At 42.7% G+C, this 55,172-nt stretch overlaps 7 protein-coding genes across 9 annotated transcripts; 5 read left to right on the top strand and 2 right to left on the bottom strand.

Moving 5' to 3' along the window:
- The first annotated feature begins 2,138 nt into the window (after positions 1–2,138).
- Positions 2,139–9,938, top strand: LOC120424676 (thioredoxin domain-containing protein 9-like). The gene is made up of 4 exons (XM_039588851.2): positions 2,139–2,291; positions 8,959–9,163; positions 9,229–9,588; positions 9,653–9,938. Exons 2-4 carry the CDS (start codon positions 8,987–8,989, stop codon positions 9,767–9,769), a joined length of 654 nt encoding a protein of 217 aa, XP_039444785.1. The 5' UTR covers positions 2,139–2,291; positions 8,959–8,986; the 3' UTR covers positions 9,770–9,938.
- A 1,184-nt stretch (positions 9,939–11,122) lies between these two features.
- Positions 11,123–12,022, top strand: LOC120424677 (protein THEM6-like). Its single transcript, XM_039588853.1, has 2 exons — positions 11,123–11,260; positions 11,318–12,022. Exon 2 carries the CDS (start codon positions 11,327–11,329, stop codon positions 11,912–11,914), a length of 588 nt encoding a protein of 195 aa, XP_039444787.1. The 5' UTR covers positions 11,123–11,260; positions 11,318–11,326; the 3' UTR covers positions 11,915–12,022.
- Positions 12,023–17,536: 5,514 nt separating this feature from the next.
- LOC120424683 (protein THEM6-like) lies at positions 17,537–23,743 on the top strand. 2 transcript variants are annotated; one of them, XM_039588859.2, is made up of 2 exons: positions 17,537–17,662; positions 23,011–23,741. In XM_039588859.2, the coding sequence occupies exons 1-2, from the start codon at positions 17,570–17,572 to the stop codon at positions 23,599–23,601; spliced, it is 684 nt and encodes a 227-aa protein (XP_039444793.1). In that variant the 5' UTR covers positions 17,537–17,569; the 3' UTR covers positions 23,602–23,741. The 2 variants fall into 2 exon arrangements, with proteins under 2 accessions (XP_039444793.1, XP_039444794.1); XM_039588860.2 differs by lacking the exon at positions 17,537–17,662 and adding an exon at positions 22,470–22,727 and having other exon boundaries at positions 23,011–23,743.
- Positions 18,146–20,088, bottom strand: LOC120424684 (uncharacterized). Of its 2 annotated transcripts, XR_005606410.2 has the most exons (4): positions 20,074–20,088; positions 18,616–20,013; positions 18,380–18,550; positions 18,146–18,324 (listed from the first exon to the last, which is right to left on the bottom strand). XR_005606410.2 is itself a non-coding variant. In XM_052706340.1 (3 exons), the coding sequence occupies exons 1-2, from the start codon at positions 18,913–18,915 to the stop codon at positions 18,443–18,445; spliced, it is 408 nt and encodes a 135-aa protein (XP_052562300.1). In that variant the 5' UTR covers positions 18,916–19,016; the 3' UTR covers positions 18,146–18,324; positions 18,380–18,442. The 2 variants fall into 2 exon arrangements, 1 of the variants encoding a protein (XP_052562300.1); XM_052706340.1 differs by lacking the exon at positions 20,074–20,088 and having other exon boundaries at positions 18,616–19,016.
- LOC120424681 (nucleotide exchange factor Sil1-like) lies at positions 20,337–21,865 on the top strand. The gene is made up of 2 exons (XM_039588857.2): positions 20,337–20,509; positions 20,573–21,865. Exons 1-2 carry the CDS (start codon positions 20,401–20,403, stop codon positions 21,796–21,798), a joined length of 1,335 nt encoding a protein of 444 aa, XP_039444791.1. The 5' UTR covers positions 20,337–20,400; the 3' UTR covers positions 21,799–21,865.
- On the bottom strand, positions 23,658–48,757 carry LOC120424680 (intermembrane lipid transfer protein VPS13B-like). The gene is made up of 9 exons (XM_039588856.2): positions 48,257–48,757; positions 45,500–48,200; positions 34,824–37,914; positions 33,206–34,768; positions 33,033–33,145; positions 32,441–32,975; positions 29,500–29,714; positions 28,795–29,446; positions 23,658–26,012 (listed from the first exon to the last, which is right to left on the bottom strand). The coding sequence occupies exons 1-9, from the start codon at positions 48,519–48,521 to the stop codon at positions 23,781–23,783; spliced, it is 11,367 nt and encodes a 3,788-aa protein (XP_039444790.1). The 5' UTR covers positions 48,522–48,757; the 3' UTR covers positions 23,658–23,780.
- On the top strand, positions 30,172–32,444 carry LOC120424682 (alanine--glyoxylate aminotransferase). Its single transcript, XM_039588858.2, has 3 exons — positions 30,172–30,982; positions 31,826–31,921; positions 31,985–32,444. Exons 1-3 carry the CDS (start codon positions 30,312–30,314, stop codon positions 32,397–32,399), a joined length of 1,182 nt encoding a protein of 393 aa, XP_039444792.1. The 5' UTR covers positions 30,172–30,311; the 3' UTR covers positions 32,400–32,444.
- Positions 48,758–55,172: the final 6,415 nt, after the last annotated feature.

Raw genomic sequence — 55,172 nt, 5'->3', positions numbered from 1 at the left:
CTGCCCCGCACCCTGGAAAAGTAGTCGAAAAAACTTTTTTTTTTAAAGTGGCTCAAAAATAGTTTTAAGCTAAAAAATTTAATCAACCAAGTATACAACATTGAAGGGAACATCCCAAAGCATAAGCCTACTACACTGAATTCGTAAGTTTTCATGTTTTTCTATGGTTTTTGGCGCATTTTACTTAGGCGGGCCATTCTGCCCCCCCTGCCCCTATGTCTGATATTTGGCACCGTGAAAGAAGGGCTCTTTCACGACATTTTGCGGGGTATACCGAAATATTTCGTCGGGGGGTCTAGAGCATCTTTTTTTTGAAGATTATTTTTCGATTTTATGGGATATTTGTTCAAAAAAGTCACAGAAAATTGGTGCATTCATAATGATATCACTCAAATTTCTTATGAATATGCCTTGGAGACTCTAACCAACTATATTTGACCAATATTTGACCTCCACTAAAAAAAATTCGAACCAGAATTTTCAGATTTCTAGCTTTCTTTGAAATTACCTCAAAATCCAAACTGGAAACCCCGAAACGACCGAAAGTAAATCTTTTCTTTGAAAAACTTGTTATGAAAATACAGCAACACATTGCCCGGATACGAATTTGAGCATTAAACAATGCAAAACATGGATTATTTAATTAATAAGCTGTTTATTACCCAATATATAGTATACTATAAAATAATTTATTCGATAAAGAAAAAGCTAATTGGACTGTCTTCGTCCGTCGCCATCTTACATTTCGCCATTTTAGAGTCAGTCACATTATGGAGAACAATTTTCTGAACAAGTTCCATAAAAAAGTATCAGTTTTGGTTCAATATAGGCAGAGATAGTGCCTTTCTCCAAATTTTCATAATTTAATTGACATTCACATGATGGGCACTGCCTACTGATAATTTTCAAAAAAATATTATCATCATAAAAACTATCTTAGTAGGCAGTAGGCTATAAACCCAATTTTCAGTTTGGGTTTTTTTTAATATCCCTGACTCAAGGCGGTTTCGAAAACACCCAAAAAGCAAAAACTGGAAATTTGGTTTATTTGACCTTTTCAAAAAAACGCCAGAACTCTTTTGGGAGCGTTCTTTTATTACGTAACGCAGTTAGGGGGGGGGAGGGGGTGTCGGTGTCTGTTACGAAATGTTACGAAAATTGGGGGAGGGGGGGGGGTGTGCTGAAAAATTCTGTTACGTAACGCAAAATTTTCATATAAGCACTCATAAAAATTTGCAAAAAGACCTTGCGTTACGCGCTACAGGGGGGTAGGGGGGATGGCTCATCTGTTACGATTTGTTACAAAGGGGGGGGGGGTCAAAAATCCAAAATTTTGCGTTACGTAATAAAAGAACGCTCCCTTTGGTACGTTCGATTAAGGGCAAGTTCCGCACTGAGTGCTGCACTCATGCAGAGCTGTAAAATTGTTTTTTTAAGAAGCTCGCGCTACCCAAGTAACAAATCTTAAATTAGCTGCTAAACAGCATCCACCAGCTAATCAGTCATAAAACAACTAAGGTGATTGCAAATCAGCTCTAAAACAACTGCTCTGATATAAGCAGGGTTGCCAGATATATCTGGGAATGCCAAAAAAATAAATTGAAAATATGAAAAATAGAATGTGTTTGTCACTCAGTGACCGGTTCTTCAAACGAACGTACCATATGTTTAAGAATTCGAATTGAAAACCGGTTTTAGACGGTTTGTCAGCGGTGTAAAATCGAACTACAAAAAGTGTAATGCCGTTTCTCCGTGTAGATCATCCGAAACATCGTCGTTTTTCACCCAAAATTAGGTTTTACGCCGACTCGATTTTTAGGTTAGAAATTTGACAGTTCGGCTGCACTGTTTACATTTTTTGCACGTGTGTCTAAGTAAAAATGTGTGTGCGTGTGCGCTCGTGACGTCACGCTGTAAAACCTAATACAACTATTCCATTTTAGCGTGTGTGTACCTCTCAACACCAAAATGAGTTCCCGCTGAGTGCCCTAAACCCACGCTTCCACTCTCTTGCGATGTTCTTTTCTCTCCACCGCGATAGCGCTGTGCCTCTTTGACAGCTTGTCAACATTTTGTCTCTTTTCTTCACAAATCGTGCGCTCTCTCCCTCCCCCCAACCAGAATCGCCCACACGCGAATGTTTTGCATCAGTGAGCCTTGACTTGACTGCTTCTGTCATTGTGTGTGGAGCAGGAGAGAAAAAAAAAAGGAAAGAGTTTTCTCGGATTTCGGCAACATTTTTCTAACGGGAGCCGGAAAAAGTGCTCAAATTCACTCGGATCAGCAAATTGGTACGTACTTCCGGGTGGCAAACGGTTATTTAGGGCGATGGGAGGAGACTTCCGGTGGAATTGGGTTGAATTTAGTGTTTTTTAGTGCGAAATTTGCCGAAACATGAGTCATGTGCTTTTCGGTATTTTTTTTCGATTTTGGTCTCTTGCCTTCAACTCTCCAAATCAGACTATTTCCTACCGGTTCCTTGATCTTGGGACCGCAACAGAGGACAAATGCTTAACCGGAAACGTTCCCATGTTTGAGCTAGAACAGAACGTTGACTACCGTCTAGTTCAGTACTTGAGGAAGACTTGCTTGTTGCTCTCCTCACCCCACCCGGTCTATGTTCAAAGCAAGAGGTCTGCGGCAAATCAAATTGAAAATGACGCACTTGGTTCGTGTGCATGACAGCCTCGAACTTCTTAACAGCACTGCTATTAAAAAATTCCTTGCCCTGATACAAAAGTGTAAACTAACTGGATATCGTTACCAAATAAATTACAATTACAAAAAGATATATTTGTATCTTTGTTAAAAATTTTTTTTAAAAAAAGTTTAAGAAATTAAACGTCCGTTTTTTTGCCTTCCTCACTGAGGTAAGGCTATAATCCTGCTCTAAAAATGAACTTCGTATAAAAACGTCGTAGACCCACCTTCATGTATACATATCGACTCAGAATCGAAAACTGAACAAATGTCTGTGTGTATGTGTGTGTGTATGTGTGTGTGTATGTGTGTGTGTATGTATGTATGTGACCAACAAACTAGCTCATGTTTCTCGGCACTGGCTGAACCGATTTGAACCGAACCTGTTGCATTCGACTTGGTTTAGGGTCCCATAGATCGAGTTTTATACAGATTGATGTTTCGATTAGTAGTTCAAAAGTTATGTATAAAAATGTGTTTTCACAAATATCCGGATCTAATTTAAATGTATGTAAACTATGTCCGGGTCTATCATCCGACCCATCGTTGGTTAGGTTATCAAAAGACCTTTCCAACGAGTCCAAAACATTGAAGATCTGGCAACCCTGTCTCGAGAAATGGCCACTTAAGTGATATTTATGTACTTTTTGCTAGCCGGATCTCACTTAAATGTATGTAAACTATGTCCGGATCCACCATCCGACCCATCGTTGGTTAGGTTATAAAAAGACCTTTCCATTGAGTCCAAAACATTGAAGATCTGGCAACCCTGTCTCGAGATATGGCCACTTAAGTGATATTGATGTACTTTTTGCAAGCCGGACCTCACTTAAATGTATGTAAACTATGTCCGGGTCCACCATCCGACCCATCGTTGGTTAGGTTATCAAAAGACCTTTTCAACGAGTCCAAAACATTGAAGATCTGGCAACCCTGTCTCGAGAAATGGCCACTTAAGTGAGATTTATGTACTTTTTGCAAGCCGGATCTCACTTAAATGTATGTAAACTATGTCCGGATCCACCATCCGACCCATCGTTGGTTAGGTTATCAAAAGACCTTTCCAACGAGTCTTAAACATTGAAGATCTGGCAACCCTGTCTCGAGATATGGCCACTTAAGTGAGATTTATGTACTTTTTGCAAGCCGGATCTCACTTAAATGTATGTAAACTATGTTCGGATCCACCATCCGACCCATCGTTGGTTAGGTTATCAAAAGACCTTTTCAACGAGTCCAAAACATTGAAGATCTGGCAACCCTGTCTCGAGATATGGCCACTTAAGTGATATTGATGTACTTTTTGCAAGCCGGATCTCACTTAAATGTATGTAAACTATGTTCGGATCCACCATCCGACCCATCGTTGGTTAGGTTATCAAAAGACCTTTCCAACGAGTTTACAACATTGAAGATCTGGCAACCCTGTCTCGAGATATGGCCAATTAAGTGATAATTATGTACTTTTTGCAAGCCGGATCTCACTTAAATGTATGTAAACTATGTCCGGATCCACCATCCGACCCATCGTTGGTTAGGTTATAAAAAGACCTTTCCATTGAGTCCAAAACATTGAAGATCTGGCAACCCTGTCTCGAGATATGGCCACTTAAGTGATATTGATGTACTTTTTGCAAGCCGGACCTCACTTAAATGTATGTAAACTATGTCCGGGTCCACCATCCGACCCATCGTTGGTTAGGTTATCAAAAGACCTTTTCAACGAGTCCAAAACATTGAAGATCTGGCAACCCTGTCTCGAGAAATGGCCACTTAAGTGAGATTTATGTACTTTTTGCAAGCCGGATCTCACTTAAATGTATGTAAACTATGTCCGGATCCACCATCCGACCCATCGTTGGTTAGGTTATCAAAAGACCTTTCCAACGAGTCTTAAACATTGAAGATCTGGCAACCCTGTCTCGAGATATGGCCACTTAAGTGAGATTTATGTACTTTTTGCAAGCCGGATCTCACTTAAATGTATGTAAACTATGTCCGGGTCCACCATCCGACCCATCGTTGGTTAGGTTATCAAAAGACCTTTTCAACGAGTCCAAAACATTGAAGATCTGGCAACCCTGTCTCGAGATATGGCCACTTAAGTGATATTGATGTACTTTTTGCAAGCCGGACCTCACTTAAATGTATGTAAACTATGTCCGGATCCACCATCCGACCCATCGTTGGTTAGGTTATCAAAAGACCTTTTCAACGAGTCCAAAACATTGAAGATCTGGCAACCCTGTCTCGAGAAATGGCCACTTAAGTGAGATTTATTTACTTTTTGCAAGCCGGATCTAAAAATCAGATGAAATTTGTGTACAGCCATTGTTGGCAATGAGTGAGGAAGGCTCCAACCACATAGGTGGATTAAGTTAGTTTTTAAAGAAATTATGCCGTAAACCTTACCGAATTGGCGTTGAATAACGTAGTTTGGTTACTATCGGGAAATTAAATTATTTGTTTCGCATAAATAAATTTCACTTCATAAATATAAGTAATATTTTAAAGGTATATGAAATTCACGTCCGTGTTAGGGAAGCGCTTTCTCTGTGACTAATTTTATGCAATTGGGCCCTAAAATTAGGCTTGAATTTGTGATATTATTGTTCCCAACGATAAAGCTTATTTTTCTGAGTACAATGGCCCTTTGTACGACCGCAAAGGATTTAAAATTGATTTTTAATTATTTTTTTTTTAATTTACATGGCGGCCCTTCTCGACAGAAAAGGTCCTACTTGATAGCTCGCTCCAAGGGCACCATTGTTGATCCATTGAAAAAAAAATTGTCTTGTAAATTTATTTATTTTTTTGTTTTTTTGCATTAAAATGAAAAAAAGCGATTAGAAATGGTTTTTAATTCTTTTTTTTTACCGTTGTACATACAAATTAACATAGGGCTTCAGGGCCCAATTTAGGTACTTGAAGTTCACGTGCGTGTTAAAAAAAGCGCACATTTTGCTTGGAAATATTTTAAAACTTTGATTTTATTTAAAAAGTTGAACAAATCCGTAGTAATTTTCAATAGGACCGTAACCTTAGATTTAAACAAGCAGCTTATTCTATCGAGAAATTAAAAGAGAGAGCGTGTGCGTGCAACATGGAGTTAAACTTTTCGTAGTGCCATGGAAAACTTCACAGAAAGTTTACCTCCATGTTGCAGATTTGACAGCTCGATTCACACTCAACCTGAACCCTAGAGCATGCGGGATACACTGTTTGTTTACATCCAAGGTTATTCCAATTATTGGACGGTTGCTGTCAGTTTGACTGAAAACTACCGAATTTTTAAACAAATGGTGCATTTTGATAGCGTTTGAATTCTGGCGCACTCTGCTGGATTGCCTTCCAAGTTTTAAATACTTACTCGCGTAAACTTCTTAAAAGTTTCAACATTAGAATAGGGAATAGATTTAAGACTCGGATTTAGGTTTAAGTGAAAATATCGAATTATGTCTCCGTACTCGCTGACGGCTAGATTCGATTGAACCCTTGATTTTTTTAAATGGGTTTTAAACATAAACGATCTCGCAAGATCATTCCCGGTCACATTCGATCGTTATATCGAGCCAAAAATTTTATTAGGGCACAAAACCAAAAACCGCGATTCGAGAAAATCGCATGCAAAAAGTGGACAACTTGTTTCAATTCCTATTTAAATAAAAAGCTTGACTAATGGTATTTTTACTTATGATACGATAAAACACATCATTATCCTCAACTCCGCTTGAACGCTTCTTAATTTAATGTTGATTTTCGCCATAAAACTCATAATATACAAAAAATCCGCGGGACCGTATTTAATATTGTATTTTGACGAAGTTTTTTTCTGCAGAAATCCTTGGTGAAACGTAAATCAAACTTTGCTTTGAAGTAAATTAGTGTTAAGAATGTATGAAAAGTTCACTTTGTAACATAGAAAGTTCCTCAACTACGAAAAACTAACGAAAAAGAAAAGGGCACAATTGAACTTTTTGTCTAGTTTGGAGTGAACATTGTTATGTGCCCTTTTGTGTTTGTGATTTTTTTCAATAGGAAATTGTTTGCTATCAATCTGAATCTTGGAGGGTATGTAGAGAGTGTACTAATGAATGGAATAGTGGAATAATCCCGAATGTTTACGTTTTGGTTTTGTGCCCTAATGAAATGTTTGGCTCGATAAGTTCATCCCGATCATATCCGATCGGTTTTTACCGAAAACGCTTAATTATTATTTATCATCTGCTTATCTAGCTTCTCTTTATGAATTTTTCCCATGCTAAACGTTCGTTAGTTGGCTTTGTGCTTACCATATCAATCCGCACACTTCATTCGCTGTTCAACAGTTGCGGTTCGCTCCTTGTACATATTGCATGCAACTTATGGGTTATATTCAATTCAATTCAATTCGGTTTTATTTGTGAATAATCCAAGTTACAATGAGTTCATTTAGGTATATAACAGAGTTTTGGTGTTCCTTTCAGCTGTGTTTTACATCGTAATTCAATCGAAAAATTATTACTTATAACTATGGAATTGACAAGAGTAAGAAAAAGTTTTCAAAAAACTTACAGAAAGTGCAATGGGAAAAGGATAGATAAAGAGAAAGCTTAAAACTAGATCACAGACAAAAATAATCAATTATAGATGTGCTTGATCATCAGCTCCCCGAGGGCCAGAAATTGCTCCGCCTTGTTACGGCAGCTCCGAAACCGCGTCATCATCTCCCCCGCGAGAGCAAAGAACTCCGGCAGGGTAAAGAGATCTTCCCCGGTGACTCCTTGCTGGGCCGCATCGCCGCTACCGGCAGCGACCACGCTGGCAAACGAACGCCCCCATCCAGGAGGGATCGCTGGGTTGTCCGCTGGAACCGTAGGCTGTCCAGCTGCAGGAACGGCTGCGCTCGTACTTCGCTGAGGAGGGTGGGCTTTCTTCTTCCTCTTTTCCTGCTCCTCGAGGTAGGCCTTGCGCGCGACGCATCCGCGGTAATTGCCGGTATGGTTGCCGTCACAGTTCGCGCACTTTACGCGCGGCTTGGTTTGTTCTGCCTTGTCCCCCAAGTCCGCCTTTCGTGGCAGTGCGCACGCCTCGGAGAGGTGTGATTCACCGCTCTTCACGCAGCGGGGCCGGAGGTTGCAGTTCCGCGAGCCGTGGCCGAATTTCTGGCAACGGTGGCATTGCGCTACGTCCGTCGGGTTTTTGGAGTAAAACCGCCAGTTTACCCAAAAACCGTCCAATGTTTTAGTCCGCCGCAGGTCTTGGATCTTGACGGTGCCGCGGTCGAAGTACAACAGGTACAGAGTGTGCACACCCGTGACCGTTGTCTTGCGCGAGAGCACTTTAATCTCCCGCGGTTTTATTCCGGCGTTCGAGAGGTGTCGCTTCAGGTCGGCGATCGGACGGTCTTGGTAACCCTGCAAGACGACCTTAACAGGGGGCTTCTCTGGGTCGTATGTGTAGAAGTTGAAGTTGCTACGCTTCAGTTCTTCAAGCACCAGGTCGAAATCTTTTTTGCTCAGTGTAATCACTTGCACTGCCGACTTACCGATTTTCAGACAATATCCGAGGCCTTCCAGCAACTCGTCAACATCGTCCGCCAACGTGTCCAAAACAAAAATTGGAGGTGGTCTACGTTCCGCTGGAGAGTTGTTCTTTTTTGACGTCGGCACTTTTTTCCGTGCACGACCATCATCGTCGTCGTCGTCGGTAGTGCTGCTACCGTCGGTGTTGTTGTTTTCTTCATCGTCGCTCAGCATCTGGAACTCGTTCCTGATGGGGATGTTGGCGGATGTTGATGTGCCACTGGTCGTGGCACCGGAGGTACCGGAACGGGTTCGCACTGGTGATCTCGGAACATAACCGGGATGTAGTAACTTTTTGTCGATGCCTTCTGCGCTCACGCTCCCCTGCGCGATGGCGGTCGACACGGCGTTGGTTTGTTTACCTTTTTGCACACGGCCGGTAGACGAACTTCGCGGGTTTTTCGAGGCCGCACTCGAACTGCCACGGCCACGGCCGGCCCTTGGCATGCTGCTGGAGCAAACTCGCGGCTAATCACGGTAAATTACGGCGAAAAATTTCGAAAAAAACGATGGAGCACTGAGCACTTGACTGCTGCTTGCACTCGTGCGTACACGGAGGTGATGGGTTATATTCAAGTGTGACGAATCGCCCTAATTCTGCATACAAACTTTGGAGAAAAAAACATTGGATCTTGCTTACATATTTTTGTAAAACTCAAAGTGCACGTGTTTCTACTATAATCCTCGCACACAGTTTGTTAAACACTACCACCACCACCACCATGGAGCAAGTGCTGCAGAACTCACTCATTTCGGCCGCCGTGCAGCTTGAGAAGCAACTGGATGGCGAGTTGGCCAGGCTGGACAGCCTCGGTGGCGAGGACCTGGAGAAGCTGCGCGAGCAGCGCATCGCCGAGCTCAAAAAGCAGTCGGCCCAACGGCAAGAGTGGAAGAACAATGTAAGATCTTGGTGATAGGTTTTTAAATGGGGAGTTTATACTAAAACGGTTGGTTTTGCTTGCAGGGTCACGGCGAGTACCAGGAGCTCGCGGACGAGAAGGAGTTCTTCGAGGTGAGCAAGAAGTCCGCCAACATCGTGTGCCACTTCTACCGCGACTCGACGCCCCGCTGCCGGATCGTGGACATGCACCTGAAGATCCTGGCCGGGCGCCACCTCGAGGCCAAGTTCTGCAAGGTGAACGCGGAAAAGTGTCCCTTTCTGACGCAGCGGCTGCGCATCAAGGTGATCCCCAGCATAGCGCTCATCAAGGACAGCAAAACCAAGGACTACATCGTGGGCTTCACCGATCTGGGCAACTGCGACGACTTTAGCACGGAGATGCTCGAGTGGCGGATCGCGCAGTCCGGCGCGATCGAGTACAATGTAAGGAGGAGAAAGGGGAAGCCGCGGTCATTCAAATGTAATTCAATGCTTTGCTCTTTTTCAGGGTGACCTGCTGACGCCCCCCGATGACAAGAAGAAGAAGAAGTCGACGTACGCGGCGAAAAAGACCATCCGCGGCGGTTACGACTCGGACGATTCCGATATCGACTTTGACGATTAGAGAGGGAGAGAGAGAGATTGGGAGTAGAAGCATGCACGAAGAAATCAAACTGCTCTGGTAGCAACTAGAAACAAGTGGAAGGGACGATTTTGGATCGCGACCGTGTAGTGTTAGTGTAGTTTTTAAGGATTTCTAATTTTGAAAAACAATCGATTCAAATCGCTAAAAACACGCTCTACGAGCGCATAATTTCACGCACGACTCAGCAGCATACTCAACTTTTTCTCACAACGCCGGCTAACCCTTATTTGTGAGTTTTGTTTAATTTTAATCGCTATGTTTTTCAACCTCCCCATTTTTGTAATCTAACCAGGCACTAGAATAAATTGTATAAGTGTACTTTGGTGTGTCGTCCCAACTCGAATGTAGCCAACATATCCTTAGCTACCTCTCCTCGTGACCATCCCCCCCTCTTTCGTAAACCGGTTTGTGGCTTGAACTCATTGTCCGCTAAAAACAAATGTTCTTTTCTAAATTGTAGTAAACATGTCGATACAAAAATGTAACAAACCTGACACAGTATTTGCGAGCTCTACAGTATGGAAATTTTACAAACAAAAAAAAGACACATTTTAGAACAAGCGAAAAACTATACCGAACTCTCTAGCGTGTTACAAACGTTTCTTACCGAATTTTATCACAAACTCACACACATCCCTACTAGACACCGTTGTTCGTTCGTTCGTTCTCTCTAACACTTCTTAGCCGTTTAACGTTAATAACTGAATATACAAATGAAAGAAAGGGGTTTGAACGAGTGCACGAGCTTGCATAAACACTACTTAACTTTTCTACGACAAAGTTGAAACGCATGCGAGCGAGATAGATTTTGGCATAAGCTAACGCAGGAAATATTAACTTGGACAGCAAAACAAAAAGAAAAGGCAACATCTAGTAACTAATAATAAATTATTTAAGTTTTCTATTACTGATGGAAAATTCTTGACTATTGATTTCTATCACACGACTTATGATTACAAACTATATTTTTAAAGCTCCACTAATTTAAGGGGCTTCCTCTGTTTAAAAAGTCTTATATTAAAACAACTCTAAATTATCAATTTTCATCCCTAGTCCTCGAGTCGAGGTCTTTTCTATTTTGACTAATTGACAGAGTGACAGAATTGACAGATCTCACTTTCACTTACTTCACTTCACACGATCATTTATTTGTACTTACCACGTTTAACCTGGATCAATTTTTCAGTGATGCCACTGATTTGGTACCTCAACTTTGACGTCCGTGTTTGGGAAAAGCAGCACTGTGAACGAATCAGCTTGCAAGTACTGTACAATATTGCACACAAGATTTAATGCAACATAGTATACACCACTAATTACTTAGAGGAGACAAACACAACCTTCTGTGTACTGAGCAAAACAGTTAGTACACAGTATCGATTTGTAGCTTTAGCAGCGAACAGCACTCTGCTGCACGACTCGTGACAATCACAATAGTTGTACTTGAAAAGGTAAACAGAGCGTTGTTAGGTAAGTGATTTGCAGTTTCAAGTGCACCTCGAGTCTGATACGTTTTCCCCCCTCAAGTCCTCCGTCATGTACTGGATCATCGCCGTCCTGGTGCTACTAGCGTTCGACGTCAACTACTACGTCCGCTTCATCTTTACCCAGCTCTCGCTGAACATCTCCAACCTGTTCCACAAGAAGCAGCTAACCGACACGGTCACGTCGTACGGCATCTGCACCACGCAGGACATCGACATCTTCCTCGATCACATGAACAACGTGCGGTTCCTGCGCGAGCTCGACTTTGCCCGGTACCACTGGTTCGGCCGAACAAAGTTCTGGTCCAAACTGCGCTCGCGGGGAGCTTCCTCGGTGCAGGGCGCAACGTCGATCCGGTACCGGCGCATGATCGGACTGTTCCGGCCGTTTCGCGTCGAAACGCGGCTCGTTTGGTGGGACGAGCGCAGTTTGTACCTCGAGCACCGGTTCGTCACGCTGACGGATGGGTTCGTGCGGGCGGTGGCCATTTCGCGGCAGGTCGCACCTGGAGGGTTCAACATGGGCGAGCTGATTGAACAGTTTGACGAGTGTCGCGAGAGGCCGGATCGACCGGAGGAAATTGGCCACTGGCTGGAGGCGATCGAGGTGTCTAGTCTGAAGCTGAGAAAGGAGCGATGAGGGTGCAGTGCCGAGTGAATCAGTGGTACCAAATATTTGTACTTGGACAACTGGTAAACCAGTATTAATGAAGAATACAAATAACCAAGAGGGCGTCATCTTAAATTTGATTATTTCTTTTTATTTAAACTAGAAGTTTCATAATTGCTTCGCTAGTCGTCTTAAAAAGTTCTTGTAATATAAATAGGGTACTAAAGCCCTATGTCAATTTTTATGTACAACGGTAAAAACACGAATAAAAACCATTTCTGATCACTTTTTTTTCATTTTAGCATTAGCATTAGCATTAGCATTTCAGGACGCCCTATCCACGGATGGCTCCACAACGCTTATCCCACTGTTTGGTCTGGTTGTGTTAGACCCTCATCCGGAATAATAATCCAACACGGGAGATACCATGTCTTCATCTTTTGATGAGTGTGTAATACAGCCCAGGGCATAAGGGGGTCCTTGCCGGGTCTAAGCTATCCTTTGGGGAACGGAAGGAATGTTAGTAAACACCTATCTAAAGTGCGCAAGGATCCCTACGACACCTTAGTGGTATAGATGTTTGTAGGGTGGTTTTGGACTCAATGTTAGTAAGAGAGGTAAAACCCTAGGATACACCCCGAAAGGCGTTGCGGGCGAATCAAGTAGAGTTAGTTTTTTGTATTATTAAACTTATACAGATGATTGTACAGTATGAACGATGCATGATTTATATATATCCTATTTAAAGCCACGGCAGATACAACGCGACGAAGCCGTGTTTGATTAAATTTACGTTTGTGTTACTTAACCAACCATTTTCTCATATAAAAGCAATGCTGATTAAACACAGTTTTAACATGTATGCTGTTAAACTCAAGCTACCGACTGTAAGAGTACAGAGAAATTTATATTTTTCTTTAGTTATTATGTGTTTAAGCGAAATTCGGTGTTATAAATGATTTAACGCATAATTGGAATATTGATTTTAAACTCTTACAGCGATGCTGAGTAAACATGAATTATTTATTTGTTTCATTTAAATGTAGGACTTATAATTTGAATTAAAACGACCGATTCAAAAAAGCATAATTAGTTAATGATTCAAATTGTATGTGTAATGGGATTAATCAGCATATTTAATATTTCTAAATTAACACAATAACAATAGAAAGTCCTCACCAAGTATTCAGCCTTGGCATCTGTGAGAACCGGCTAGCGTAAGATGCAACAGTTGAGAAAATGTCTGTCTAGGTATTAAAATATTGTTGATTTAGAATCGATTCAGTCTTAGACAGCCGGCTATGGAAAAACTGAATCGCGGTTGAAAATTATTTTGGTTGGTCTCATATCAATTTAGAAATTTGCAAGCTTATCTGAAATTTGATACCAAACTGAAAAAAATCCATATACACGTAAATTTTCTCAGCAGCATCCCAGTCACGACGCTCTAGTAGGATTTAGTAGGGTTCTCACAGAGCTGGATATTCTTACAGCATTCTAGCAGAAATGTTCCACCAGTCTAGCAGGATTCTGGTAAAACCAGATCTGCTAGAATATTTCGTGACTGGGATACTCTTCTCTCTTTCTACTGTGTGCTCAACATGGAACGAACTCACCGCGCACTCCAACAGCAAGCAGCACCAACACACCGACAGCCTACACGCGCTGTTTGTGCAGATGGCGATGATGATGACGACGAAGCACCCAGCAGCAGCATTCATTCTCTCGTTAGAGACTCTAGAGAGCAAAAGCTCCTTCATCTTCGTTAGCACACACACTCAGATTCGTCGATTCCCCGGTGTCATCTTGCGACCAATCTCGCGCAAACCACACGCAAACACTTAAAACACTACTTTCACCCAGCCAACTCTAACTTTGTGCCACTCTTCGTCGAATTTTTGCGCCCCTGCCTTTAAAAATCCTGATCACTTTTTTTTCATTTTAATGCAAAAAAAAAATGACAAGACAACATTTTTTCGATAGATCAACTATGGTCCCCTTGGAACGAGCTGTCAAATAGGACCTTTTCTGTCAAGAAGGACCGCGAGGTTAATTTTTCAAAATTGATTTAAAAATCCATTTTAAACTCTTTGTGGTCGTACAAAGGGTCATTGTACTCAGAAAAATAAGCTTTATCGCTGTAAACAATAATATCAGCAATCTAAGCTTCATTTTTGGACCCAATTATATTTAATATTTTTTTAATAAAAAAAAATAAAATCTAGCAGCAAATTGAGGAATTTCAGAATTTTAGAGTTTTAGACACGAAAAGAATGCGAAACTTTTCTTGAGCGCATTCCTTCCGATCTCCGAACTTCATCCGAAGATTCTGTAGTAAAATTGGAGAAAATTATATGGCAATATCAGGTTAACTGGGGCGAATCGGGACGACAGTTTGTATAGGGATAGCTGTTTTTAGAGCTTGAAATTTGGGATACGATGCACAATTTTTGAAAAAAATAAAATAAAAATGAAATAAATAAAAATTATAAATATTAAAAGAACAAGCCATTGCTTCAACATTTGCATGGAAAAAGTGTTTAAAAATGCATTTTACACTAGTTCAGTTGTTTTGCAATCATTATAATAGTTCTCAAAAAATGTAAGATTTGACGAAAACATTGAAGGGATTTTCGGGCCAACATTGAAGGGGGGAAGACAAATCCCCTGCTTTGCAGGTTGACCACTCAAATTTCATTTTCAAATTCCCGACTTTTCCATAAACTCAAAAAATATGCATTTCCTATCTAAATAATGATTTCTAACAAAATACTCTTTATAAAAAAAAAATATATCAACCTAAACAAATTAAAAAAAATCTAACTATTTACAATTTTCGTAGAAAAAGAAACCCAAGAACAAACTCCTAAAAAATACTTTAAAAATGGAAGCACTCATTATTTTGATTCAGGGTAGAAACATAAACAAATAATAGTCTTTTAAAAATAACTGAAAGCTTGAAAACAATTATAATTTCAATGTTAATTTTTAAAATTGAAAAACGTATAGTTTTTGATACTCCAAAAACAAAAGGTTAAAGATTATTGAATATAACATTTTCTTCTCAATTTTATTTTATTAAAAAACAAAGAACGCTTTAAACATGATTACATTATTTCAATGAATTTTGAAAAATGTCTAGGAATTCGTATATTATTTTTTTAAATCCTTTCTATTTTTTTTAATTTGGACCTGATTTATCCAGTTATCAGTATTTAACTGTTTTATTTTTTTAAATGAAAAATTCAGTTTGATAAGATTCCATGTTTTACAACTTGCTTTATGCGAAATGTTCGAAGAGACAAATGCTTTAAACATACATATTCGCAATAATTTAAATCAAAATTACTTTTTTTTTGCTTTTTCAATATTTTTTCCATGTTACAAAACGTAATAAAGTTTTTCAATTTTTTCATTCAGAACGAATAACGATTGGATTTTATTCGATATTTATTTTTTCCAAAAACTGAAGACAAACCTCTGGGGAAAAAAAATTTGAAATGACTTAATGATTTTTTTCCACCAAAAAAACCATTGCCAAACTCTAGTTGGAATCTTTTTTCAAATATTCAATCAATATTAAAACAGAATCATAACTTTACGCTGGCCATAATCGTTAAAATTAGGTTCTATTAGTTTTTAATTAACTTTGTTGTTGTTTTTAGTTAAGTTTGTTTGATAAATAGATCTTGTTTTATAAACAAAAATTGGTAAAAACCGGTTGATTCATAAAAAAATATTATGAAATTCTGTGTTGAATGCATTTAATATTTATTAGGATTTTTAATGTCTTAAATGGCCTTTTCATTCTTAAATAAATTGAAACAGTGAAAGGAACCTTAAATTTAAAATAAGTTACTTAAGAAAAAAATTGTGAATTTAATTTGAAAATTGTACAAAATATGACAAAATTATTCAAGAGTTAGAAAATAATTTTCAAACAAGTATGCTTGGAATTCCCGACTTTTCCCGACTTTTTGACAAAAAATCACAAATTCCCGACTTTTTCCCGATTTTTTGCGGATTTTGGCGAATTCCCAAATTTCCGACTCGAGTGGCCACCCTGCAAAAGCTTTAAATAAAATTTGTACCATGGGTTTGTAAAATGGGGTCGCAAAACTCGAATTTGGTGTTAAAAGTTAAAACATAAATAAAAAAGCGATTTTTTTTTGTTGTGATTCGACTGTGTAGGACGTACACAGTAAAAAAAATCATGGTAATATTACATCTGGGAAGGGGTACATCTTTGATGTGAGAAAAAAATGTGTAATTTTATCTCTGAAAGTGTGTAATTTTTTTATAGTGTTATGTCATTTGTCAGTCTAAATTGAGGTGAAATTACATCACAAAAGAGGTAAGGCGTCATCCATAAAGTATGTCACGCTCTAGGGGGGGGGGGGGGGTGTCTGAACAAGTGTGACATTGCATGTAATAAGTATAGGAAAAGCGTGACAAAGGAGGGGGGGGAGGTAAATTTTGGCTGATTTTAGCGTGACGTACTTTATGGATGAAGCCTAATATTCAACCATCCAGAATTACACCATCCAAATTTACACAACCTTCCAAGCAACCTTCGGATAATCGAGTCTGGACTGTATTTGGATTTTAAAGACAGATGAATTTTTGAGGATTTTTACACCGCATCTGAATAAGCTGTATACGGAGGTCATATATTCATACTAGGGTTGCCCTATTTTGAGCCTTGGTGTTCAAAACTTGTCCTAAATATTCAAATCGAGTTTTTTTTTATCAGGTCCTATAAACATATGAAAGACAATAGTTTATTGGCCCTTTTCGAAAAAAAAAATAAAAAAACTCTGGAAATCATGTTTTAGAGCAGTTTTGAGCAAGCTGTACCTTTTGCCAGGGGCAAGATAGGAACGTACCTGTTTGGATTTTTTTTAGCTTATTTGCCAAATTTTAACGCTTTCGCATTAGTTTTTCAAACAAAAATTGCTCATACAAATTGTTTTGAGGCCAAATTACGATCAAAAAAAAGATGTTCTGATAAAATTGGACCATTTTTCATGATTTTCCATGCAAACTTCAAACCACCCTAGTACATACATACATACATAACCGCTGAATGGACAAAACTGCATCTCCACGATTGTAAAACCGGAGTGATCGAGAGCTTACAAACACACTTCAATTACAATACAGGTGAGAATAGTCTATCCATAGCCAACGTGTTAGTTGTTTCAGAATGAAATTCGTCATAACTGACATAACTGTCATAATGAATGAAAAAAGTGTTTCAAAATGCATTATACACCTGTCCAGTTGTTCTGTAATTATTAGTTTTCAAAATATCCAAACATTGAAGAGATTTTTTTTTCGCCAAAAAAAAAAACTTTTTGCGGTGCTGTACATTGGAATTCCACAAAAATTAAAAATATTTTTGATCGATCCCAGGCATGCTCAATATGATTTTAAACGCAGGAAAATGCATTTCTAATTGTTTTCAGTTGGTTAGACTTCTATTTCCTTTTAAGTTTTGAAAAAAAAATGTTTTTTTGCCCCCTGATTTTTCGGATCGATTTTGAAGGGATGGGGCGACATAAACTTTGAAAAATATTTGCAACGGCCTAAGTTAAAATAAACACTCAGATGTTCAAACAACGTAATTTAGAGACACCCCTCAAAGACACCTCAGCTAAACTGACTGCAAAGCCAGACTACGAAATGCGCTTCAGTCGCGTTTCGATCTTGAACTTGAACGCACCGATCGCGTGGCACATTTCGTGGGCTCGTCGTCACACTATTTCAATCGTCAGGGTGAGTGATAGAATAATTTCTGGTCGTACCGAATTGTATTATCGAGCTAACTTTGCCCTGAAAGAAGCAAACTGAAATGGAATCTAGCGGGGGGAGTTGCTGTCTTTTAAAACAAGTCAAAGCACAGTCTATTTGGAAAGCGGAAATGTGAAAGTTTCTCGCTTTCTTCATTTTTAGCTTTAACGTTTTGGTAATGAATTAAAGGAAAATCGTTTTTTTATTTACCAGTGTCAGTAAGAAAAAGAAGTACAATTTAAATAACTGGAAGTAAACTTCAGACTAATGGGTTAATATGCAAAAAGAGAGTGACCTTTTAGTTGGGCCCTGGTTAAGTAATGTAGCTTGAATGAAAAATGCTAGCAATGTGAGCAGTGCCGAACGGCAAAAGTGAAACTCATTCCTTGACGGGGAACTTCGTTCTTTGGTTTTAATGTTCTCTCTGAGCTAATGGATGTTGTGATATTTGATATTTGATAGTTGCAATTACATTGTAAAATTTAAACATCATGTTTATAGAAATAATGGTTAGTTATACATCGTTATTTGTCATAAAAGATCAGAGTATAAAGTTTTTTGTAACACCATGAAGAAACATGTATACATATTTAAAATAGACATATTCAAAGATAAAACTGCAATCTTATGTGTCTCAGCAATGGCTTCTACAAGATACAAAAATATAATTTCTAAGATTAAGCGAACTCTAAAATTACTCACCATAGACCACACATTTTTTCCACAGATATGTAGGAACTCTCTCTCGAAGATTCTCTTCCAATTCTAGGCGCAGACTTGATCAAAGAGTGATCCGTCCAGGTCACGCCTCGATTCGGTCGGATCTAACGTCCGACCGTTCGTTACCGCTGCCACCGTGCCATGCCTTGCGGTCTACAATGAAATGGAAATAATGCGTAAATTGAACTTCTCTTTGCGAAATTGCTTCCAAAACCAACCGAAGCCCGGAGTCCTTCCGACAGCGAGGTCGTCCAGCCGCGTCGCCTCGCTTGCGCTCTCTGCATGCGCTCCAGCTGCACCGAGTCCCCGGAGAACATGACCACCCCACCAGACGGCCTATCCGTCGGTATTTCGTTAGCGCTGATGATAATCCGTTCGATTAGTGTGCCCTGTCGACGACCCTTTGACCAGTCCGCGGTTGTTCCTGGTCCGCCGCTCTGCGCGGTTAGGGTGCTGATTCCGTGACACGATGCCATGCCCAGCAGGCCGAGCAGCAGTACACAAATCGTAGGCTTCATTCCGAGCAGTTTGGGAGCAGTTTCATCCCACTTTTTTACGACTGACAACGAAAACAAAGCGCGTCCTTGAGCGCGAAGTGTGCAGAAATTGATGTACTATCTTCCGTCAACTGAAGCATGTACATATTTGTGTGCTGCATTCTCGCGAATCACACATATTCGCATCTCGGCAGTAGATTGCAAGATTTGAGAGCAAACTATTCTCTGAGCATGCCACACATACCACATGTGATGATGATATGTGTGCGAATTGGCACCCGGTTGCATCCTTCCTCCCACGGGACTTTCCCTGCACGCGAACTTCACTTCTCTCTGGAATTTTGCTTGATGCACACCAAGACTGAGCTGCATTTATAAACAACCGTTTGGCTGTATTCCTGCTCAATAACTTGACGGCTTTCCAATCACCGACGAAGGAATGGCGCTTTTTCAATAAGATCGTTGTAGGCAGCGTGTCATCTCGATTAAACGTTTCGTTATTCTCTGGAACTTAACTCTAATGAATCGTTTTGGAAGTTTTTAACCTTGACTGGTCACGCAAGTTCAAGCCGGCTACGAAGGCAACGGCGTTAAAATCCACGCCGTTGACGGATGTTATTTCGGCCAAGAACTCAACCCCGACGGTATCCCGCGCCTGAGTCCACAGATGCTCCATTGTTAGATGGTGTCATCTGGGAAGTGTTTGCCCGTCGGGGGTGAGTTCTCCAGGCAGATGGCCATTGCGCGCCACGCTTCGCCGTACCTCACCAGCCGCATGCGGTACAGCTTGCTTGGTAGGAAGATGGTACGACATGCCGTGTTCTGTGACGGACTTTTATGAAATTGTCCGCCACAGATCCCCGTCATGACCATCACCCTCCTACCTTCAGCGCAGAGCTTGTCCGTTTTTTCCATCTGTGCCCAGGGTCCGGAATTCACCTGACCATTCAGCTGCACACAGAATGTCAGCGTATCGGACACTGCACGGTATTTTTCATTTTCAAAGGCTGTCCGCGACAGCATATGGCACAGATACAAATCTTTGTCCACCTTGAGATCCAACGTCATCCTTCTTTCGGCCGTGGACAGCTCCTTTTCGACCTTGGGTTTTGGGCGATACTGCAGAGTAAAACCTTTGTTAGTAAACATCTCGACTGACACGTTTAAAACAAACCGCACCCTAAGCATCTAGTAGTCTCTCCTATTTCTTGCATGCAAGTTTCGCTTTCTCCCCACTCGTTCTTATCAGCCTTGGTTCGCGCATGCATGGCTTATGTGCCACCACAAACACCGCGTGTTGTGTTTGTGTTAAACCGGTCAGTCGAGCACATGGTTTGCTGCGATGGTATGCGTGCGTGTCATCTCTGCCGACCACTGACGTGTTAATAATGTTGGTGGATGCCGTCAAGCATACTTTGCTTTGGTCATTCTACGTCGGGATTTGAAGTGATACAATTTGTCTTCTTAAAGTGTTAATTCGGGAGAAGATTTTAGTTGCATTTTGTGATGAAAGTCTTAGTGAAGGTGCTGGTGGCTTTGCTGGTCACGTTGTGTTACGCGACCAAGAATGACACGGTTTTTGTGGCCACAGATGAGTGGCAGGAAATCGGCGACGGTAAGAAACGCCTCGCGAATATTTCGTTCTGACTTGCAACTTATCGGGATCCATTTGTTCAAGGTCAAACAATTCCACAAGGACTGCACGTGCGGATAAATCTTCAAACGGGTAAAAAGGAAGCCAAGATGCTGGAGCAAGAGTCTAACGACACCAGCAGGTCGACACTGTCGACCGTTCCGGGCGCAACCGTGCAGGACCATGACGTGGGCAACTCGGAAAGGCTCGCCAACATGGAGAAGTTGAAGGAAGCGCTGCAGCGCATTCCGACGGACGATTTTAAGTTTGACGAAAATGAACTAAAAAAGGTCAAAGCCAAGTTCAAGAGCTACGAAGAGATCCGACAAGAGCTAAAGGATGCCCAGATGGAAATCAAGACCGACAGTGATATCATGGCCGACCTGTTTGAACATTTTAATGAGATCCGCGAAGCGGGTCGATTAGCCGAGGCGGCGGTCAAAACAGAGCTGGATGTGATATTTGAAGATCTGCAATACCTAGTTCACCAAATTGACAACGCGGTAGACTTCATCAGTCGCCAAGGAATAGAGCAGATCATCTGGCCGGCGCTCAACCAAACGGAATCTTCCACGCTGAAGGTCCATGGCTTTAAGCTACTCGGAACCGTCGTCCAGAACAACCCAAAAGCCAAGGTGGCACTGTTTGAACGCAACGGCGGAGGCATCCTACTGACCAAGCTGTCTCAATCCAGCGACACGAGCGAAGTTTCAGCCGGTCTCTACGCGCTGGGCAGTCTGCTCCGTAAATTCCCCTTTGCCCAAACGGAACTTCTCAACCCCCACGGGTACAGTCTCCTCTTCGAGATATTCAACAAGAAGGTCGACCTGCGGGTCAAGTTCAAAGTCGTCAAACTCATTTCCGACCTCGTCCAAGACTACGATCATGCCCTGACCGCACTGGAAGTCGACGCCCTCACCAAGGAACAATACCGATCAACCAATCTCAAAGAAGGTCTACTGAAAGCCGACTACTGTAACCAGGCCCGAGAGTTCTTCCACCACAACAAGGTCGGCTTCGCGCAGGACGAGAATCTCACCGAGGAGGTCGTGGAGGCGTTGCGTAGCGTTAGTGAGGGTATGTGTGCGGACACGTGGTCACGCTGCGCCCTGTTCCGGCATACACTGCTGGTGCTGCGAAACACGCTGGATACGCGACTGGGCGAACTTGGCGGCAAGGATGGAGCGTACTTGGGCGAAGTTCAGGCGGAAGTGGTGCGGTTTCTGGAGGAACTGTACGGCAAGCCGAAGGAGAGTCGGGATGAGCTGTGAGGTCGGACGGGTTTGGTGGACTAGGTGTAGAGAGAGTTGAAGATTGAATAAATTATTTATTTTGTTTTGAAAAAAAAAAAACTGTTGTTTCAATCTTAATTGTTATTGTCTGTGTGTGTGCGTGTGGTTCAATCTAATACCCGGGGACCGGCATCGAAATTATGAGGAAGTATAGTTTGTACAGTCGCCTCTCTAGCTGTCGATCTTCTCGATATCAATATTGTTCCATCTGTCAGGTAATCTTTCAGTTTCTTCAAAGGCATGCTTTGATTTTTGCGACCACTTCTACTGTTTGCGCAGCTGACGGCGCAGCTTCTTGATCCACAGCTCGTGTTGTTCCCGCCACGTGGGTAGCTGTGGGTGCTGTAGTCTGTGGAGTTTTTTTGTGCAATAAGAAATTATAGCGAGTTGAACAAATGGTCCAGAATTCTCACTGGTCGCACAAGTTCAAGCCGGCAATGAAGGCAACGGGGTTAAAATCTTTTTCGTTGACCGATGTCATTTCTGTGAAGAACTCAACCCCGACGGTATCCCGCGCCTGGGTCCACAGATACTCCATACTCAACAGGTAGTCATCCGGGAACTGTTTGCCCGCCGGGGGTGAGTTCTCCAAGCAGATTACTGTTGCGTGCCACACGGACGGACTTTTACGAAATTGTCCGCCACAGATCCCGGTCATGACCATCGCCCTCCTACCTTCAGCGCAGCGTTTGTCCCGTCTCTCCATTTGTACCCACGGGCCTGCATTCACCTCCCTATCCATCAGCACACAGAACGTCAAAACATCTGACAATGCGCGATAGCATGTGGCACAGCTGAAGATGTTCCTCGCGGCCGATGACGTCCACCGTCAGAATTTTTTCGGCCTTGGACAGCCCTTTTTCGACCGTTATTCCTGTGCGAGGCTGCAAAGTAAAACAAAACCGATGGTAAAAACGCATGCAAAAACATGCACATGCACAATAATTTTATAAAATTTAAAATATTCTTACTACACGCACTATGGGCGAAACTGTCATAAAAACTGGTAGAAAAGTTGCAGCTCTCCACCGCGAGAGGCAGCACCTGTACTGTCCTCGTTTTAGAACCTCAAGTTACACATATGTGGTGTAAGAGACATGATTTTTTTTAAATACCGAAAATGTGGTCGAAAAATTAATGTGGTCAAAAAGGAATAAAATAAAATTGAAATACGTCTTACCTTCCCAACAGATGTTCTCCTGCGGCCTCCTCATCACGATGCTGGTGCTGTACATTATCTGGGATGTCAACTACTTCATCCGGTGCGTGGCCACGCTCGGCTACGGCATGCTGTTTCAGCGCAAACGCCGCGTCACCGACCAAACTTCGATCTACGGGCTGTGCACCACCCAGGACGTGGACATCTTCATCCGGCACATGAACAACGCACGGTACGTGCGCGAGCTGGACTTTGCGCGGTTCCACTTTTACGCCCTGACCGGAATCTACGGCAAGATCAAGGCCAAGGGTGGCGGCGCCGTGCAGGGTGCGTCCAGCGTCCGGTATCGGCGCACGATTCCGATCTTTAGCGCGTACAAGATCACGACGCGACTGGTTTGGTGGGACGACAAGGCGATCTACCTGGAGCAACAGTTTGTGACGCTGGGCGATGGGTTCGTGCGGGCGGTGGCCATGTCCAAGCAGTGCATCACGAAGGTCGACGTGGTGGAGATGATGAAACAGTTTCCGGGGGCGGAACAGCGACCTACGATGCCGGAGGAGCTGCGCCAATGGCTAGAGGCGATCGAGACTAGCAGTCAGAAGCTGCGGAAGGAGAAGTGAATGCTCGCGAAGGGACGTTCGGAACAGTGAATAGCGCGACGGGGGGTTTGGTGCAAAATAACGTTTTTGTTTATAATTTAATGCTATACCTTATTGCATTCCCATGGAGTGGTATATAAAATAAAATAATACATTTTTGTTTAAAACAAAAGAAAACACTGACTAAAATTTCCTCTCCCTTACCTCGCATCGAACGGTGCAAACACGATCGTTCCGGCCGGCTGTTGGCACTTTTTGAGCAGGTTCACGTACCGCACCAGGTAGCGGGCCAGATTCTCGTCGACGTACAGCACCAGCCGGCGTTCGTTGTCGACTGTGTCGGTGTCGTGCTCTTCCTCGATAATCGGCACGTCCACCTCTTCCAGAAGTAGCCGGCCGTTGTCGTCGTCGTCGTCTTCGAGAGTATCTTGCTCTATCTCGACGACCGTATTGTCGGGATCCTGTTGCGTGACGGCAATCAACGAGCCCGATGAGTCAGCGACAGTTCTTTTGGGTGGTTGGACGGCTTTAACCTGCTGAGGCCTGACGGAGGTCGACGGGGGTGGCAACGTGAAGGAGTTAAGCTTTGGCAGTTGCAGCGTCGATTCCTGCACGAACTGGTACGTTCGACTGGAGATGGGGTAGGAATCGTAATCCGTTGGCGGTGGAGGTAGCTCCGGTCGGACTCGAAGTAGAACTTGGGTTGGATCGGACGCGTCTACACTGGGGTAGACGGTCTTGAGGTCAATCACCTCCAGCAGAATGCTTTGATCAACGTCTAGAAGGACGAGCGTCTTTTGGTAGACTCCAACTACAACCAGCTTGTACTGATTCCGGCTAGAGTAAGTCGCGTGGATGGTGAACAGCAGAGGTCCATCGTACAGGGCTTGAGGTTCCCAGAGAGTTTTGTACGGGATGGGTTCGAGCCGTTGCAGCGGTTGTTGGCTGTACTTTGGAGTTGGCATCGTGTTGTACCCGACACTGTGTAGCATTCCTTGCCCGGTTAGGGCGACCAGTTCCGCAGCTCCACTGATTGGTTTCGTAAACGCACCGACAATTCCCTTACCAACTCCGGTCACCACATCGATCGGACTTCTGGCCTGAAGAGGATGATGTGCTAAGCCACCAACTGCTCCAAGAATGCTGATTCCCAACCCGGTGAGACCCTGAGTGAACCCATCCGTCATACCCTGAGGTCTTCGACGGCGGAGAGCGTCCGTCCTCTGCACGTGCTCCGAGTCCAGGGTCAACCGATCGAGGTTTCTCGCCACCGACGTCGCCAATTTCGTGACCGAATTCACCGTACCTGCGGTAATGTTCCGCACCAGCGAGGTCGATCCTTGCGTAAAACCAACCAGGAATCCCCAAGGTCCACGGAACAACCCCTGCACCGGAAGCGATACGAAATCGCGCAGTCCACTGGTAACCGAGCGGGCCAACCCGCTGGGACTACCGAGAATCTCGAGCGAACCGATCACCCATCCTCCGCCAAAGATCGCCCCCGACAGGTAATGCATTCCAAGCGAGTTCCCAAACCGGATCGGCAGCGACCGAATGCTGGTTCTTTCGTAAGCGGAAAAGTCCAGCGGACTATGGTCGAGCGCGATGTACAACCTCATGCACGTGTGCACGGAAAGCAGCACGTGTAGAGGTTCTATCCTTATGTACCGGAACTTGATCGGATCCGCCAAGTAAGTAGACTGCTGGATCACCAGCTTCGGCACCAAAACCTGCCCTGCCGGACACTTGATTCGCTCCACGGCGACCTCTGGCTGATACAACAAGTTCATCGGCAAGCATTCCATCATATAATCCAGCAAGATATTGATATAAGTGTCCTCGACGTACGCCCGGATCGGATTGACCTTGAACCTCAACCCCTCAACCGCCGTCCAGTTACTCGCGTCCATTTCCACATAAATCGAACACAACGCGTCCAACGCCAGCTGCTCCAACGCCTCGTTCAACCGAAATTGGCTCGGCACCACAACCGGCTTGCGCTGCTTAGCTTCATGATCTTCACTGCACAAAATCACCGGAAAGTCGTACTCCCCGTTACAGTGCAACTCGTTATCAACCTGCACGTTGACAAACTGCACCAACGCCCTCTTACTATCCCCACCGGAGTTCGCCTCAACCCCTAACCGATCAAAGCTGAACGAAATCAGGTCCGTCTTCGAGCAGCATCGAGCTGGTTGATCGCTGAACAGAGTCAAATTCAGCGATTTAAAGTAACCACGGAACGATACGCGCTTGGTGGGTGGGCTCGGAGTGTGCGAGTTGGAAGACGCTGGAATGCTGGAGGTTTGTTGCTGCTGCGTTTTGGGTTGGTGGGCGCCACCTGCGCTGCTAGAACTGGAATCGACGATGGTCGGTGCCGGGATCGGGTTCGACAGGCGCGTGCGAATGTCTTTCGCGGAGAATTCCAGGTCCTGAAAACAAGGCGTTGATTACTCTCATATTCAAATTCAAAATTGCAAAAAAAAAAAAAAATAGAGTTTAGAAATTCAAAAGTTAGAAAAAAATCCAATTTTTCCAATTGAAATTTTTAAAATACAGAAATTTATAGTTCCATACCTATAGATAGAATTAAAAATACAAAAACGAGCTTTAAATTTTTTTTAAGTTTATAATTCAAAAATTTAAAATCTGAAAATTAAAAACTCAGGAATTTAAAAATAAAGTTTTCCAATATTCCTTAATTTTTTAATTTTTTTATTGTTTTTTTTTCATACAGAGCCGATTTGTTAACTCGCATGGAACTACATTCGGATTAACGAATACAAATTTGCAAGTTGGAACGACTGACAGCTGTCAAAAGCACGAAACCCCGTGCTTGGAAAACAGGGAACAAAGGGGGCGAAATCAAGGTTACTGTAAGTTACTGTTACTGTCTTACAGTAACCTTGGGGCGAAATGTGAACATTAGTTTGACAACTAAATGTTGACGTTTGAGTGCATTCTAGCTCGAATACTGAATCAGCGAGCATTCGAATCAGCGGTCATTCGAATAAACGAATCCACTCTTTACTTTGTTTTCTTTTAATTCAACATTTTTCGATTTTTTTTTCGATTTTTTAGAAATTTCTGGAATTTTTTGAAGAATATGTTTTTTGTTTTTTTTTTTTATTTAAACAAAAAATTAGGGGTTGTCATACAAAAATGTATTAAATTGTGTTTCTTGAGAAGGGATTTTCTGGATTTTCTGCTCGATTTGGTATCTTCGGTAAAGTTGTAGATTATAATTAGGACTATTAAGAAAAAATATGTATACGGAAAAAAAATCTCATTTAATTTGTAATGACTAAAAGCTAAATTCCCAAAACACTTATTTTTAAATTTTCTAATTTATATGATATTATTTAGGGGACTAAAAAGACATCTTTTCGTGGGCAAAATCTGGTTTAGAAGATATTATTTGTTTAATAAATTGTGTTTTTTGGATTTTTTTTTTTTGAAAGTATGGACAAAAAAATACATTAAATTAAAAACTTTTTTTTAAGTAAATCGAATTTGCAATCGAAAAGTACTTGACAATTTACATTTGGGTATATGTATTTATTTGTTTTTTTTTTGTTTTAAAAAATATTTTGGAATAGCTGAGAAAATGTGCTATAATTTTATCTTTGGAAAAAAAATCGGACAATTAGTTTCTGAGATCCAGTCTATCCTGCTCATGTTAAATGTAAACATCCTCTGACGTAAGCAGGATAGACTGCTTGTTTACAAATGCACACTGACCCATTTACATTGTTTTGCTTGAATTTCTCTAATTGTCACCTAATTAGCCTGCAACTTTCAAGAGAAAATCATTTTCATCGATTCGAATTCGTTGTGAGGCTTAAGGGGAAAGTGGGGCAAGTGTAACAAGCTAAGGAAATGCTCGTTATAACCCATTTAAAACTTTAAAAAACTGTCGGATTTATTTATAATCATCTTATTCCAGGTCTTGACTAAGACGTTGATAAAACAAATTTTAAAAAAATCCTGTTTTTTAATGTAAAAAATTGATTTTGAAATTTTTGATTTTCCGTATGTTCTACTCAACTAGTGGGGCAAGACGAACAACCCGTTAGGGCAAGAGGAACAATGCATGAAACAAAACAACATGTTAATTTGCAAACGATTGAACTGTTATCACTTAGATACATCAGGTTAGAAAAAAATAAATAATAATAAATAATAATATTTTACTAAAAATTTGATCGTTTTTACGAAAAAAAATTATTACAGAAATTCGTAATTTTTTCCATACTAATAATCCTTACACGGAGAAAAAAGAGTTCCCAAAATCGTGAACGAGCGCTCATGAAAATGGGAACCTCAAACAAAGTGTTCAAATCCCATGGTAGGATTTTGAAAAACGTACCATGAAATTTGAACACTTTGTTCGTGGTTCCCATTTTCATGAACGCTTGTTCACGATTTTGGGAACTCTTTTTTCTCCGTGTTATGGTACACTTGCCCCACCTGAACAAAGTTTTTCAAAAGCTCTCAACAAAAATAACCAAAAGTTAAATCATACTTAATAATAGGTGCAAGTCATTGGTAAGGACACTACTGATCTAAGAAAAATAGCATTTTGATAAAATGAGCCTTAAAATGAACCCTAAGCCTTATTGTGTTCTTTCCAAATTAATATTAAAAGAAAACAAGGGTTTTGAAAAAAAAAACGTAATTCAATCTTATATCCCGTGGTGTTTAAGTCGTTTTGTCGGTTATGTGGTAGTATAATCAGCTAATTGCATTGCTAGCAACAATTCCTCATACTGGAAATAATCAAAATTGTAAAAATTACGGCCGTACGAGCGATTGTTCCGCTTGCCCCATATGGTCGTCTTGCCCCACCTTCCCATATCTCAGACTAGTTGCCTGATTTTCAAAGTTCCAAAAAGATATTTTTATAAAAAAATCGAAAATGATTTTTAGTCATAAAAGTTGAATAAAAAAAGGGATTTTTTCGTGTATTTATTTTTCTCTGAAAAGTCTCCATCAACCTACAACTTTGCCGAAGATACCAAATCGATCTGAAAATTCTTTGTCAAGATACAGAAATTTTATAAATTTACATACCTATTTTGTATGACCAGCCCTCAAAATTGTATGGGAAAACTAATGATGGACATGGATAAAATTTCATCCAAATAAAAAAAAATACAAAAAAAGTCGATTTGCAAAATCGTAGAGAACCACTCAATATAAAAAAAATCTCACCTGACTGATGTAATCGATCACAATCTCCGTGGTCCGATTGCGCACGTTAACGGCCAGCTTCAGATCCCCGTACAGTGGAATGTTCAGGAAGATATTCTTGTTCTCATCGATCCGCACCGGATGCGACCACCGAATCGCACTTCCGCTTACACAGGCAAAGATCAGCGCAACCTCCACGGTCTGCGCCTCCGGGAACACGGCATCCAGTTCTGGCGGCGTGTAGAACACTGTCTGGCGCGATCGTACGATCTGGTACCACACAAAGTTCGCCTCGGCCGGACACTCCGGGACGGCTTCGGCCGGTTTGCTCGCGTTGGTGGAGTCCGCCTGGGCCACGTAGATGTTGAAGTCGGTTCGGTTTTCGATCGCGTACGACGGGCACGGGTCGTCATAGATCGAGACATAGTGCTGACCGTGGTGGGTGACGGTCGACAGGGCTAGCGGAATGTAGCGATCTTCGTGGGTGGGGGTGAGATGTTGCACGCAGAAGCTGCGCCGGGAAACGGGAGCGTTCAGGTGGATTGGAAGCGAGAATTCGGTGTCGGTTCCATGCTGATACAGAGCTAGGTAGCACTGGTACGAACTGTTGGGTTTGAGACGGTTCTTGTGCTGGGACAGGTTGCTCAGGACGGTTACCGCCGAACCTTGGGGACTGAAAGAAATAAATCAGCAATCGAAGTCTACAACCAATAATTTTCTACATACTTATCACACTTCCGGTCATTCCGCGGAAGTCCAATGCACGCGGTATGTTGGCTACGCTCGTCCTGCCGAATCTGATCGAGCTGTTCGTTGTCGAGCACGGCAAAGCACCACCCGTACAGCTCGTAGCTGGAATAGTTGGTCACGACAAACTGCGCCGCTACGGTGATGACTCGGATGTTGTTCTCCGTGGTGGACGACAGGATGACGTTGCTGACCTGGTGTGATGGGAAAAATTATTGTGACTTACATTGCAGAGCAAACAATTACGCACGGTGATATTGGAGAGTAAATATTTTCCATTTCTGAGGCTGGGAAAGGTTGTTATCAGTTGGCAAATACGAACTTTGAGAGCGGCTGAAAACCGCAAGCAAAACTGCGTAGGTCATCGATCTGGAGTATCACTCTGGAGAAAAGTGACCATAAGATCACATCTTGGTAAGAGGAAAACCGCACAGACAAGCTGATTAAACAGAGACTGGTTGATCTGTAACATATGGAAAGAAACCACAAAGTCTCGCGTTTACCGCGACAACGTGTTATCAGCAGCAGGTTCTCTTTCATTCACTCTTTCTCTCCCACAACTAGGTGAGAAGCTTCAAGAGAAAACAGTGGTGCCACTTTAATTCACTACCAACTGATTAACTCTCAAATCTTTTCAGCAAACCTGGCACCACTGATCCGAGAGAGAAACAGCCCACGTACGCAAGCTTAAAACCGGTCCGTTCGCCGCTCGTCCGCTCATTCAGTCTCGACTCTGCCTTCCGCAATCATTCAACAAGTGAAAGTTCTCGCGCCAAAGCAAACTACGTCAAATGGAGTACAAAGTGACCTCTCCGGCGGTTCTCCGCGAACCCCTGGTCGTTCCGGACAAGCTGCTGATGGGACCGGGTCCGTCAAATGCTCCCCAGCGAGTTCTGGACGCCATGTCCAAGCCCATCCTGGGCCATCTACACCCGGAGACGCTCAAGATCATGGACGACATCAAGGAGGGCGTTCGGTACCTGTTCCAGACGACGAACGCAGCCACCTTCTGTTTGAGCGCGTCCGGCCACGGCGGTATGGAGGCCACCCTGTGCAACCTGCTCGAGGATGGTGACGTGGTTCTGATTGGTCACACCGGACACTGGGGAGACCGGTCGGCGGATATGGCTACGCGATACGGAGCTGATGTGAGGACGGTCAAATCGAAGGTCGGCCAGTCGCTTTCGTTGGAGGAGATTCGCACGGCACTGGTGCAGCACAAACCGTCGGTACTATTCCTGACCCAGGGAGATTCTTCGACGGGAGTTCTTCAGGGGTTGGAGGGCGTTGGAGCGCTGTGTCACGCAAACAACTGCTTGCTTATTGTGGATACGGTTGCGTCGCTGGGCGGAACTCCCTTCTTCATGGACCGCTGGGAAGTGGACGCTGTTTACACCGGTTCGCAGAAAGTGCTCGGAGCACCGCCGGGCATTACGCCAATGTCGTTCAGCCATCGAGCCGTGTAAGTACGGGACTGCTATCTCTTGACGAAAGTTTGTATTTGTAAGGTGATGATGAGCTTGTTCGGAGAGACAATCTTATCTGTGGGGCAGTAGAGGCACCGCTTTTATTGCTCTGTTGTGTTTTTGAAGGTCGATGTGCGCACCGTGCCCGGGGGAAAAAGTTATGGTTGCAATTTGGAAGATTCGTCTGACGTTTTGCGACCCGGGAGATAGCGACCGCGCGTGATTGGATGCGTAAATAGCACCGCTATTAAGTAATATTTGCGATAAGTGGGCTGTTTCTTGGGGGTAGTTGAGTGCAGAGCTGTGCAAATTACAGATTGTCGAGGGAGACAGATTGGCCGATGCAAAATAAATCGGCACTGGCAACGTATGTTTTGCGCTTGCAACACTGCCAGTTTTGCTGGGCGTAAAGGGCGGTTGGTGTCCAGCACGTTTGGTGTCCAGAAGCATTGGCCAATCTGTTTGCCTTGACAATCTGTAGTGCAAATGCATTCGAATGAATGTTCATTCTGCGGCTTCCTTAAACTCTTTTGTTTACAATGCGTACTCACAAATTTTCCTTTTTCTTGTGCTTCTCCATGACTCTTGCGTTTTCTATTGTTTACAATGCGTACTAACAAATTTCCTACTTTCAATTTGAAAATCATAAGTAAAATGCCTTCAAAAGCTTGTTTAATTCCCCTGGAAATGTTTTTTAAGACAATTCCGATCAGTACTAGTTTGACTGACATACATTATTTCAAAACTTCAGGTTGACAGTTTAGTGCCCAGCGAGTTCAAAACAGCACGAATTAACTTTGTTTTCTCTGTAATAATCTCTGTAAAAAATCTTCTTCTAGGGAACGCTTCAAGAGCCGTAACACGAAGGTCAAGGTGTACTACTGGGACATGGCACTGGTCGGTGATTACTGGGGATGCTTCGGACGACCACGCATGTAAGTAATACCACCGTCACGTTCGTAACATCAACCCGTAATGTGCTCTTCCCATCTTTCCAGCTATCACCACACCATTTCGGCCACCCTGCTGTACGGCTTGCGCGAAGCCATCGCTCTAGCTTGTGAGGAAAGCTTGCCGACGTTGATCGCGCGCCACCAGGACTGTGCGCAACGGTTGTACCGTGGACTAGAAGCGGCTGGCTTCGAGTTGTATGCCAATTCGAAAGACCGGCTTGCTACCGTAACCACGATTAAGGTCCCACAAGGAGTCGATTGGCTCAAGGTGGCGCAGTACGCGATGAAGACTTATATGGTGGAGATCAGCGGAGGGTTGGGACCTACCGCTGGGCAGGTATTCCGGATTGGCTTGATGGGACAGAATGCTACAACCGAGAGGGTCGATCGCGTACTGCAGGTGTTCACGGAGGCTGTCAAGTCAGTGCAACCAAACGTGCAGATTAAGGGCAAGATTTAAGCTAGATTTATAAGTACTTGTAGTGAATAAAGATGACTTACCCCACTTTCCGATCGTAAGCATATCTCAACCGAACCTTCCGCCGGCAGTACGTGACTGTTAGGAGCATGCTTCTTGACCGCATCTCCGTCCAAGTAGATCACTTCTGACTGCAGCGCGAACCCAACGTCCAGCTCCAGCGTGAAGCTGCTCTCGATGTAGTGCGGCATCACAATGTTGTTCGGCTCAATCAAGTTCACCTCGTACGAGTCGCAGTTCCGAACGCGTACCGGACAGCCCAGCTGGTTGATGAACAGTGCCCAGGGGGCGATACTGAGCATCAGACAGCAGGACAGTTCATGCGCCGCGGAACAGTTGTACAGCGGGAACGTCGCTTCCTGGATCGAGTTTTCCCGCCGCCAGCGAAGTTCTTCCTCGCGCGAGCAGGGCCACTTAACGGAATGAGACTTGCGTAGCATTTTGATGGCCGCTTCAACCGTCTTGAAGCGATCGGGCACCTGAAAGAAGGTCCGCCCGTCGATCAGGCGGTACGAGAGCAGCGCCTTGCGTTTGTCTTCGCCGTGCGGGGAGTTGAAGCTGGAGATTTTGGGGATGGTTAATCGCTGGTACAAATTCATAATTGGGTTAACTCACTCCATTCGGAACTGCAACTCGTGCTCGTCGGAGTTTGTCCCGGATACGAGCAGCTGGCGCCGTTCACCTTGTCCGTAGATCGAAAAGTTCTGGTCGATTTTCTCTTCGTGAGCCTGGAACAAAAACGTCCGTATTGCACGATCTTGTCGATCACCTCACCCAGTCAAACTTACCGTCGTGTTCACCGTCAGCATGGACTGTACCATAAATAGCGGCCAAACGACGACCAGCACCCGCTCGTTGAACGACTCCTTCAGCTCGGCGTGATCCCCAATCCGTTCCCGAATGATTCGCACCCAATAGCTGATGTATCCCTCCGTCGTCATCCCCGTAGGAATTTTCACCAAGTACGGCTTCGATCCGTTCATAATCTCCCGCATGGGAATGTCCCCGGACCAGCCCTTCCGTTCGCCGTCGATCGCCAGCTTGATGCTCTGCTGGTTCTTGTTGTTGGCCGCCCCGAACACGTTCCCGTCGGAACCCTCCTCGAGCAGGAAGCTCGTCGATACGTAGTGCTTGTCACTGTTTGGGACGACCTTGTAGAACCGGTACTGAACCTTCAACCGTTGGCTGGTCATGTTGAAGAAGCTGATCTGACCCTCGATCGTAACGCGCTTCTGAGCGCTGCTCAGATTTTCAACTCGCACCACAAACAGCTTGTCGTCGTCAACGTCTTCTTCGTGGACCGGCAAAATCCGAACGTAGAACAAGCCTTCTTTCGTCACCTCAAACGGTTCCGTGCTGATTTCCTTGTAGTTTTCGTTGAACACAATCTGCAGCTTTTGCGGATGTCGGAAGCTTCGGAACACGTACTGACAGAGCTCTTCCGTTCCCAGGAAGATCCCTTCGCCGGTACCAAACTGACCAATTCGAATACCCACGTGGGTGTGGTTGCAAACGATGTACTTCCCATACAGTAGCGTATTCTCCGGCTGCGTACAGTTCCATATCTTCTCCGCAACGAGCAGGTTGTACCCGATCGATGGCCCATACCGCACCAAGATATCGTCGGAGATCGCCTTGAACTCGAGCGAATCTTCCTCCGAAGATACAATCGCCTTCAGGTTGACCACTTCCAGCGCATTCTCAAACGTAAAATGACTATAGTCAAGCAGGTCACACTGCAGGTTCATCTCACCGCTCAGCAGAAAGTCAAAGTTGTCGTAGATTGTCGCGTGTACCCGGAAGTACTGCGCATTCAGCATCAAGAACTTGTGACTCCTCGATTCCGACGATTCCTTGCAAAACCTGTACCGCTCAAACGGTTTCGGAAGCGTTACGACCTCCGGTCGTTCGATCACGTTGAACAGATTGACCTGCACTGGACGCAGCTCAACGGTGAGCTCCACGTTAGGGATCATGTTTGGATTGAAAATCGAGTCAACGCGCATGCAAGCCACGAAGATCTTCGGATGCAGTCGGTAGGGTAGACTCACGATGCGACCCGTCGACAGGTAGGTATCCTTCAGGGCGTCGGTTATGTTCGAAATCAACGATTTGCTCGACTCTTGTGGGTCGTTTTCGTCGTTTGCGGTGGACTCTTCCTGCTCGTTACCCTCGTAGATCACGTTCTGGGTCATCACGATGCGCCAAATCGGGGATGCGATCTTACTGGACGGTAGCCGAAGGTCGATTTTCTCATTTTCCGACAGTGTAAACTCGCACAGCTCGAAGAAGTCGCCGTAGATTTCGGCAAAGTACTCCAACTTGCACTGGATATTCAACGACTTGGAGGTCTGAAAAAACGCATTGGTCATCTTGAGGTACAGATCAGATTCTGATCATACTTACATTCATCGGCACCGGGAAGACGGTAACGTTGTGTAGGGACCTCGGTTGCGGGTACCTCCAGCAGATGATGCCCACGTCCCGGTTGATGATCTTGATCTGGTACGGCAGCGGGAGTTCGTTCGCTCGCGTCGACTCGATGAACTGGAACGCCCCGGCCCGCAGGTCATCCTGGTAGTGCTCTTCCTGCGTTTTGGAAGCCTTGCTGAAGCTAGGTGCCGCTATTGGGATGAGGTTGTCGCGACTTGGAGTTATGTTGGCACTGCTGATGTCGGTAGTACGGGCGATGTCTTGTTCCGAGGATGATTTGGAGTTGAGTACTTGGTTGAACAGGTCGGTCATTCGCTGGATCTCGGTTAGGTTGTTCGGGTTAAAGTCCAGCTGGAGGTAGCTCGATTTGAGCTTGGTCTGAATGAGGGGATCCCGTTTCCAGTACTCTTGCGTTAGAGTAGCTTGCAAATTGAACGAGAACGGGTGCATGATCGTGAACAATCCCTGGCAGAAGATCAGTTCTTCGAGGTCCAGCGTAAAAGACATGCGTTCGGGGCGTTCTTGGACACGCAGGGATGATTGGATCGACGACAGTGACAGCTTACAGTTGTAGGCTTGACGATCTTCGTCGTGCAAATGGATCATAGCTTGGGACAAACGCAGACTGACCTTCTCGATGTCGTACATGTTTGACTTGATCATCTTGAACTTGTTTCGACTCAATATTGGTTTGGGTAATTTCCTCGCCTGCTTTACGGTAGACTTTTTCTGACCCCCTCCGACAGCCCCGTCCAGAACGTCCAGAAGATTTTGCAGGATCTGCAGTTTCTGGTGAGATATTGTCATCTTGATCGGTCTCCGGAAGTCCACGTTCAGTTCCTTGTTTTTCTTGGTAAAACTGTTCACAAACCGCGTTTTGATGATTGGCTGTGGAATTCCCAGGTCGTCAGGTTCTCCAGAAAGGGTCTTCAACAAGGAAAAATCTCCCAGGTCGATAACCAGATCAAACAGCGAAACTTGCATGACATGCTCCAGCAAGTTCAACGAAACCAATCCGTTCGGTTGAGCCATAACCATACGGAACAGCATTTTCGGTTCTTCGGTCTCTTTGACCTTCTTTTCGTACAAATTCACCTTGAAGTAACCTCCCAGGAAGCACACCTCGTATGGAACTGTCTGCGGCTCAACCGTAGTCCCCGTTGCCGCTGTCTTAATCTGCTCGGACGACCTGCTGGAAATCTTTCGCTGGCGCGAAGTTACGCTACGCCGACTGCTGGAGGAAGCCTTCTTCTCCTCGGATGCCCGGAACGACTCGACGCCGGAATCTTCCTCGAACTTTGACAGCTTGGAGTGACTGCGGCGGAAGGTTCGAGCCGGTGGTAGCTGTTCGGACTTGATCGAGTCGATGCTGATCGTGTCCTGGCTGGTGAACAGAGTCGGGTTGAACTCGACGACGCTGCTGCGCGACGAAGAAGCGCTTGCTGGAGGAGGTGAAACGAGATGCGCGATCGAGGATAGTTTTTGGGAGATGTTGCCGGCGAGGCGGAGTTGATCGATGTCGAGGTTGATGAGTAGATCGGACATGCAGTTGAGTTCCATCGCCTGGCTGCAGATGAGGACGTTCTTGTAGATGAGGCAGGGTGCGCAGATGACGGAAAAGTGAAACTCCTTGAAGATGGTGCTGACTTCGAAGTCGGACGATCGCTGGACGTCTTGGAGATTGTTCCACTCGAAAGCTGGGTTATCGTGGTGGGTTGTTGAGGAGGTTTGCTCTTGAATGTAGCCCAAGATGTCGGACCAGCTGGCGGTACTCAGTGAGATGTCTTTCAGTAGCAGTTCGTACTGTCGGTCTTCGATTTTGGATCCAGGAACGTTAAGGATTCTCATCTGGGCGGCTTTGGTGTAGATATCTGGTCGCAACGGAACTCGGCAGATTGGATTCTCGACGTTGTGATGCATAGTAATGGAATTGATCTTGAAAATGTACGCGTTACATTGCGTCGGACAATCCCGAAGCGGGATGAACAGCCGCAGTCCTTTGCTAGAGAACAAGATCAATGGGAGATCTTTTACCCCTAGAACACCTGTGGGTGCCTTTTCCTTGCGTTGGAAAATAGTCAGAACGTCAATGCACTGTTCCAGGAGTTCCAAATCCAACCGTAAATCAATCTGCTCCATTTTGGCGATCACCTCGATCAAGGTATCGTTCTGTTCCCGACTCTTGCGGACAGTATCCCACTTGGTGTGAACGTTTTTAGTCTCGGCTTTTGTTATTGTCAGATTCAGGAATGTATCGTTGGCGGACTTGCTGGACCCACCCGATTCAGTTTGCACCGTCAAACCCAGCGCTTCGTTTTTAACCCACGATCCTTTCGTCCCGTCAAACTCGTAACACTGCCCGTTCATTCCGCCGATCTTTGCCTTGATCTGCAGATACACGTCCTGCATGTCCAAACTGTAGATGATGTCTTCCATCTCGAACACTAGCTTAATCTTCGACTCTCCAGAATCTTCATTTACAACACAATTGACCGTCACCTTGGAGAACGTCCACTGCAACCAGATGGACAATGGAGTTGTGTCTACCTTCCCTACCTCCTTTAGCGTTTCCTCCGACGCTCCACTGGAATTGTGCGTCAAGTCCAGAAACTCCTTCAAATCTGCAGCCGTCGTAGCACCACCAGCTTGCGATATCTCCAGCACCTGCGGTTGATCCTTCTTCCCTCCGACTCCACCATCCTGACTTTGCTGAAACATTGGCAGCGAGAGAATCCGGTTCAGCGTTGCACCGACCAGCACCAGCTGCTCCTTGAACACGTTCACCTTCAGTGGCGAGGTGTCCACGTGGAAGCAGGCCGACGTAGCCGTACCGTCTTCCTTGAAGTTTAGCACCAGCGAGATGTTGGTGGTCGTTTCTTCGAGCAGTTTGTCCATCGTACGGTTCTGGTACGTCCAGCTGGAGGCGTTCGCCAGAGATACGGTCCATGGGAAACTTTCGCGATCTTCGGGCCATACCGATTTGGCGAGGCTGATCGGAAAGCGGTTGATCGACGCCGACAGGCTGCTGGACTTGAACGCGGAGTTGACGGTGATCAGTGGGAGTCTGTAAAAGATGGGTATCAATCACAGTATGGTTTGCATTTTGCATGTGCGATACTGTAGGGCTGTCAATAAACCGTTCCTCATCGGTTGTGACGCGAACGCCCACCATACGATATGGGGAAGCACCGATGTTAACGATAGAGGTGAGCGCCTTCTTGAATACTTGACGTCTAACAACGTCAATGTATGCAATAAGGGCAATGAACCTACTTTTGTTACTGTCGCAAGACAGGAGGTCTTGGACCTCACTCTGTGTAGTGCTGCTTTTGCAGACAAAATAAAAAACTGGCATGTCTCTGAAGAAGCTAGTCTATCTGATCACAGACAGATTGTCTTTGACATTGAAGCCAGTCAACTGAAAAGGGAAACGTTTCGTGACCCAAATGACACGGACTGGAACGCCTTTCGAGGTCACCTTTGCCGGTCCAAACAAGACGCTCCTTCACGAATACGAACCCCCGAAGAATTGGATACTGCAGCGAATACTCTTCAACGCAGGATCACGGCAGCCTACCAGGCAAGCTGCCCTAAGAAGGTGAGGGAAATCTGTCGGGACGTACCGTGGTGGAGCGAAAGCCTGAGCAGTCTCCGCAAGGAGGCTAGAAGGCTTTTCAACAGAGCTAAGCTCACTTCCGAATGGGATGCCTACAAAGCAGCCCTAACGAAGTATAACGCGGAGTTGAGGAGAGCCAAAAAAACTAGCCTGGCTAATTTCTGTGAGGACATAAGCTCGATGTCTGAAGCAACCCGACTCCAAAAGGCGTTGTCAAAAGACCATTCCAACGGTCTAGGACAGGTGAGAGACGAGCAAGGCACTCTCACTGTCACAAACAAGGAAACACTGCAAGTACTCATGAGTACGCACTTTCCAGAATCAACTGAAAGAGAGGAGGATGCAGCTAGTACCCGGACTGCAGATGGTGTATGGTGTCGACCATCAAGAGAGTCAGTCCACCTAGCCCGTCGAATGTTCAACCAGTCTTCAATCAGATGGGCCCTCGGCACATTTGAACCACTGAAGGCTGCAGGACCCGACGGCATCCTTCCAATCTTTCTCCAAAAAGCAGCCGACACCATAATGGCTGAGTTGATCAACTTACTTCGAGCCAGCTTCACCCTGGGCTACATCCCTCGAAGCTGGCGCAAAGTTAAGGTGATCTTCATACCTAAGGCCGGCAGAAGTGACCCCACGATGCCAAAAGCCTTCAGACCCATAAGCCTGACAGTGACGCTGCTCAAGCTTATGGAGAAAATCACGGATAACCACATCCGGGCGGAGTTCTTGAAGGACTTCCCTTTGCATAAACACCAATATGCATACCAAGCGGGCAAATCGACCGAAACTGCCCTACACGCGTTAGTGTCACGTATCGAGAACGCACTGAAATATAAAGAATCTGCACTTTGTGCTTTTCTTGATATTCAGGGCGCTTTCGATAACACTTCGTACACAGCCATCAATGAAGCGCTCCGGTCGAGGAACGTCGATGGAACAACTGCGAGCTGGATTCATGCTATGCTTACGAGCAGAGAGATTTCAGCAGCGCTAGGAGACACATCTATCACAATAACAGCAGCCAAAGGCTGTCCGCAAGGGGGAGTACTCTCTCCTTTGCTTTGGCTGCTGGTGGTAGATAGTCTTCTAAGAAAACTTACACTACTCGGGTACGAAGTCATTGGATATGCTGACGACGTTGTCTTAATCATCCGGGGGAAGTATGACGGAACGTTATCGGACCGTCTACAGTCAGCTCTAAACTGCACCATGTCGTGGTGTGAGCAGGAAGGGCTGACAATAAACCCCAACAAAACCGTGATAATCCCGTTTACTAACAGGAGGAAACACGACCTTAGGCCGCCTACCTTGAAAGGAACCCAACTGACCTTCAGTTCTGAGGTCAAATATTTAGGAGTAATCCTTGACAAAAAGCTGAACTGGAATGCACATCTGGACTATGCGGTAAAGAAGGCAACTACTGCTATCTGGGCGTGCAACAAAATGCTCGGCAAAACCTGGGGCCTTAAACCGAAACTTGCATTCTGGTCTTACACCACCATCGCTCGACCTAGGGTAACCTATGCGTCGACCGTTTGGTGGCCGAAGACTGAACAGAAGACATGTCAGTCGAAGCTGACCAAGCTCCAACGACTGGCATGTCTCTCTGTAACGAGTGCAATGAAAACAACCCCCACCGCGGCCATGGAAGCCATGCTATGCATTCTGCCTTTACATTTACATGTGAAGCAGGAGGCAGCGCTTGGCGCTCTACGACTAAAACGGTGTAACAACTGGGTGGAAGGAGATGGAACGGGTCACTCGCGGATCGTGAAGGCTTTTGACATTTCCCCCCTTGCAACTTCAGTGTCGGACTGCATGGAGGTGAGGCCCAACATGGACATTCCATATGAGGTGATTGAAACAAATCGCCAAATGTGGAGTAATGGAGGACCTACACTTCCAGAAGGAACTATTCGTTTCTTTACGGATGGTTCAAAAATGGGCACTTCTACTGGAGCTGGAGTCTTCGGTCCTCGAACCAGGGAAACCATATCTATGGGAAAGTGGCCTACCGTTTTTCAAGCAGAAGTGTATGCCACCCGCATAAAGATTTCTGATGAACTTACAGTAAATTTTAACGTTACAAAACAATAAAATATATTGTCATTTTGGCAGTGTTTTAACAGTAGACAGCATCGTTTTTTAAGATAATTTGCGTCGTATTTTGGGATTTTACCATAAAAAAGGGGGGTTGTTATGCACCGGTACCATAAAAATTTCGAAATTTTTCCATACATTTTTTTTCCAAATACGACGCATTTTACTGTTAATCTAATGTTGCATTTTTCATCCAAAAAACTCGTCCTGACTATAGAAAACATCATACATTAATAATAAAAACAGCAAGCATTACAATGGATTGCACGGTCAATCTTCAGTTCTTCATGGTTTTTTCCCTACTAAATGGTACTGTAAAAACTATATTCGGACAGTGAAATAAATAATAACTACAGTATGTTCCATTGTATTTTCATTTTATTTATTTTTTTCTCTTCACTAAATTATACTGTACTTTTTTTGCTGGCCCAGAAAGCTGTGTACGTTTGTATGTGTGTGTGTGTGTGTGTGTGTGTGTGTGTGTGTGTGTGTGTGTGTGTGTGTGACAAATCATGGTTTCTTAAATTTTCCTCCGCCACGGCAATCCTTCCCCCGTCGCTGAAGATGCCACGTTCGCTCACGGTTGATTTTGACCTTTTGCATGCTGAATCTTCACACGAACTCCTTCTACCCTTTTCGCACTCCTTCTGCATCTGTAGTAGCGCACCGCCAGCAAACGCCAGATCGATTCGGTGATTCAAACAAGCAGCCTGCGGAATTGAACAGTTACTGTAAATACTTCGAGTTTTGTTTTCCCCTGTTCCTGCTTACCTGTTTGTGCTGGGAGTGTTCTATTGGTGATCAAGTGACCCATGGGCGATGGTGTTCCTCTGTCTTCGGATGATTGCGGCCGAACTGAAACTCCCCTGCAGCATTACTTGGCTCACACCTAATACAGGATCGAGAAAGTCCCTGCAAAAGAGAAAAAGAAAAAAAATAGTTAGCCGAAACAACAAAAAATGGTTTATTTTCAAGCAGGTCACGGAAAATATTTCTAGAATTTGATGGTGCTGCGAAGCTAATTGCCACCCCCACAATCAGTTTCGATTCGAATCGTATCGCGCACATTCTCACTTTTAATTTTTCGTTACGAATTCTGTTCCATACGCAACAATCGATTCAGACACTGAATGATAACGATTCGAATTGAAATCCGTTTCAGAATTCTAATTGAACTAACTGGGCCGTAGCTCTGCCCTCCTCCAACTGTTTTTGGAAGCATTGACATAACCAAACTTTTCGGCACTTTCCGTAAACGTCAAAACAGTACAAAGTTGTTGCCGAATTCTTTTTTCCGGATCTCTTCCGGAAAATATCCGGCAATAAATGTGTATAGTTTGACGTTTGCGATGGATGCCGAGAAATTTCAAACAAATCACTTGATGCATTGGACAGAAGAAAATTTTCCAAGAAACAACCACAGAGCAACTACTCACCTGAGTTCATCACTCGGCAGAACTATCCAACCAACACCGCGGGAACGCGTTCAGCACCTTGCGTGTTGTGCTCCGTCTAGAAGGCTACACCTTGACGGCGGCCAAGAAAGTCCGCAGCTGGCGCTGGGCCTCCTTTTCCCAATCGAGCGCCTCCGTCCGTAGCGTTGAATCCCGTAAATTGGAAGAAGTCCCTGTAAAAATGAGAAAAAAACACAAGCAGTTAACTTAGGCAAGCAGGCCATGAAAAATGTCTGCTGCTGCTGCGGGTGGAATTCCGCCCCTCCCAAATCTCAAGAATAAGAAAATACTTACCCAAATATTAAAATTCTGCCATCCTGGAGCTGTTCTGGTTCGGTCCCCCGGCGGATTTGACGCCGGAAGTTGTTTTTTACAAGCACACGCGCACGCAAACTGCTGCCAACACATTCAGGATTGAACACGCGCGATTGAAAAAGTTGACAGCTCGCTCAACCATAGTGCGTTCGTTTCATGAGCGTCGGCTGCACAGATTCGGTATCATGGTGCGTTCGTTTCATGAGCGTCGGCTGCAAAGTTTTAATGTCATGGTTCGTTCGTTTTATTTATGATCCTGATTTCTAGATTAATTTTTCAAAACAAACATTGCGCCATGGGTTTCTTATGTACATAGGACCTTTTGCAAAAGTGAACGAGATTTATTTAATATCTTTTTTAGTCATCAAAAATGTTTAAATGTTTAAATGTTTAAATGTTTAAATGTTTAAATGATGAAATGTTTAAATGTTTAAATGTTTAAATGTTTAAATGTTTAAATGTTTAAATGTTTAAATGTTTAAATGTTTAAATGTTTAAATGTTTAAATGTTTAAATGTTTAAATGTTTAAATGTTTAAATGTTTAAATGTTTTAATGTTTAAATGTTTAAATGTTTAAATGTTTAAATGTTTAAATGTTTAAATGTTTAAATGTTTAAATGTTTAAATGTTTAAATGTTTAAATGTTTAAATGTTTAAATGTTTAAATGTTTAAATGTTTAAATGTTTAAATGTTTAAATGTTTAAATGTTTAAATGTTTAAATGTTTAAATGTTTAAATGTTTAAATGTTTAAATGTTTAAATGTTTAAATGTTTAAATGTTTCAATGTTTAAATGTTTAAATGTTTAAATGTTTAAATGTTTAAATGTTTTAATGTTTAAATGTTTTAATGTTTAAATGTTTAAATGTTTAAATGTTTAAATGTTTAAATGTTTAAATGTTTAAATGTTTAAATGTTTAAATGTTTCAATGTATCAATGTTTAAATGTTTAAATGTTTAAATGATTGAATGTTTAAATGTTTAAATGTTTAAATGTTTAAATGTTTAAATGTTTAAATGTTTAAATGTTTAAATGTTTAAATGTTTAAATGTTTAAATGTTTAAATGTTTAAATGTTTAAATGTTTAAATGTTTAAATGTTTAAATGTTTAAATGTTTAAATGTTTAAATGTTTAAATGTTTAAATGTTTAAATGTTTAAATGTTTAAATGTTTAAATGTTTAAATGTTTAAATGTTTAAATGTTTAAATGTTTAAATGTTTGAATGTTTAAATGTTTAAATGTTTAAATGTTTAAATGTTTAAATGTTTAAATGTTTAAATGTTTAAATGTTTAAATGTTTAAATGTTTAAATGTTTAAATGTTTAAATGTTTAAATGTTTTTTAGAGTTTTAATATTTTAATATATTAATATTTTAATATTTTAATATTTTAATATTTTAATATTTTAATATTTTAATATATTTTAATATTTTAATATTTTAATATTTTAATATTTTAATATTTTAATATTTTAATATTTTAATATTTTAATATTTTAATATTTTAATATTTTAATATTTTAATATTTTAATATTTTAATATTTTAATATTTTAATATTTTAATATTTTAATATTTTAATATTTTAATATTTTAATATTTTAATATTTTAATATTTTAATATTTTAATATTTTAATTTTTTTAATATTTTAATATTTTAATATTTTAATATTTTAATATTTTAATATTTTAATATTTTAATATTTTAATATTTTAATATTTTAATATTTTAATATTTTAATATTTTAATATTTTAATATTTTAATATTTTAATATTTTAATTTTTTTAATATTTTAATATTTTAATATTTTAATATTTTAATATTTTAATATTTTAATATTTTAATATTTTAATATTTTAATATTTTAATATTTTAATATTTTAATATTTTAATATTTTAATATTAAACAAAACACTTGATCAACATATCCTAATTTCCTTTTTTGTGTTTGTAAAAGTTTGAGTATATTGTAAATTTTTACTGTTACTAAATTTTTTAAAAAATACATCAGGAGAAAACCAATATAAAAACCATGCAATTTTCTGTAACCATACGCTTTACGGTAGCTTATTTGTTATAATTTTATGAGACTTCCAAAAACAAAACCTTTCAATTAGTTGTAACCATGAATTTTATAGTAGCTTCATCGTCATTCCAATAAAGTTCGAAAACGTCAACAATAAACTTACCATAAATATCATAATATGTATTGTAATTGCATGGTTTTAACAGTGCAAATCATCATATAATTTTATGCGGGCATACATATCTGTGCGAGGACGTGTATTATGAGAAATTATAGACACGCAAAAATCGGTATTTTCTCGGATAGCCAAGCTGCACTATTGGCATTAAAATCCTCTAAATGCGAATCCAAACTTGTTTGGGAGTGCGTCGCTTCCCTCAGGGAACTTGCTTCTCGGCATAACAGAGTCATGTTGTTTTGGGTCCCAGGGCACTGCGGCATTGAAGGCAACGAAATGGCTGATGAACTTGCCAGACAAGGCTCATCAAACATCTTCGTGGGTCCCGAGCCGTTCCTTGGAATCTCAAAAAGTGCCGTAAAGCAAGAAATAACTAATTGGGGACAATCGCAAATCGCTTCAATCTGGGGCGAGATGCGAGGATTGAGACAAGCTAAAACTTTTATCACTCCAAGTCCTTCAATTGCCAGGAAACTTCTTGGCTTAAACCGTAGGGAACTACGAATACTCGCAGGGCTTCTAACAGGACATTGTCCTGCCAGATATCACCTGCACAAAATCGGCAGGTGGCCTAACAACCTCTGTCGTTTTTGTTTAACTGAGCTGGAAAGCTCGGCACATTTACTCTGCTTCTGTGGAGCACTTGTGTCTCGAAGGTTGCGGTTCCTTGGATCGCACCTTCTTACGCCGTACGATGTATGGCACCACACCCATCCCAAGAAGGTCATACAGTTCATCGACTGTATTGCGCCGAATTGGGATAAACCATGTCTGCAAAATAACCCCTCGTCTTCCGATCCAATGGATACGAGTAATTTGTAGTATGGACAGTAACCAGGGTACATCACAAAAGATAGCCTTCTCAGGTGGTCGCAGTGAACTTAACCCAATGCCCATTGGGCAACTTAAAAAAAAAAAAAAAATTTTGCATGGATTAGCTCTTGGTACTCACTTCAACATCACGATCTCATTGTCTCCAAACTCTTCCTCCTGCAATCCAGACGCGCCACCGCTCTCCTGCACGATGCTCTTCTCCGGAAAGTACACCGTACAGTGTGAAAACTCCAGATGAAAGATGATCCTCCTGGAGAGCTGCTTCCAAAAGTCCTGATCGGGCGAGCTCGTCGTCGCGGCACCAATTTCCAGCCTCCCTTCCCCTTCCTCCTCGGCCACGGTGGACGCGATCGCGGGCAGAGCTGCTCCATCGACCGCAACCGGTCCCATCGGCGGGTCCACCTGGTCCGAGCTGGAGTGTACGGACGTGATCGGCTGGGAAGTGGTGGTGGCAATCTTTTTGGGCAACAGACGATCGGCGGATTTACGCGGTGAGAGCGAGTGCCGGTGGGCGCGGGAGAGGGGATCTTCCGAGCGGGCCTGTTGAAGCTCGGTGAAGATGCGCAAGAATTCGTGCAGCGTTGGGTCGACGTTGAGGGAGAGGTCGAGGAAGCGACCGTAGAAGAGTGGAGGGTGCTCGAGGGCGGTGAGGGTGCGATCGATCGGGAGTTGCACGATTACGGTGAGGAAGTCTTCGTCGGTGGGATGGTCTGGCCAGAGGGCGGTTAGGGAGCGTTGGGAGGAGGCCGTTGTAGGTGTGTACGTTAGACAGCGATGGCTGCGGGAGGTCAGCTTGAGGCAGGAAGTGCGCTCGGAGAGTACTTGACGCGCGTGGACGTGGGAGATGGTCAGATCGAGGATCGGAGTCGATGGTGGGTTGAGGTTTGAGAGCAGTTCTTGGGATGGGTTGAAGGATGGAGTCTTGTTGAGAAGGGAGGAGAGGATCGAGGATGACACGATGGTTTGCTGGGGATTTAGGAATAGTTTCACGTCGGAAGCGCCAAAGTTGTGTTCGCTTTTGTTGAGTTCCGCGTTGGGCCAAAGTTCCGGGAAGATCAAGTAGCGATGCTGGTGATTCAAGTTGATGGCCGTGGCGATTAGGTGGTTGGAGTCCGCGTAGCGCAGTTTAACTTGTGCGCGTTCCAGATTTCCTGAGATCGAGTGGAAGCAGCTGTCGAAAAGTTTGGACGGAGGTTCTGGCAGTTGGCAGGTTGTGAAGACGAGGCGGTTCTCGTAGAGCGGAGTTAAGATATTGCACTCGATTCGGTTGAAGTCTACCTCCAGCAAGGGTCCAAGAACGGTTGTTGTGGGGTTTTTGGAAGAACTTCGCTTGCGACCGAGCTGGAACCGGCCGTGATCGATTGGGTGAAGTTCCAACGTTGGTGTCACGACAGTTATGTGGATCTGTTTGAGCGGGATTTCGCTCATCAGAGCGTCATAGTCTTCCGCCGATGGCGGTGGAAGTTGGGACAAATTTGGCGTCGGTTTCTCCTCGTAGTACGGCTGGTATTCGTAGGCATCCTTGTAAGAGATCAACTTTTTCACGCGGTGAAGAGTATCCGCACCGATTTTTAACCGGAATTTGCCAAAGAATCCGCGAATCATGTACTTCTCGGACAGATTGCTGAACTCAAGATCGCTCCCAAACTCGGATGTTCGACGGTCGTCCGGAATTTGCACTTCGTGGACAATGTCCATCGCGATCGCCGGAGATCTTGCCAGCAGAACCTGCTGGGTGTACGTCCCAAGGTGGTAATTCCAGTTGACGTTGTACTTCCGACTTTCACCTGTTTTCTCGTCAAAAAAGGACCCTCTAACATGCGAATTCTCCTCCGAAACAGTTGCCTCACTAGTAAATATCTCCTTGATACCCATCGGATGTCCGCAGGGACAATCTTCCAGCGACTGCAGCCCGACCTTGGCGATACCTCCGCTAAAATTGAACCATTTCAAGCCGCAAATGACCACCTCTCCATGCACTCCGTTCAAATCCAGCTGCAAAAACGGGTTGTACTTGATCTTCCGGGCCGTTCCCACCACACTGTCCCCGACCAGCTCCTGCGTCTTGAAGATTATCCGCAGCCTATCGATGTAGCAACCGGCGTGAAACACGTGAAACTCATGGTCGTCCGTGCTGTCCGACTCGCTCTCTTCCGGAAAGAACGACGGCAGCAGATTCCAAGCCCACGACAGCAGCGATTCTTGGTTGGCCTCACCTTCTCCTTCCCCACTGCCTTCCGCACCCAGCGAAGTTTCGCTCTTGATCTTACCCTGCTTCAGCGCCATTCCAAGCTCGTACAGCCGCATCAACATGGGAAACTGCTGCGACGAGACGTTCACGTCCAAGAAGTTGCTGTGAACATCGATTCGGGTAATCGACGAGCGGTCATGCGATGCCGGAGCGTTGCTATATCTCATCAATACACGTGCCTGCAGCGTACTTCGATACAGGACCGGTTCCTGGCAAACCTCAATCTTCCCCGCCGAATTCCGCTTGTCCAAGCATATCGTCAGGTCGACAATGTTTATCAGCTTCCTCAGCGAAACCCGCGTCGGCGAAATGTCGATAAACGCCGGATTCCAGCCGGCATCCGTCGACTCCATCGACAGCTGCTGTATGTTCATCGAAACGACGATATCTTCTTCCACATACTTGAGGATAACGTTGTGGCACCGGATCGTGATGTTGTTGGCGATCCGGTTAATTAGCGAGGCCATGTAACCGGGAGGGGGCGCCTCGTCCGTATTTTTGCTCTTCCGCGAGGCATCCCTGCGAGGGGCAGCCCGACTGCCCGGTTCTTGCAGTTTTAGGACAAATTCTGTAGAAATAAAATTTAAATATTTTGGTTCAAAGGAAATTAGCGTGCGATCCCACCAATAGTGTTAATCGTGATGACAATCGGCTCCGACGCGATCTTGGTCCACGGCACCCGGATGGCCAGCTCGTGGATGTGACCGGACAGAAACTGGAACGGCAACGAAAGCTCCTCCTCCAGCACGTCCAGCTTCAGGTCCAGATTTTGGAAGACAACCTCGCCGCCCCACAGCGACACCTGCGAATCTTCCGGCCGGATGTTTTTGACATACTTCTCCAGGTAAGTCAAAATTATCGGCGTAATGTACGATTCGATTTTGAACATTGCGCGATCCGGAACAACCGACGGGATCAAAACATAACGGGACTCTTTCAACCACAAATTTCATTCACGCCACACATTTGGATATCAAAAGCATTCGTTATCAAACAAAGACACCCGAATCGATAGTGATAAGCTGCACACAATTTTCTTGTCTTTGCCTTTTTGTGACTAATTTTTGCGAGAAAATTGGCTCTGATAACGAGCCAAACATTCCACGGAGTCAATTTTTTCACTCTGCTGGTCTTCTTTTTTTCTTCTTGTTGTTGGGTGGAATCTTGCGTTTTGTCACGAAACCGGCGAGAAACGTCAGAAAGGGGACAAAAACAAACAGCGGGGTTTGGGTTGCCGGTTGTCGAAATCGAACTGGCCGAATGAATTTTGCGCAGTTTAAAATGCACTGTAATAAAAGAACGGATACGCCTACATCTTGCGAAATCGGACGCGCCTGAAAGGTATGCAACCGCTTTTTTGGAGTGGGTAGCACATGCAACGCAAGCTTTATGGCATACTAAGTTGTACTTAAAATTATTATGGTCAATCCACGGGTCCCCCAGAGACCGTTATTATGAAAAAAAAATTTCCACCCAAACCAATGATTGGACATGGTTCCTGGGACCATTTTGCACCTCTGGGCCGAGTTTCAAAATATTTGCCGGCAGAAATTTCGAATACGGTCAGTTTTAGTGTTTTGAGTAGAAATTAAGGGGAAATCGCATGTAAAATGCGTAGGAAAAGTTCAAAGCTTCGATGTTTTAACTCCAAAACATTACTGGTCATAGTTTTAAGTTGTTCTTACACGTAGAAGAATGATATAAAACGATTTACCGGACTGACTTAGCCGGATTAAGCCTAAGTTAAGTGGCTTAAGTCTATAATTTACAAGTTTATACATAAATATCTATTAAAAACTCCTATATTAGGCAATTTCAAGTCAAGGAAAGCTAGATTGCACAAAACTAACATAAAATGGGGTGACTTTGAGCCAAGGGGTGACTTTGTACCAACTTTACGATTACATAATAGCTATATAGCTTAACTACAAGCTCTATAGGAATTGTATTGTAAGGTTTAATTTAATTGAATTGTAAGGTTTAATCGTTGCAAATATTGTTCATAGTTTATGTTGCACTCTCCCAACATTTTCAAAAATGCCGTAAAAAGTTAGATAATCACGAAAAACTTAAAAAAATAGATAACGCTTTAGTGTTATTAGCCTTATTGTTTGAACCCGACAAGAGTTTTAGGACACAAACTACAACTACAACTACTTACATACAATTCATACATCGCCCATCGTATGTAAGTATTTGTAAGCCCAATAGTTTACACATATTTGACTATACTATTTTCAAATTTTCATAAGATTTGCCAAGCTTGTTAAAAGAGTAGATGAGTGATTGTGTTTTCACGTGGGGAAAGAATAAGTTTTGTTTTGCTGAATATATTATTAGCAAACGTACTTGCTGATCAATAATATGTTTCAATGAATTGTAACGATAATCAAAATTTATCAACAACACTTCATTCAATTAAAGGATACAATATTTTATTATGACAAACATGTTTAAAATTCATAACTGGTTGGAAATATTAATCCTATAGGAAGTTGTGACGTAGAACTTTTTCTAATAATAATCATTACACAGAACAACAAAAAAGTATGGGCTAAATGATAGTTGAAGTACTCTCTGGATTTCATTCGTCTGTTTCAAATTTGTAAAAGTTTCAAAACAAAAAAGGACAATTTATTTTGCAATACCACAAATTTGCCACGTTACAAAAGTTGTTGCCCTTATATTTTGATTGTTTTATTTAGATTCAGTATGAATTGATTCAGAAAAATTTGCGCATGATTTTCAAATTTGTCACTTCAAGGTGACTTTAAATCAACAGACCTTATTTAAATATACTAAATTTGTATATATTAATTAACATAAAATTCAAGTTTATCAAAACAATCTTTAGTCGTTTGTTGGTACAAAGTCACCCCTTGGCTCAAAGTCACCCCATTTTATGTTAGTTTTGTGCAATCTAGCTTTCCTTGACTTGAAATTGCCTAATATAGGAGTTTTTAATAGATATTTATGTATAAACTTGTAAATTATAGATTTAAGCCACTTAACTTAGGATTAATCCGGCTAAGTCAGTCCGGTAAATCGTTTTATATCATTCTTCTACCTGTAAGAACAACTTAAAACTATGACCAGTAATGTTTTGGAGTTAAAACATCGAAGCTTTGAACTTTTCCTACGCATTTTACATGCGATTTCCCCTTAATTTCTACTCAAAACACTAAAACTGACCGTATTCGAAATTTCTGCCGGCAAATATTTTGAAACTCGGCCCAGAGGTGCAGAATGGTCCCAGGAACCATGTCCAATCATTGGTTTGGGTGGAAATTTTTTTTTCATAATAACGGTCTCTGGGGGACCCGTGCAATCAGTTTACGGTGCTGCCCACCAGAGGTAAACCCGAGGGTAAATCCCAATCTTACACTGAGAATCAGCATTAAACATTTTTCAGTTCACTTTAACACACTTGATAATTCTGAAACGGATTTCGATTCGAATCCTACACAAATTCAGAATTCGTTTTCAGAATAAGGCTTTCTAGGCCCAGTGAAAAAAATATAATTAAACCCAAAAATGACGAACTTCTCGTCACAGTGTCCTGATGCAAACATTCACTCAAAAAAATATTCATGTTGATGTTACGTGAAAAGCCTTGTGGTATTTTTCCACCAGAGTTTTCACGTAACTTCTACGAAGTAACCCTAGTAGAAACGGAATTTGCTTGGCCGATCGTTTCACGTTAATTCTACGTGTTTCACACGTAAAAGCTAAATGTATCAGCTGGTGAACTCTACTTGAATGTTTTAATAATTGTTATAGGAACCTTCTAGTACTTTTGATGGATTTATTTCAGATTTTTTCAGTTGTTTAAAAAGAAGAAGAACAATGATATGCAGTTTTCAATTTCAACTCCATGTTTTATTGAATTATTCTTTCAATAACAAATCAGCCTAAACCTGATCATTGGATGTTGCTAGTCGCGATGGCTTTTATTCTAATGGAGTCGAAACGATATAACCTGATTTAGCGGGAACACTCCATGCGGCTTCCGGTTCGTCTGGGAGCGTCCCTGCCTTGGTGACTCGATCTTGTTGCCGACGGCTAAACTCGCCTATCGGAAGTTGATTCAGTGCCTTTCTTCGGTCTCTTGCCGGACCGTTTCGTTCGAAATACGGCCAGCGTTTGGTCGCCAGAACGACGCCGGACCTGGTTTAATCGTTTCTCCTAAGGCCGGGTAATATTTGGATGAAGTGGCGGGCGAGTGGCGGGATCGGTTTTCGAGGATTTATAAATTCTGTTCCCTGTTTAGTATAGAAACGTATTTTTAAATTTATGCGTTAAAATCTGTCAGAACAAATTCCACTTACCGTTGGTTGTTGAAGATTTCGGTGAAACTAATCGGAGTGATTCGTCAGCGTACTCCATCCTGGTCGAGAACTTTTTTCATACTAACTGGATCACGTAAATTTTATCAACCACCAACCCAAAGATATGTTCATGTCGAGGTTACGTGACAACACATATAGAAGCTACGTGAAGACTCCTAGTGGAAAAATATTACTGAGATTTTCACGTAACTTGAACGTGAAATTATTTTTTTTCCAGAACTCTTACACATTATTTTTACGTGTGTCACGTAAAACGGGCCTATCGAGGGGAAAATTGGGGTTACGTGATTTTTCACGTAGCATCAACGTGTGGATTATTTTGAGTGTTGATCGAGCTCGAGCTGTCACTGCCCTGTGAAGTATGTTTCCTGACATATCGGGCGGCCAGTCAAAAAAATCAGCTAGAAGTCGCCTGACAAAAAACTTTTGCTAGAAAGAGATAGGAAACCTGATGCAAACAAACGTCCAGCTGTAATGTAAACATACTTTGATTGTATTGGTAAATCTCTGACTAGAAAGCCTTAGACTGGTTGCAACGCGAAGTTTTATAATTGTTTCAAATTGCGAGCAGTTTTAAATTTTTATAACTGGCGGAAATGAAACTAGAACACGGTGCTCGCAACGCGCCGATCTAAATGTTGTTTCAAAAAAATGCTTTTAATTGTGTGCGTATGATTATCAACACAGCATCATAGTGTGTGTGTAAGAATACGTGGATATCTCTATATATCTGTTTTTTTTTGAAACTGAGTTCTATTCCAGTTCCAAATCGTCTCAGGTTTGAAACAAACTCGTCGAGCAGTTTTATTCCGGTTTCAAAATACTGCTCGAAAAATAAAACTGCAACTCCGCGTTGCGGGTGGTCTGTTTCAGTTCTATTTGAAAAATGAAACAGCTAGAACAAAGTAGAGCCGCGTTGCAATCAGTCTTATGGAGTACCCGCCGTCGAGCAGTTTTTGACAGTTCACTCCATAAGAAATACATTTTAGAAATCTCGGGTGAGTTTTCAAAAAGCCGTAAGAGCCATCGTGACCTCCGACATTTATTATTGTTTTTCTCCAAATTGAAACAATATTTAATTTATTTTTGTTTAGGGAACTTGAAGGAAGTGTAGATGAACAATCTCAAGCATTTTTAAAATTAGTTTTTAGTAAATAGTTTGAATACCGATGCAAAAAGGTCCTTGGTTACCAATGGCTCTTAGGTCCTTTCGAAAACAAATCCGAGAAAAAAGCAAAAACTGCTCAACGGCGGGTGCTCCATTGGAATTGAACTAGACAAGGGGTGAAAAGTCAATCTTTTTAATATACGCTAAAATCAGCCAAAATCCCCCCCTCCCCCCTCCCCTTTGTCACGCTTTTCCTATACTTATAACATGTTTTTTAAACATGAAAATGTCACGTACAATAAATGCTTCAAACATTATTACAGTTCCAGAGTTTTTTTTTGAAAAGGACCAATAAACTATTGTCTTTCATATGTTTATAGGACCTAATCAAAAAAAACTCTAGAGTTTTTCTTCGTTGAAATATTTATAATTTTCTAAAGTTCATAAAATATTAATAATTTTTTTTATGTGTTTCCAACCGTTGTTTCTTTTTTTTATAAAAAAGGCAAAACAACGTTATCGTACATCGTTTTTTTTTTCATTTAACCAATACTACTTATAAACAGATATAACAAAAGCAAATCTCACTGTCCGCCATTCACCAACACAAGAAAGCCGCGTTTCTGGGGGCTCGTCCCTCGGCTCTGAAGTACGCATGCTCGTGGCCAAAAATACAACTTGAAGGGCAAGGAACCGCCAAGAAGAACGCAAATAGTTCGTTCAGTTCTGTGGGTATTTAAATATTTACCCGTCGAGACGCGGTAAATCATGGAAACTGATGGAAAGAAGGAAAAAGAGCAAAAGGAAATAAAACCAAACTATGCTGCTATATCAGATGATTGATAGAGGAAACGTTCTGAAATGCGGATTTTTTTTTTATTTTCTGACGAATTTTTTTAAAGGAAATTTTGAAATTTCAAATTTATATTGCTTGATGCATGGATTGCCTTACAGAACGAGGACCAGCGCGCCGTTGTTTTATTCATTTAATTTCTAATGAGTTGATTTGTTCTTTTATATATTATATATACCATACCATTTTTACTTTATATCCCAATCATGTATAATGTATATATTTTACATACCATTATTATTTTATATTATATGTTATACATCATTTGGGATATAAAATAGATATATTATGATATATAAAAGAACAAATCAACTTATTAATAACAGAACACTATTCTGTTTCACCTAAGTTCAAGGAGAGGTTTAATCACGAGAGGTTTTAATTGTAACGTAATTGGGTACTAAAGCCCTATGTCAATTATTATGTACAACGGTAAAAAACAAATTATTAAAAACAATTTCTGATCACTTTTTTTCGTTTTAATGCAAAAAAATATATTGTCAAGACAACATTTTTTCGATGGATCAACTATGGTCCCCTTGGAACGAGCTGTCAAGTAGAAACTTTTCTGTCAAGAAGGACCGCGAGGTTAATTTTTCAAAATTGATTTAAAAATCCATTTTAAACTCTTTGTGGTCGTACAAAGGGTCATTGTACTCAGAAAAATAAGCTTTATCGCTGTAAACAATAATATCGGCAATATAAGCTTCATTTTAGGACCCAATTAACCTTAACATTAAAATACATCATATTTTCCCTGAAATTATTTTTGATCGAATATATCTGATTCTGCATCAAAAACATTTATCAAATAGAAGTAACTGGTAGGAAAAATTGATAAAGAAAAGTAAATTTACTAAAAATACCTAAGCCAACACGAACATCCTGGAGGCTCGCCACAACAGTTATATATATGACGTCAAAAGAAATGGAACAAACAGAATCATGGTAAAAGTCACGTGTACCAATCTAAATTAGTACATTCACTAAGAGTAATATGGAAACTACTAAACTTTTTATTTAAGATTGAAATTGTTTAACGCTTGTGACTCGTTTGTCGGATTTTCAATAAATATAATAAAAGTTGAAAATACCCAGCCATGGTACCGCTGTAAACAAATTGAACACTGTCCAATTTTCACCACCCCCTCCTCCTGTGTCGTCGAGTGCACGTATTCAACACGCCCACGCACCACCTACTCGTTGGCTGTAGAAAGAAGGACACTTGGA

Source organism: Culex pipiens, chromosome 1, assembly GCF_016801865.2.
Source record: "Culex pipiens pallens isolate TS chromosome 1, TS_CPP_V2, whole genome shotgun sequence".
Lineage (NCBI taxonomy): Eukaryota > Metazoa > Arthropoda > Insecta > Diptera > Culicidae > Culex > Culex pipiens.
Note: the sequence above shows the minus strand (reverse complement) of the source record. Positions and strands in the feature narration are given on the sequence as shown.

What these genes read in the sequence shown, in the direction of transcription:
- LOC120424680 (XM_039588856.2), bottom strand. Translation starts at nt 48,521, where the DNA reads ATGTTCAAAATCGAATCGTACATTACGCCGATAATTTTGACTTACCTG. An exon ending in AATGAGATCGTGATGTTGAA is followed by an intron (nt 37,915 to 45,499) that starts GTGAGTACCAAG and finishes CATCTTTTACAG; the next exon opens with ACTCCCACTGATCACCGTCA. An exon ending in TGATCGATTACATCAGTCAG is followed by an intron (nt 26,013 to 28,794) that starts GTGAGATTTTTT and finishes CCTTGTTTTCAG; the next exon opens with GACCTGGAATTCTCCGCGAA.
- LOC120424682 (XM_039588858.2), top strand. Translation starts at nt 30,312, where the DNA reads ATGGAGTACAAAGTGACCTCTCCGGCGGTTCTCCGCGAACCCCTGGTC. An exon ending in TCGTTCAGCCATCGAGCCGT is followed by an intron (nt 30,983 to 31,825) that starts GTAAGTACGGGA and finishes ATCTTCTTCTAG; the next exon opens with GGAACGCTTCAAGAGCCGTA. An exon ending in TGCTTCGGACGACCACGCAT is followed by an intron (nt 31,922 to 31,984) that starts GTAAGTAATACC and finishes CCATCTTTCCAG; the next exon opens with CTATCACCACACCATTTCGG.
- LOC120424681 (XM_039588857.2), top strand. Translation starts at nt 20,401, where the DNA reads ATGAAAGTCTTAGTGAAGGTGCTGGTGGCTTTGCTGGTCACGTTGTGT. An exon ending in GTGGCAGGAAATCGGCGACG is followed by an intron (nt 20,510 to 20,572) that starts GTAAGAAACGCC and finishes CATTTGTTCAAG; the next exon opens with GTCAAACAATTCCACAAGGA.
- LOC120424684 (XM_052706340.1), bottom strand. Translation starts at nt 18,915, where the DNA reads ATGAAGCCTACGATTTGTGTACTGCTGCTCGGCCTGCTGGGCATGGCA. An exon ending in CGGAAGGACTCCGGGCTTCG is followed by an intron (nt 18,551 to 18,615) that starts GTTGGTTTTGGA and finishes ATTTCATTGTAG; the next exon opens with ACCGCAAGGCATGGCACGGT.
- LOC120424677 (XM_039588853.1), top strand. Translation starts at nt 11,327, where the DNA reads ATGTACTGGATCATCGCCGTCCTGGTGCTACTAGCGTTCGACGTCAAC.
- LOC120424676 (XM_039588851.2), top strand. Translation starts at nt 8,987, where the DNA reads ATGGAGCAAGTGCTGCAGAACTCACTCATTTCGGCCGCCGTGCAGCTT. An exon ending in GGCAAGAGTGGAAGAACAAT is followed by an intron (nt 9,164 to 9,228) that starts GTAAGATCTTGG and finishes TTTTGCTTGCAG; the next exon opens with GGTCACGGCGAGTACCAGGA. An exon ending in CCGGCGCGATCGAGTACAAT is followed by an intron (nt 9,589 to 9,652) that starts GTAAGGAGGAGA and finishes GCTCTTTTTCAG; the next exon opens with GGTGACCTGCTGACGCCCCC.
- LOC120424683 (XM_039588860.2), top strand. Translation starts at nt 22,620, where the DNA reads ATGTTCCTCGCGGCCGATGACGTCCACCGTCAGAATTTTTTCGGCCTT. An exon ending in AAAGTAAAACAAAACCGATG is followed by an intron (nt 22,728 to 23,010) that starts GTAAAAACGCAT and finishes CCTTCCCAACAG; the next exon opens with ATGTTCTCCTGCGGCCTCCT.